Source organism: Arachis ipaensis, chromosome B3 (assembly GCF_059453495.1).
Source record: "Arachis ipaensis isolate K30076 ecotype BB chromosome B3, ASM5945349v1, whole genome shotgun sequence".
NCBI lineage: Eukaryota > Viridiplantae > Streptophyta > Magnoliopsida > Fabales > Fabaceae > Arachis > Arachis ipaensis.
The window spans coordinates 130,026,984-130,099,072 of record NC_142438.1 but is presented as its reverse complement, the minus strand read 5'-3'; the positions used below and the strand labels follow the sequence as shown (position 1 = coordinate 130,099,072).

Sequence of the window (72,089 nt, the reverse complement as noted above, 5' to 3'; positions counted from 1 at the left end):
GTCCACGTCCGAGGCACTCTTCCCTTTCCCTATCTGGTTACACAGCTGGGCCGTCGAGCTGACGTGCCATGGGAGGATGCTGATGAGAGGCCACCTGCTGCGGAATGCAAGAAGATTATCCCGCACAGCAGGAACTTCCTGGCCTTGGGCTACAGACCTCCATTCCTGACTGCCACTGCTGATGATATAGCTACACCATCTGCCGGTCCCTCTTCCTCCACTGCTGCACCACCTATCCCTGCCACCACCACTGCACCTCCACCTGCCACAGAGCCTGTCTATCATCTGGTGCACCGCTTGTTTCGACGACTTGACCAGATGGAGCGTCGCAACAAGCGACGCTATGAGCACCTGAAGCTGATGATACGATTCGGCGACATCACCTCCGAGCCTGACACACCATCCGAGGCATCTGAGGAGGAGGCGGATGCGCTCGAGGCAGAGACCCATCCCCAGGGAGAAGCAAAGTAGGCAGACACCCAGCATGCAGCACCCCAACAGATCCAGGCTGCAGATCCTGAGATCCCCATTCAAACAGCCCCTTCTCTCCAGCAGCTGGACATTCAGCCAGCCACCACAGAGACCCCAGCTACCATCCCTTCCAGTGATGACACCCCTTCACACCCGGCTTGAGTGAGCATCGGGGACGATGCTTCATTTTAAGTGTGGAGAGGTCACCATCTCTGGCGTATTATTTTGGTGAACCACTACAGACTCTTTTTCTTTTATTTTGGATATTTTTCTGTATTTTTCTCTTTATTTTTATTTTTTCTGAGTACTTATACATTGCTACTTTTATGTATTTTTACTCTATTTCTGCATTTTTCATTTTTAGTTCATATTTTAGCCACTTAGTTTAGTTGCAATTCTAACTTATTAGTTATAGAAATTGTGGATTAATTAGTATAGTTTACCCTTTTTAGCATAAGATAGCCTAGTTTTAATTGAAAAATATAAAAAGGGAAGTAAACTAGAGACTTTAACAGAATCAAAACAATCCACACCTTGTATATATAGCATTACATGTTAGTTAACAAAACTTCATCAAGGAGAAACACTAGAACTTTAAAGCCATTCAATATAAGTTTTACATTGAGAATAATGAGAATTTTTAACTAAACCTGCATGACATACATAAGTGATAAATGATTTTTGAGCTAGAGAATGCATAGCCTGTGAGTTTTGAGCTTAATTGTATGGTTACATTCAAACCATAATTTTTTATTCCTGTGTGTTCCGCCCTTCTTTTATATTCTGGTATTCTTTACTTTGTTTTAATCTATATGTCCGATTATAGAATGTAGATATATACCAAGAGAGTGATTGAGGCCATTATTTAATTTTAGCTCACTTATCCCAAAATAGCCTACCTTTTACATCACCCTTGTTAGCCCCCTTGAGCCTTTAAATCCCCTTTTATTCTATTAGCCACACTACTAGCCTTAAGCAGAAAAACAAAATAAAATTCCAAGTTGAATCCTTGGTTAGCTTAAGATAGAAAATTATGAATAGTTTAAAATGTGGGAAACCTATTGGGAACATGGATGATAAAAACAAAAGGTAGAAAAGTTGAAAGGAATAAAATAACTCAAATTAAGAAATTTTGGGAAGCATGCTCATGAGAAATCAAAGTGATTAAATTACCATGTGCATTAAAAAAAAAGTTATTTTTCAGTATTTAATAAAGGAGATACAAAAGAATTCCCCAAATGCAAAATAAAAGCAATGCACATGGGAAAAAAATAAAAATTGAAACATGAGCATGTAACATCAAGTGGGAAAATATGAGAAAATAGATAAAGAAGTTTTGTTTTACTAAGTATGTATGTTAGGTGAGATCTTAGTCTAATTAAGGAAGATCTTGGAAACATGATATCTTGATCAGGAAGATCTACGACCACCGGATAGTTAGACGACTTCAGTAGATGATGTAGGATGTTTATTAGGGGCGCAACCACCTCAAGATTTGGCTCCGTCTAGATCTTAAAAAGGAACTTGACGTCCATTTTAGTACTGATGAGGGGTTCAAGCGTCGCTGTCTGACGAACAGAACTAATAGGTCTTCGCCAAGGTCGTTGAAGTATACTGGTGGGTCGGCGACTTTCATGAAGATGAAGAGCAGGCTAGTATGTGGTTTATTTGCTAATCTTTGTTAATTATTACTTGAATTAACTGTTACTTGATTTATTTTATTAGTTGATTTTAATATGTGTAGTCTAAGTCATTGGATCATGAGCCGACACTAGTGGAGACATTCAAGTATACCCATGCGTTGAAGGCCAACAAGGATATATTTGCTGATGAGTGGTCTGCAGCTCATTATGTGAGTTTTAATTTATTCTAACTTTGAAATTTATTTGATTTAAAGTCAATTAACTGTCATCCTAATCACAACATATGTTACACAGGAGGATTACACACAGAGATTGGAGGTCGCGACCCATCAATCTCAGCCACCAAGTGGGAACGACTTAGCTACGATGCCTCAGTGGTAGATCCTAATAGGGTTTGGTGCAAGACCGCCTCTGAGCCCTACAAGAATCGCGTCTTCGGGTTGGGGTCGTTCTTCACCAGCAGCCTCCACACCTCTGCATTGACGGCTTCACATAGGAGCTTCACCAACAAGCTCAATAGTCTGATCAGAGGTACAACGAGCTTCTTGCACGCGTGGAAGACATCGTTGCCTATAGCTCAGAGCTGACAGAGAAGCTGTGTGGCTAGAGCGTTGCGAGAGCAGATGGAGGTGTATAACGAGCAGATGCGCGCTAGAGGCAGCGGTGCTACTGGAACCAGCGGCAACGCGGCTGGTAGGGCATTGACATCAACAGGTTGTGACCTGCAAAAAAGAGCAGAAAAGACGATGGTGGGGTTAATTTAAAATTTTGGGCTCCACGGTGGGCGCCAAATGTTCATGAGTAAAAAGTCTCGGGAGAGGTATAGCTCGTCCAATCCAAGGTTGAATTTGCTTTTGTCTGGGCTGGATGAGGTATACGTCGACTTCCCAAAAACTACAACAGTTGACACCTGCAAAGGCACTCCAATGCTTAAGTCAAAAGAGAGTATGAAGAGTATATTGTAATTAAGAGTGAATCGCTTACCATGTTATGTTTAGGGTTGTTTTCTTTATAGGCTTTGAGTTTGAACGTGCTATAGTACCGTAATACCATTGCTAGTCAATCCTATTTTTTAGGTGAATATTCGAAGATTTCTTCTGAATACGCGTAAGCTTTAGTAATTGAATTATGCACGTGATTGTAGTTTAAGCTTTATTGTTTACTAGTTGGCCAATTTATAGGGAGTTTGTGGCCTAGTAGCATGGAAGGGATCAAATTTAGAGCTCAATTCTTATCCCTTGCATATATCTCGAAATGTTGCACTTATCTATATTTAATTTGTATTATGTTCATAACCACTACACACCGTTTGAGTGATCACAAATTAGGGACGTTCTGGCTCGGTCAGAACCTCGAATATATTTTGTCGGATTCAGATTTATTATTTTTATTCAGTGTTATTTTAATTTTGGACCAAATTCAAGTTATATTTTAGGTCATCTGTCCCAATCTAAAGTTACTTTTTTATAATAAAAAATTATATTTTAGAGTAAAATTAGTAATATTATATTATATTTTTATATTTTAATTAATATTTTTATATTATATAATATTATTTTTGTTTTAAAATAATTTATTTTAATATAAATATGATATAATATTTGTTAAATTTAATTTTTAAAAATAAAATTGTTAATTTAGTATATAAAATTTATAAATTTGTATATACTACTTTATATCGAATCGACTCGATTTAATCTTGTTGAGTTTGGAAAGCTAACATTAAAATGATGATCAAACATGATTAAAATATTATCAATTGGTTGTTTAATGCTTTTGATCAAGTGTGCAGGAAATAAAACGAAACAAGTTAGCCCAAGAAACAAATATTTAAAGCCCATAAACAAATTCAGCCTTGCACAAAATTGATTCAAATTAGTGGTTGAACCTTGGTATTAAAAAAGAAAAGACAAGTTCAATCATAAGCCCAAGAATCAAGCTTGATGAATTAAGAGAAGGAACCCAAGAGACCAAGCTTCATATGGTCAACTCATCCATGTAACTGAAAGTCTAAATTCAATTCAATTTAATTTTCTTGGGGCTTCCATCGAAAGCTTCTCTCTTCTCTCTCTTGCTTCGGTCACATCACTCAATCAAAGAAAAGAAAGAAGAAAAATAGAAAACACAAAAGAAAGGTTTTGAAGAAAGGCAAAAATATTTTTGCCAAATCAAAGCAAAAAAGAGGGCTTCGGTCAATAAGCAAATCTCTATCGGTCAAAGCACAACAAAAGTTTCTTTCCTCATTTGTGCTACAACGAGGAATGAAGGAGAAAGTCACAAAGTCTCAAGCACAGAAGAAGCAACCATGGAGAATGTGAAGTCAACATAGTTCAGAAGCTAATCAACACTCAGAATCAAAACTTGGGGCCAAAGACAAGCTCAACGGTCAAGATTGAAGAAACTTGAAGAAAAAGGATGAGAGAGAAAATGTGAGCATGCATACAATAGACTCGGTTCTTTCTCTTCTCTCTGGTGTAGCTGCTGCTACTCTGATGTTGGAGAAGAAGACACTGTGAGGGTTGAACTCATTTCAACCTTGAAAGCTTCACTCTTCTATATTAAGGGTGAATGACCAAGGGTTGAAGGCAATGAGAGTAAGTGAAAAGCACAGAGTTCACTCTCATAGCTACCCAAGCTGTTAGAGTTCTTCTCCTTCATGTAGTTCATTTAGTATTTTCTTTTTCTCAGTTTTGATCTGTCTGAGTCTCATTGTAAAAAGCAAACATAGTGATGTTTGTAAGAAAAAGCTAATGAGAGGTAAAAGGCAGTAAGTAAACTAGGAGAAAAAGTCATAAGATGTTTCAGGTTTGCTTTGTACATCTTTTTGTTTTGTGTCATGATCTTGTGGGAATTTTCTTGCAAGTTGGGTTAGTACTTTGCTGTTGAAAGCTAGATTGAGGTCTAGTCAAATTCGAATTGGGTTTAGAATCTGGATTTGTCCCAGATAGGATTGGGTAAATCATAGGGGAGAATTGATGTTTGTAATCTTGAAAAAGAGAGATAATAAAATTCCATCATAGTTATGATGGAGACTGGATGTAGGCTACATTGCACCAAATAGCTGAACCAGAATACATTTGATGTTATTTCTTTTTCTATACTTTAATTCTGTTTCTGTTACTTAAGAGACAAAATGAAAATGTCTCTCAATTTAGTACGAGACAAAAATAAAAATATCTAGTTAAAATACTATACAACAAAAAAAGAAATTAAAATTTAATCCCTTTTTCTCTCACTGATAACTATCAAATCTGATCTATTTTAAATTGGATCAAAATAAACTTTATATCTTTTAAAATCGAATCTAGATTTAATTAAACCGATTTGACCCGATTCATGAATACTTTGCAAACCACCACGTTAGGAACAAATATATATGTCGGTAAATGATTTCAATTTTGTGGCATACTTTAATTTTTGAGAACACCTGTCAGTGCTATTGAGGTTAATCGGACTTAGTTTTTTTTTTATATTGATATATTTTTGAGCAAATTTTTAGCCGGACGAGTTAAAATTTTCTCTGATTTCTTTGTACCTTTTTATCTTGATTTGGTTTTGGAGTCGATAGGCTTTTTTGTGATGTCTATTCCAATTAGTGCATAACGGATTTATCAGATAGATATAGATAGATAAGGGATAAAAGCCTTTCTTTGATTTTTTTTTTTCGCTTAGCCTTTATATATATATTTATATTGCTTTGGTTTATCATTAAGACTATCTCTATCCGAATTCTCAAGCCTCAACTATTTTTTAACGGAAACAGTTTGAGATGTGACAAAATGGGAGCTTTCCAGGTCGGAATGATGCACTTCCACATGGTTTAACGTCACTTTCACCAATAAAATATTCACATTTCACATATCTTTCAAACTTTGTCTTTAAGTGCTCACTATGCCTCGATGTAAATGGAATGTGTTTCATAATCTGTGTTACAAGGAAGTAGCTCAACTTATATATCATTTTATCTTTTGTTAAATTAAAGGAAAACAAAGGTTTATTAAAATGATAATTGCGACTTTTGTCTTTTATGACTATCAGCCGTTAGAAATTCTTAAATTTCTTAATTCTAATATTATTTATGTTAAATTATTAAAAAAATTAAAAATATAAAAATATATTTAAATTTGTGAATATAATTATTAAAATAATTTGATTTTTATAATTTTTTTATATTTTTTAACTAAAATTTATTCATTTTTTATTTTAAGTTGAATAGCAATTTTTTTATACCATAAAAATTGTAAGATGATTTTGGTATATTAGAAATCAAAATTCTAAAATTCTATATATATATTTGACTAGTAGTTTTCATTAAATTCTGAACATTTAAATAAAATAAAATATTTAATTTTATTCTTATTTAAATTCAGATAAAAAATAATAATAATTTAATTCATTTAGTATTTATAATAATAAATAAAATTATTTATATAAATGATATAATATGAAATAGTTAATGTGAATATAATTAATTATATATATATTGTTTATAAATAAATTAAAAAAATTATAAGTTCCTAACATGACCTCCCAGCTTGTATTGCATGATGAAGTGTTGCCCTGGAGAATAAAACATCATCAATATATAGCAGAAAATGATTCGGAACATGCGGTGATGGTGATAATTCTGTTGATTGTGTTTTGAATTAATTCCATAATGGCCGATTATATATATATATATATATATGCATGCGGTTCCACATACTTTTCAGTCTTCATTGACTGAATGTACAAAAGCGGCATTGGTGCTTCAAATTCTATTTCAACAAGTAAGGCTGCCTCACCAAATAATACAAATGGAATGCATGCATCTTCACCAGTGTAACCAAATTATATTATATATACCTTGCATCTTGCTAATTATTGAACATATATTTATATGGTATATGCTATGGTGAACAAAAAAATAATAAAGAGCTAAAGATTCACGTTTTCAAATAATTAAATATATATTTATACATGTTACTTTTTATTCTCTTCACACAAAACACCTTTTTATTGTATAATTATCCTCTATATATATATTGCGACACAATGGGCAAAACATTTCCACATGGTAAGCAACGCAAGTTTTGTTCAATAATCTTAAATGAAATAACTGCAAATCCAGCATGCATGTTAAGAATATAAAAAATATTATTTAGAAAAACTCTAAGAAACCAATATAACATAAGTTAACTGATTTTAGCAGTTAATTTAAATGTATACGTAACATCATCGAAAAAACATTGTAACAAGAGTTCATTATTGTTTTCAACGAAGAATAAATCACACGTTTGTAAACGAACGTTAATGTATGTATGTGCATTCTGAAGCAATTTAATAATAGACTATGGAAAAATCACATTCGACGAACTTGTTCCCAGTAAGGTTTTCTCTCTGTAAATTAATAAGCAACAAGGGACGACAATAAAATGACAAAATCATTAAATACTCTCTTAATGTTACTTCATTGTTTTTAGCTTGTCTCATTAAGCAGTCAACAGTTAACACTAAAGGGGCCATATTCTTTTTCGATTATCTTAAATGTATATTAAAATTAGCTTTCAAAATTAATTAATAGTATAAAATATATATTAAAAATAAACTAAATAATATCCGTATTTATACATAAATACATGGTAATTAATTTTAATAACTAATTTTAATATACAAATAAATTTTTTATTTTTTTTAATAGTTCATAAGAGGTTCGTTTGACCTAAAATGAAAAAAACACAAATTTTTAAGATTTCGGTAGGTCTAAATTTCGATCTATTTTGATATCATATTGCCATTAGAACTAATTATAAATCAGAAGACAAAAAAGACCAAAACAAACAACAACATGAAAACAACAATAATAACATAATATAAGAAAACGTAGCTTTATCTCCTACAAGAGTTTCATCAAGATCTTCCAATTCTCCCAAGACTCCCTCAAACACGAGTTGCACCACTAGATAGATCCCTTTATCGCATCTGACATTGATTTGTTTTCTTTCTACTTCTGTATCTTGTTCTGATACTAATTCCGTCTGGGTTATTTCTTTCATTTTGCGATTTTTTTTCGAAGATGATCCACCACGACTTTCTGATTAGTACATCGCAAACTAAGTGAGAACTAATTTTTCAAGTTTTGATTACTTTCTTCTCTTAATTGTCTTTCCTATTCTCACTGCTTAACTCCTCACCATTCTGCTCATAACTCTTTTAGACTTTTGAGTATTCAATGGTTCTTTGTTTGTTGGTTTTTCTCTCTTTTGTAACTATATTCTTTTTTCTTCTCAGAAATGTAGCCAAGTCCCTTTTCTTTGGATACTTTCTTGTTTTTCTTATTACCCTTCTTGCTTCTTCCCTTTTTACTTATGAATTTTCCTTTTTTGCCACTTCTTTATGATTTGTTCTTTTGATTTTGATTCTTCATTCTTTCATTCTACCTAACTTGTGCCAACTTGTTTTTTTATAATTTTTTCAAACCCAATGGGTATGTTAATGTTGAAGTTGACTCATTATCTTTATCTTTATGGGCTTCAACAAGAAATTCATTTTTTATCCCACTTTGCATCTCCATTTAGGTCTTTTAGATCACTTCTTCAGAACTTCTATCATCTTGAATACATTTGGTTGAACTTAAATCTTCAGTGAAAGTTTAATTTCTCCATTCTTTAAATATCTAGGAGCTTTGGTCTCATGTTAGATAATTAAATCAAGAACATTCAAGAATAGTACAAATACAATATATTAGAACATTGAAAAAATTTAAAATTAAATTGAATTAAAATTAAAAAATAAGTTACATCATAAATTAGAAGGTGGTAGAAACTACAAGAATGCAAGTTATTTTTTATTGAAAGACAACATTTATGAAAAATGAAGAATCATGAATTGAAAGCTCCAAGTGAATGACTAAAAAATTTAAAGTAAAATTAAACAAGGAATTTGACTAGTCAAAATTTTCACTTGTTTTTTGAATTATTACAACTAGTGTTTAGTTGTTATAAGAATTATTATTTTATTATGAAAGTTTGCTTATGTAAAAGTTTCATATGTATGTTATTAATTATCTCTCCATGAATCAAAATGCTTAGTGTTTGTTTCAAAAATTCTCTCTTATATTCTTATGATTGTTGGTGAGTTTGAGAGATGAAAAATATGATAGTATTTTTTATGTGGGAGAGTTCTCACATAGTTGTTCATTCATAGAGTCGATATGGCAAATACTTTCAATATTGTGTGGTCTGGTACCAAGTTAGATGAAAAAGTTGATTATAGTTATTGGGAGACTTTGATGTCTACCCATTTGAAGGCCAACAATCTGTAGAATTTCATTGAACCGGATTTGCAAGAACGAGCAGATGCCGCCCAACAGAGGAGAGATCAATTGGCGCTATCTCAAATTCATCAAGAGTAGATTATACGGTGTTTGGCAAAATACCAAGTTCCAAAAGTGCAAAAGAAGCATGGAATACGTTGAAACTGTTATACAAAGGCGTACATAAAGCTCAAAAAGCAAAGCTACAGTCTTTGAGAAGAGAATATGAAAGGTACGAGATGTCTAGTTTAAAAACTATTGAGCAATATTTTACTCGTGTTACAGATCTTGTTAATAAGATGAGAGTCTAGGGAAAAGATATACCCGATAGCAAAGTAGTGGAAAAAATTCTTCGTACCATGCCGATGAAGTATGACCATGTGGTGACTACGATATTAGAGTCCCACGATATGGATACCATGACTTTTGCAGAGTTACAAGGAATCATGGAAAGCCACATTAGTAGAATACTGGAGAAGTCAGATGCAACATCTTGAGTTTTTAGAAATTAAATAATGAGTTATTTGTGAATTATTATACTTAATCATGATTTTATTTTTAGAAAAATTATTTTACCAAAAGAAATTAAAGTTATGAGACTTTGAGTTTAAAATTAATTAGAACTCATAAGTTTCATAATAATTGAATTTTTTTATTTAAAAATTTAAAGTTTTAGTAATTGAAAAAATATGAGAATTTTACATGGTTTAATTTGAATATTGAGACTTTGAATTTTATTTTATGAATAAAAAATAAATTAATTTGATTATCTCTAATTTTTAAATTAGAGTATTCTTCTGAAAATAATTAATAAGTTGATAATTAATAATTATATTTAGTTTTTAAATACTATTATACCCTTTTATTTTATTAAAATTTTTATACTACATAAAACCCTAATCTAACCCTAAGACACACTCACACTCACAGAACACTTACTCTCATCAAATCCTAGCCGTCATTTTCACAACGGAAATAAAAAAAGAAAGAAAGGGAAAGAATGAAAATGGAGAACAGATAGGGAAAACCGAGGGAGAAGAAGAAGAAAGGAGAAGAGGAGGGAGAGAGAGACGGCACCGGTGGGTGTCACTGCTACCATTGCCGCCGTTGCGTCGTTGTCGCAAGTAGGAGGAAGAGAGAGAAAGAGCCAGACGCGAGAGAGAGATCGACGGAGGAGAGGAAGAAGGGTATCACTGGCTAAGGCTCTGCCGTACGTCACCACACGTTGTTGTTGCCGATCTAAATCCTCGCCGTCATCGTCGCGACTGCAGACCTGGGCTTTTGAAGGGAGAGAATGCGACAGAGAGAGAGAGAGAGATGCCAGAAGGAGAAAATAGTGTCACTACCGCCGCTGGAGGGGAGTCTGATGGCCATCCTCGTCGCTGGAGACTTCATCATCCAGCCTCTGGCCGCCGGGAAGAAGCGCCAATGTCATCGGAAGCCACCACCAGAACCACTGCCAGTTTGCCCTAGCTCCGCTTTGCTTCTACCGGTTTTGTCCTTGCGGGTGAGGGTCACTGAAGCTGCTGTGGTTCCATTCTCTTGTTTCTCTGGTAAGGCTGATTTTGTTGATCCTTGTCTCGCCATAATAATTCATTATTAACTTTGTCTGACCTTACATAAGTATTCCTTTGCGCCTTTGCTCAGCCTTAAACCACAGTAGATTATTAGATTCGCCGCCATTGTCGTTTTGTAGTTGCCTCTTAGCGTCACTATTGCTGGAGGAGGCAGTCGAAGCTGCTGGTGTGTCACCCTACTTTGCTTCTCGTGGTGAGATTATTTGATTCTGTTTTAATTTACCGTAATACTCTACTGCTAATTTTGTTCTAAATCTGCTTAATATCAATTTCACATTAATTCCAATTTATACCAGATAAGTTGTTGTTGCTGTGATCCTTGATGTCGCTGTTGATATTGCCTGAAAATCAACAAGGTTACTGCCACTGCTGTAAATTAAAAATAAACAAAAGAGGATTTGATGCATTTAAATATTGAGCTTCGACTAAACCGAGGTAGGATATTTATTTTAAAATCAACTGTTTTAAATGATGAATGCCAAGAAAGCCTAATGAATAACTGTAAAAAATTTATAGTTGTTTTTTGTAGTTAATTGATGAATTGAGTTGAGTTTGTGCTTGGTCTGGAATTATTATGATGATAGTTTAATTGTGTCTGTTTTTCTAATTATTGAGAATGAGTTCTTGCTGTAAATTTGGTTATATTAATAATATTCTTTTGGTTATTAAATTGAATGGATTGTGAGTCTTGTTATTTTTATTTGAGATAGAGAGAACCCGCAAGGGTGGATAGGTCCTATTTTTAGGGGAGGTTATGTCCGAATTTTTATAAAAATATAAGAACTTAATTAAATTAAATTGTGTTCGAAGTTTGTCAAAGTATGGAAAATCAAATTGGTTTAGCATAGACTTACTGATAAAGAAATAAGAAATAAATAAGAAGATAAAGATTCAAACTGAATAAAAAAATACATTGAAATTGAAATAGAAATAAAAAGGATAGATTGAAATTGAGTACAAAGAGAATCACTCTACTTTCTATCCAATTTCTTGACGAAACAAGAAAGGGACTCCTTAACCTTACTTGTCAACGCCATAGTTTGGGAATTGAATCGAAGGGACTCCTCAACCTTCTACCCAATTCCCCAATGCAACAAGAGAGGGACTCCTCAACATCAATTGTCCACACCATGGTTTCATCACGAAACCAAAAAAGGGATTTTAAACCTCTAAATCATTCTATGCTACGACTACCACACTTGTATGAGGTATTTATAACCTCTTATTATGTTAAAATATAGAAAAACCTAAGCTCATAAACATAAGGCCCAATCTAGTAATTAAATAAACAAAATGAAAATACATCAAATTAAATTAAAATATTCAAAAAATATAAACTAATATCTTCTAAACAATACTTGAACTCTTCATATCTCGAACATTTGAAGCACGTATCATTTTCCTCCTCTTAAAAAAAGATTCATCTTCAAATCTTGTAGGTGGAAAAATAGAATATGAAAAGCACAAAAATTACAAGGAAGATAATTTCTTTTTTTTCTTTTTTTGTATATATTTCTTTTTTTTCTCATTTTTTTGCACTGCATGCTTTTTTTATTTTTTTAAACAATAAAATCAACAATGATGACAAAACAATAATGAAACACAAACGAAAAACAAGAACACGAGAACTTAAAGAAAGACGCGACAGACACTAGACTCTTTTTTTTATGATAAAAGAAGAATATATATAGATTAATAAGAATTAATCTAATACCTGAGCTCTGATATCAAATGATAAAGAAATAAGAAATAAACAAGAAGATAAAGATTCAAATTGAATAAAAAAATACATTGAAATTGAAATAGAAATAAAAAGGATAGATTGAAATTGAGTACAAAGAGAATCACTCTACTTTCTACCCAATTTTTTGACGCAACAAGAAATGGACTCCTCAACCTAACTTGTCAACGCCATAGTTTGGGACTTGAATCGAAGGGACTCCTCAACCTTCTACTTAATTCCCCGATTCAACAAGAGAGGGACTCCTTAACCTCAATTGTCCACACCATGGTTTCATCATGAAACCAAAAAGAGGGTTTTGAAACCTCTAAATCATTCTATGCTATGACTACCCTAGTGTATGAGGTATTTATAAGCTCTTATTATGTTAAAATATAGAAAACCCTAAGCCCATAAACATAAGGCTCAATCTAGTAATTAAATAAACAAAATCAAAATACATCAAATTAAATTAAAATATTCTAAAAATGTAGACTAATATCTTCTAAATAATACCTGAACTCTTCATATTTCGAACATTTGAAGCACGTATCATTCTCCTCCTCTTCAAAAAAGATTTGTCCTCGAATCTTGTAGGTGAAAAAATAGAATATGAAAAGCACAAAAATTACAAGGAAGATAAATTTTTTTTCTTTTTTTGTATATATTTCTTTTTTTTCTCCTTTTTTTTTTTTGCATTGAATGCTTTTTTTATTTTTTTAAACAATAAAATCAACAAGGATGACAAAACAATAATGAAACACAAACGGAAAATAAAACGCGAGAACTTAAAGAAAGACGCGACCGACACTGGACTCTTTTTTTTATGATAAAAGAAGAACAGATATAGATTAATAAGAATTAATCTAATACCTGGGCTCTGATACCAAATGATAAAGAAATAAGAAATAAATAAGAAGATAGAGATTCAAACTGAATAAAAAAAATACATTGAAATTGAAATAGAAATAAAAAAGATAGATTAAAATTGAGTACAAAGAGAATCACTCTACTTTCTACCCAATTTCTTGATGCAACAAGAAATGGAATCCTCAACCTAACTTGTCAACGCCATAGTTTGAGAATTGAATCAAAGGGACTCTTCAATCTTCTACTCAATTTCCCGATGCAACAAGAGAGGGACTCCTCAACCTCAATTGTCCACACCATGGTTTCATCACGAAACCAAAAAAGAGGTTTTAAACTTTTAAATCATTCTGTACTACGACTACGCTAGTGTATGATGTATTTATAACCTCTTATTATGTTAAAATATAGAAAACCCTAAGTCCACAAGCATAAGGCCCAATCTAGTAATTAAATAAATAAAATCAAAATACATCAAATTAAATTAAAATATTCTAAAAATATAAATTAATATCTTCTAAATAATACTTGAACTCTTCATATCTCGAACATTTGAAGCACGTATCACTTACGGAACCTATGCTTGGAACATGTTGTTTATTCATACTATTTAAGTGACTTTTAAATTGTAAAGAAAATTGAAAGGATTTTTAAATACTGGATTGGTGCTGGTTATTAATAGTCATAAGTTTGAAAAATGGATATTCTTTTAGGATGGTAAGGTTAAATTTTTAAAGTACTTGAGAATGGATTAAAAGAATGCTTAAGAAAGATAAGGAAAAGTTTAAGAAAATATATGAGAGTAAAGATTCCCTAATCTCTGCTCCACTCTGCACCTCTGCGTGGTTGTGGAGTTGTGCGGCTGCCATCCATCCTTCTCTCCCCGGCGTCAACCTTTTGCCTCTCCTCCATATGCACAATGCGTGAAATCCCTGCTTTCTCCTCCACAGTGTGCAAAATCCGTAGTCTCCGCTCCACCGTGCGATTCTGTGTCGTCGTGGAGTGGACCATGTGGCTGCCCATACATCCACCTTTCATCGTTGTCGAAGAAGAAGATTTCTACTTTGATTCCATGGAAGAAGAAGAAGATTTCTTTGATGAAATGGATGAAACAGCCATGCTGATGGTGGTGTTGCCGACGATGATGCTCTTGATGAGTATGAGATGGTAACCCCTTTTCTTTTTCTGTTTCTATTTCTTTGAACCTTTCAGTTATTCATCGAGTTCATATAAAAACCTTTTTTTAAAAATTTGTTTATTTAAGAGAAAAAGGGGGTATTTGTTTTCATGCTCATAAGGTGTTTGATGATTGTTGCAGCTCACTAAGGTAACTGATACATCAGCTGCACAAGCAAGGAAGGAAAAAGTCATTCAGGGTATTCAGTGGGATAGATTGAACATATCAAGAGATAGTTACAGAGTTACAAGGCTTGAACAATATAAGAATTATGAGAATATTCCTGCTTCTGGGGATGCTGTAAATGAGGTTTCTTTTTTTTTTTTAATATTTTTTGTGTTATCAAACCCTTTTCCTTTGGGATTATAGGGTGCAGGAAAAGATGCAGAAGTAAATTTTGTTTCTTTGTCTCTCAGGATTGCAAAAGTTCTGTGAAGGGTGGAAAATACTGACTTTTTCTATAATACAAGAATGGTTAAACCTACCATCCTTCATTTTCAGGTTTGTTTGATTTTTCACATGGTGCTCGGACCTTGTTGCTACTTGATTTTATTCCTATTATGTTTGTTGTATTGTTGATAAGTATTGTAGTGTTTCTTGATGAGAGTACATGGCTGAAAAGTTAAAAAATGAATGTAATTCTTGATGAAAGCCCCTGATTAACTAGTTGTGGAAGATATAAGCTGCTATAGATTCAATATGTACATAATATTCGGTGGTTCTGCAGTACTTGTTTGGCAGTCTTGTCTTGTACAGCTGCATTTCTTCATATGTCTTGTCTACTGCCTTCTTTGTCTCGCCACCGGCTCCCATCCAGCGCCGCTGCGACCATCTTCTTCTCCTCCTTACAACTCTGCACTATGGCTCTCTAGCTCGCCCCTGCCTCCCTCATTTTCAGTCGCAGAATCAGAACAGAGTCACTCCAGTTCCAGCGAGTTCAGACGCAGCAGCGGCTAGTCACTGCTATTGCATCCCTCTCTCCTATGCTCTTGCTCTGTTCTTCGACTCAGGTTCTCAAATTACCTTTTCTTCCATGTTTTAGTTAATTTAGGATTAGTTATATGTTGATTCTAGTGTTAATTTACTTTGGTTAAGATTATTTGCTATTGTTAGTTGAGTTTAGGTTAGAATTAGGATTTTCTTATTATAATTAATGTTAGTTTATACATAGTTAAACATGCTGTTAAAAGCTTCTTGAGTTTGAATTTCAAATTATTTGGATTGATTAACTGATACTTTACTGAGTCACTACAAAATGCTGCTGATTTTTCATGTCATTGGTGCTAAATTTTGAATTGGTATTGCAAAGAATACTTGTTACTGCTATTTTTGTGTTGTTTATGTTTTTGCATGCCAAGTGTTCGACAATATGCTAAGTAGTATTTGGTGTGATGTGGATGTTGTGGAGTTTTCCTATTATGGAGCACCTGCACCAACTCCTAAAGAGCAATTATATACAGAGCTCGCTGATGGCTTAAGGGGAAGCGATTCTTGTATTGGCTTTGGTTCTCAGGTGCTTTTGCCTTGAAGAGTCAATTTCTTTTGTGTACTAAGTGAAATTCAAATGAAAACAATGATTCTTTTGTCTTCTTGCCATAAACATTTTTTTTTACTTTCATTATTCAGTAACTTCTTCTTTTTATATGTAGAATTATTCACTGTTTCATTTAGTCCTATTAAAATCTTATGGGTTTATTATGGAAGATATGAGCAAGTGCTGTTGATGGATGATAAAAGATATTTAATAATTGTTCTTTGCGATGAAAGATAGAGCTTGTAGTATAGCAAGTGGAAGAGTTTGGTACACTGTAAATTTGGCTTTTAAGTAAAGGGATTATTAAACTAGCAATTTTAAGTTGGATTAAAATAGTAATTTGCCTTCTTTTTCTTTCATTTTTTCTGAGCTTACCAATTGAGGGTTTTAGTGTTGTCTTAATTCATGACTCTCTGATTTGGATGATTAGATACTTCTTTCTTTTACTAGTTAAAGGAGTTGATAGTATATAAACCCGGTTGTATTGTTGTTTTACATTAAGAATTCTTACATACTGGTTTTACTCTTCCATATATTGATTTGATCCTTTTTATCTTGAACCTTGGTCCAATGCTGGCATCTATATGAAGTTTTGGTATGTTTTCCCCTTCTCTGATTTTCAATTTTTTAATTGTTGTACTCAAGGTTGCAATCCAAGAGACCTACGGAACCTTGGAGGCTATTGAAGGGTAAGAGCAACAACAACAAGGTGGATGTTGACTTTGGTTGTGGTTTGGTTGGGAGAATTCTCCAACTCAAAAGCAACAATAGGTTGAGAAAATCATCAGTTCATTCACTACCCTTGAAAGCAAGCAACAACAAAGGACAACAGAGAGATCATAAGGTGGAAAACGAATCCAACAAGCCTCAAATTCATGAATCAAAGACTCCAAGTCCAAGAAACAAATTCACTGAGACCTTTCACACATTGAATGATGATAATAAACAAGCTAGAAAGAGCACCTCTGCCTACCGAAACAGCCAGAATTGAAGACCTTCAGATGCTGCAAGAAGCTCAACATTATCATCATCTGGTAACTCGGAGAAGCAACACAGAGAAGCCATTGGTAATTCTCTGTAACTTGCTAGGATCAACACTAATAGTCACCACCAAAAAGAAAACTTGAGTAGGTCCCCAGTCAAAGATTTTAGTCCCTTAAAACTCACTGGAAACTTGATAGTTAACAATAGCCCAAGAACCAGTGTATCCAAGAGCATGGAAAGTACTCCCAAGAGTAAAGAGTTAAACCCCATGTCAAGTTCTTATTATAACAATGCAAGCAGAGGAGGACTAATGGAGAATATAATGAGAAGGAACAATGATGAGTTTGCAGCTCAGTTTCGGAGTCTAAGGAATAATAATGGAGTAGACCCTGAGTTGTTGAAGGGAATGGGAAATGAAGCATACAAGCAGGGAAGGTTTGAAGAGGCTTTGACCTTGTATGACAGAGCAATTGCTATTGACTCCAACAAGGCTACATATCATTGTAATAAGAGTGCAGCTTTGATCGCATTGGGACGGCTTCTTGAAGCGATCATGGAGTGTGAGGAAGCTATCAAGTTAGACCCTTCTTATGGCAGAGCTCACAACCATTTGGCAACAATATATTTCAGGTACTTGGATCATAAAAATGAAAATGGCGGTGATTTTGTTTCTATTAATCTTTTCCCCCTTATAATAAAATTGTGAATTGGTGCAGGCTTGGAGAAGCAGAAAAGGCACTAACTTGTAATCAAGCAGCTTCAGATGATGATTCGGTTGTTGCTTTTCAAGCTCAGGCTCTTAAAGGCCACCTTAACAAATGCACTGAAGCTAGAAAAGTCAAAGATTGGAAAACTATAATAAAGGAAACACAGTCCGTAATATCATTAGGAGCCAATTTAGCTCCAAAGGTTAGTTTCCATGGTCTGGTTAACTTTTCTAATCCAATTCACCCAATTATCACTCACTGGTATCGTAAAATTTCTTTACTATATATAAGTTCCATACAATCACTAGTCCCTTAATAAGCCTTATGTTGAATAAAAAAATGGGTATGTATGTAACAGATATATGCTTTACAAACTGAAGCCTTATTGAAGCTCCTAAGACATCAAGAGGCACATGCCACTTATGCAGATTATTGACTCAATAATATCGCATGGTTGAATTCCATAGAAGAACAGAGTGAAAAATAGAATCCTAGGATTGGACTTATTTTTATTTGAAGCAAACATTTTTTTAAATTTGATTATGCAATTTTTAGCAAGAGATTTACTATGTTGATATTTTTATAAAGATATTATTTTATTTTTCAGTTAATTTTGTTGTTTTTGCCACAAGTTTATATTCAATAGATGAAAAATATGAAGATTTATAGCATTAAAAATCCAAAAAAGGCCATCAAAATTATCTTTAAAATTAAACAAAAAATTTAGCGTTTTTTAAAAGCAATTTTTTTTAAATTTGTATTCAAAATAGCGGCGGTTTTATAACCGCCGCAAATAGTCATAAATAAAAAACGTTAAAACATTGCAGCGGTTCATAACCGCCGGTAAAAAATAGACTAAATTCTATACTTGTATATCGCGGCGGTTTAAAACCGCCGCTAAATTAGTTGCCACAAAATATTGGTTCATCGGCGGTTATACTAGCGGTTGCTGGAAACTGCTGCAAAACCTATTCCCGACGCCCGTAACCAGGGTGGTCCACTAAACCGCCGGGCTTTGATTTTGCGGCGGTTTAAAACCGCCGCTAATTGGAGAAAAACCGCCGCTAAGCAGCGCTTATGCTGTAGTCATCGCTCATAGAAAGGACGTTGGCTGCGGTAGGGACGACGATACATAACGCCTATCTCAGGACCACTGTCGGGTATCGGACAACGAACCGACACATGAGCTCATGGCCTGAATAGGAATAGAGATTCATCATGTGCATTTGTATGAATTGCTTGGGTGTGCCTTCTATTGCTATGTTATGTTATCTGTGAAATTTTTTGCTGTTTAACTTGCGTGAATTGCTTGTATGTTTATATTGTGTACCTTGCTTGTGCTTGTTAGTTTATAAATATGACTGTGAACTGAGGTGATTGATGATTGATTAATGTAACTGGAAATTTTTTTAAAGAAATATATTTCGAAAAAAAGCTGCTAAATCATTTAAAGTAAGAACTCAGAATTTTAAAGGTTTAATAAAGGAGATTATTCTTGAAAGATAAGAAAGCTGTGTGTAATTATTCTTTAATTTTATGGCATTCTCGACCTCTACTGAGAACGAGTGATTTAGTTCTCACTCTAAAATTTTCACCCCTTTCAGTGTCACCGGCTTGAAGAATCAGTGTGAAGCTGCGGACGGATAGTGAATTCTGTTTTCTGAACCTAATTGCCTTTATAAAGTCTCCTTGCTCTTGTTGCTTAAGATTTTATTTTATACAGAGGGGTAGGTATTGTATCTTAGTTTCATTTGATTTTACTTGTATAATATTTATTATTATTAGTATTTATATGATTATTATTACTTAGAGAGCTTTGATATGTGACTTTAAAGAATAAACAAAAAAATTATGGAGTTTTCTTAAAACTAAAATGTGACATCGATATAAAGGCTCAATATTAAATAGATAATAAAGAAAAATAGGTCAGTATCACCTTACTTTTAGTACGATCATGACGTACTAAAAATTGGATCATTACATCAGAAAAATCAACCGAAGAAGCCTTGAAAAGCCGGGTGAATTTAAAAATGTTGCAGAATCAAGCCGTACACAAGAAGGACGAGGTCGTGGTTTTAATTTTCAAAGTAGAAGCAGAAGAAGTTTTAGAGGAAGAGGTCACAGAAATTACAACCAAGGAAGTTATAATAATTTTACACCGCCTAATCAAGGAAGAGGTGGAACAAATTTCAAGCTTGTCAACCGAGGAAGAGATCAAGACAATTTTTATCAAGAACGAACTAATTTCAACTGATTTCATTGTGGAAAGTATGGACACAAAGCAGCAGATTGCAGATTCAAAATGGTGAATAACAATCAAGCATACGTTGCAAATACTAATGATAATCTGCGTACTCAAATTTTATTTTTTTACAAGTAATTCATGTGATGAAGATGAAAATATATGGTACTTGGATAATACCTACAGTAATCATATGTCTGGTAGAAAAGAATTAATTTCTTCACTAAATGATTCAGTTAAACTATTATTGAAGTTTGGTAATAGTACAAAGATCCCTATTGAAGGAAAAGGGCAAATACCAATTAGATTAAAGGATGGTTCTCTAAATTATATTTCTGATATTTTCTATGCTCCTAAACTTGATTTCAATTTACTAAGTATGGGGGCAGTTATCTGAGAAGGGATATAAGATGATACCATATCGTGGATATTGTACTGTGTTTGAAAACAACGAAAGGTTCATAGATAAAGTAAAGATGACTTCAAACAGAAAATTTTCATTAAAGATTCAACATATTAATCTCTCTTGCATGAGTTCTATAATACTTGATGATAGCTAGTTGTGGCATATGCGGTTTGGGCATTTTCATTTTCCTGACCTAAACTACCTATCAAGAAAAAAACTTGTTTCTGGTCTACCACGAGTTCATATTTCTAATTGTGTTTGTGAGATTTGACAATTGGAAAAGAAGTACAGAGATCCATTCCGTACAAAAAAGTCATGGAGATCCAGAAGATTACTTGAAATTGTGCATTCAGACATTTGTTCTGTTGAAGTTCCAAGCAATAGTGGTAGCAGGTACTTTATCACTTTTATTGATGATTTTAGTAGATATACATGGGTATAATTTTTGAAGCAAAAATTAGAAGCATGTGATATCTTCAAGACATTTAAGGCATTTGTCAAAAAATAAGATGGTTGTAAAATCAAAATTCTCAAAACAGACAGAGGGACAAAATATCTTGCGTGTTCAGATTACTTTAAGTAACATAATTTAACACCAACTAACAACCAAATATAATCCCTAACAAAATGAAGTTGCTGAAAGAAAGAATAGAATCATCATGGATATGGTAAGATGCATGCTCAATTCATAACAAATGCTTAAAGAAATTTGGGCAGAAGTAGTCACAACGGTAGAGTGTCCAGCGAAGAGTGTTCCAGATAAAACTCCAGAGGAAGCTTGGAATGAAAATCAGCCTTCCATTCATCATTTTAGAGTCTTTGGGTGTATTGCTTATGCCCATGTACCAGACTAGTTAAGGAAGAAGTTAGATGACAAAGGCGAGAAGTGTATTTTTATCGGCTGTAGCACAGATTCAAAAGCATACAAGTTGTACAATCTAGAAACAAAGAAAGTGATCATCAACAGAGACATGACATTTGATGAGAAAGACGTGTGGGATTGGGACACAAACAGAAAAATAGCCGATTGTAATTTCAAATACTTGTGATGATGAAGAAGAAAGACAAACGGGCACAACCGAACAACCAAATTCATCTAGAAGATCGCATAGAGAGAGAAGACTACCTGCTAGATTAGTAGATTATGAAGTTGGCAATGACAACGATTTGTCCGATGAAGAAATCATAAATTTTGCTCTATTTTTAGATTTTGAGCTATTGAACTTTGAAGAAGTCTATAGAGACAACAATTGGAAGAAAATAATGGATCATGAGATTCATGCCATTAAGAAGAATGACACATGGGAGCTGACAGATTTACCAGCCGATAAGAAGCCGATTGGAGTAAAGTGGGTTTACAAAACAAAGTACAAATCCAATGATGAAGTTGTTCATTTCATAGCAAGATTAGTTGCTAAGGGATACAAACAAAAGCCAGGTATCGAATCCTTTGAAGTATTTTCTCCTGTTGCTAGATTAGACACTATTCGTATGATTATTTCACTCTCGGCTCAAAATAAGTTGAAGATATATCAAATGGATGTTAAGTCGGCATTTCTAAATGGCACTTTAGAAGAAGAAATGTATGTTGAGCAACCTGCAGGATATGAAGTTCCTGGAGAAGAAAATAAAGTTTACAGGTTGAAAAAAGCCTTGTATGGGTTAAAGCAAACACCAAGAGTATGGTATAAGAAAATTGATTCTTATTTTAATGAGAATAGTTTCAAAAGATGTCCGTTTGAGAATACTCTTTACATCAAGTTTATTGAACTTTGAGATATCTTGATTGTGTGTCTTTATGTTGACGATTTAATCTTTACTGGCAACAATTTGAAGATAATTGTAGAATTCAGGGAGGCTATGATAAAGCACTTTGAAATGGCAGATATGGGCTTGATGTCTTATTTTCTTGGCATTTAAGTTCTTCAAAATGATGATGAAATTTTTATTTCTTAGAAGAAATATGCAAACGATATTTTGAAGAAATTTTAGATGGAGCACTCAAAATCAGTTCCTACTCCGATCAAAGAGAAGTTCAAGTTGCCAAGAGAAGATAAAGGAAGATTAGTAAATCCCACATCTTACAAAAGCTTGATTGGAAGTTTGAGGTACTTAATTGCAACCAGACCAGATATTGTATTTGGAGTTAGTTTGCTTAGTAGATTTATGGAGGAGCCTTGTACCAACCATTTGCAAGCTGCAACGGATTCTTCGATATATCAAAGGTACTTTAAATGATGGTATTTATTATGAAAATACTAATGAAGTGAATCTTGTGGTTACACTGATAGTGATTTGGCTGAAGATATAGAAACAAGAAAATGTACTTTAGGATTTGCATTTCATCTTGGTTTTGGTGCAATTTCATGGTCATCGAAGAAACAACCAGTAGTAGCACTCTCTACAGTAAAAGCATAATATATAGCAGCAGCAAGTTGTGCAATGCAAGCAATTTGGCTAAGAAGAATTCTTGAGGAATTGAATGAGAAATAAAGTACTTCAACAACGATATTTTGTGATAACAACTCAACTATTGCACTTTGCAAAAATCCAGTATTCCATGAGAGATCAAAGTATATTGATATACGATTTCACAAAATTAGAGAATTGGTGAAGAACAAGTTGCAGATATATTAACAAAGCCATTGAAGACCGAGTTATTTTACAAGTTAAAGAAGATGCTTGGAATGATAAATTCTACAAGCTTGATTTAAGGGAGACAATGTTAGATAATTAAATCATGAACATTCAAGAATAGTACAAACACAACATGCTAGAATATTGAAGAAATTCAAAATCAAATTGAATTGGAATTGAAAACCAAGTTGCACCATAAATTATACGGTGGTAGAAACTACAAGAATGCAAGTTGTTTTTCTTTTGAAAGACAACACAACACTCATGAAGAATGAAGAATCATGAATTGGAAGCTTCAAGTTGATGACTAAAGAATTTGAAGTAAAATTGAATAAGGAATTTGACTAGTCAAAGTTTCTACTTGTTTCTTGAGTTATTATAACTAGTGCTTAGTTGTTATAAGAATTATTATTTCATTACGAAAGTTTGCTTATATAAAGACTTCATATGTATGTTGTTAATTATCTCTTCATGAATCAAAATGCTTAGAGTTCATTTCAAAAATTCTCTCTTATATTCTTATGATTGTTGGTGAGTTTGAGAGATGAAAAATATGATAACGTTATTTATGTGAGTGAGTGATCCTAAGGCCAATTAAGTGTGGGTATTATACTTACATCTCACACATGTGTCTCCACATATCTTTGCACACATAAGTAGATATAATTTATATCACCCTTCATTCTCTTAGTTTTTTCAGAATTTTTCTCCTCATTTATCAATTTATAATGTTTTTTTCTCTGTATTCTAGATGCTGGATGCTGTGTTTTGCACTTTCAAACCTTGCATTTCTATTTTCTTTTCTCTCCACCATTATCTTATTCATACACGCCTCCTTTATCATAAAAGTCTCTACATTCTTTTTCATTAAGAAAGTTTCTTTTTCCAAAATTTAAAATTTGTTGTCATTTAAGTCCATCAATATCATGTCATTGATTTGTGACACCCACAAGATATCTATCATCACTTTGACTTAATCAAAGTTTTTGGTTTTCATCACACTCTAATCACCTGCAATTTTCAGAAAATTCTCCTCACTCCATGCATGGGAAGGCATGCCAACTACTTCAACCAAAGTTTTCCTTGTTCATTTCTATTCCTCTTCTGTCCATTTTGTTTTATCACTCCAAAGTAATTTAGTAAGAAAGAAGAATGTAGTGCTTCGTACATATTCTTAATAGAATCAAACATAAGATTATAAGAACCATCTTAAAAGAGTCTTAACATTTGAACTCTACAAAAATGTGCCAATCCTTAAACATATTTGGAATTGTTTCTCCCGCGTTCAATGAAATGACCGATTCACCAATTATACTCCTTTTTAATTCCTCCAATTTGTTTTTTATCGGCCTTGCTAATTACCTCTTCCATTACTACTTTTACACTATTTTCATTTCTAACTTTTTGATGTATGCCTTGATTGCCTTTCCCCTTCGTCTGACCTATCAATGCATTTTGAAAGTTCTTTCATCTCTATTTTTTTTGTTGCACCACCTTTCTTAGAGCATGTCGTCCAGGATTTCAATTTCTTCTTTTTCTCAGCCACGACCTTGCCTTGACGATGAAGAACCTTTATCTGCAAGTTTTTACAACCACGTCTCCCTTGGTCTCTAAGTACTAGCTTGTTCCTCAATTTTCACTCTCATGTTCCCATTTTCAGCTTGAAGGTCGGTTTAAGCTTTTGATACTTCGAAGGAGGTCATCAATTACCTTTCAATTTTGATATTTTTGTACCTTCTCCCATCGACTCCAACTTTCCTAATACCGTTCCTGCAGTCGAAACACTGCTTCGATGGTCGAAATTATTGATAGTCGAAAAAGTTCATTTTTTTGTACCAATAAATTGCCTCTTTAAAACTTGTGACTTTATTCTAAAAGATTCAGGGTTTAATATTCCTCATTCTAGACACATGTACCCTTTCAGATTCTTTAAAATTTTGAAAAATTGTTATGCTTCTCTTAAAATCGCGCTCTTTTCTAATAATGTGTAACACCTTGGGCCTTAATTACCTTTTTCTTAAATGAAACAAAACATTACTTCTTTGAATCACATCATTCTTAATTCTAGAATTTTCTCCTTGAAGAAACCCTAATTTTTTTCTCCCTAGGCAATCATGCTTTTCATAGTTTCCCAATTCTTTCACTAATCTTCTCTGTCAACCGTCATCGCCACCTTTTTCTTTAACCTCCATTACTACCACCTCTCATTCTTGCGGAAAAGAAGACAAAGCTTTGACTTTTCCTTCACTAATGGCCAAATCGATGCAGTTTCACGATGACGATGGAGTTTTAAGGGGCCCCAAATCCAGATGCAAAAACTTCTAGTCTTTGGCATCGCCAGGTATTTTTTTCATTCTTGGTTAATGGGGAGTTGTATTCCTTTTTGGGTCTCTTGGCAACCCAGGAGCAGATTGATTCTGTTTCTTCCTTTTTTTCCATCACCACCAGAATATTTGCCATTGATTTCTGTAAGAACGTCAAGGCTTCATATTTTGCTTGTTCGAGTGTTCAGAACTACTCCCCCTAAGAATTTGAGTCCTCTTTTCTCAACCTGGATGCCTCGATTGTCACATGTATATAAAACCAATTTGGGAATCTTTAAATATTGTTGATTCATTAGAATTAGCTACTTTTGATCTTTCTTATATTGCTCCTTTGCTAGGGGTCAGTCTGTACTTCTAGTGCCCATCTACCAATAACTTCTATTTTCCTTATGGGATGATGGGCCCGCCTTAATGGACATTTTCACTTTGACCGGTTTACCAATCACTGGTGAATTTGTGTCATGGTCGATGGACTACCCTATAAAGATGATTTCAACATCAATTTTGATGTGATTTCCATCTCAAGCTTTATTGAAAACAAGATGGATTCTGACGAAGACCGTGTTTTTGATAGTGAACATGTGGCCTTTCTTTTACTTTGGCTCAACTATTTCTTTTTCTATTCCAAGCCAATTTAAATTCAAAAGAACAATTACTTACCCCTGGACATTATGCTCCATCATAAAAAACTTCTTGACCTTCTTGCCTTGATCTTGAGCTAACTTTTTGAAACTCTTTCTTTAATTGTTGGTGAAATCCGTTAAGGAGATCCTTTAATCAACCTTTTTTGGCCCCATTTGGGTTGTAAATTTGTCGCTCAAAGCTATTCTAGAGCCTCGCCTCTCATTTTCTGGATCAAAATTTCCAACACTCCTATTCATGGCATTCGTCTTCCCCATCTTTCCTAGACAAAACCTAAAACCATATCCCCCATTGGTGCCTTTTGACACTTTGTCAGAACCTTATTCGACATTAAGGAGGACAATAATATCTCATATTTTCCAAATCCATTCTCATTTTGAACTAGCTCCGTTTCATGTCTAAATTCTTTTACCAAATCTCAACCAGAAAATAAAAAATCTGTCAATGACATGTGGGCTAGGATCTTAACTCCTCAAATCCTTCCTGTTGGCTCACCGCAAGAATCGACTTGGGCTCTCAAAAGGAAACTAGTGTTTATTCACCATAGTATATGGCTCGACAGTTTGGTTTAGCCCAAGCCTTGCCTTTTCCTTTGTCTCTCGACCCTAAAGCTCAAAAGGTTCATTACGAGGTGTCAGAGACACAAGAATTTGATAAAATATTGGAAATAAATCACCAGAGGATGTCAACTCAATACCACTATCTTAATATCACACATTGCTTCTTATCAACTCCTGATTTTCAAAAATGGTGGTCAAACTACTTTTTTGCTCGTTGCACTTTTGCCAATCAAGCACTCTCAAACCTGGTCTTTTCCCTCACAGAGGTAGCATAAAAAAGAACTAGAGGTAAGCAAAATAAATCTTCTATTAAATTTTCAGTATTTCTTTCAACATCTCACTTACCTTATTTTTTCAATGTCCTTAGTTACTCCACACACACCTATCACTCGGATTGCTATTCGTCCTCAACAAATTGGAAAAATCTTAGCTATTGATAAAACTGTAATATCACCAGAATATCCCGTAGGGCAAGAGACAAAGCAAAGGAGGGTCGATCCCTACTTCAAAGAAGCATGGACCCGTTGATGTCATAACGAGAACTAAAATACAAAAGCTTAAAAAGACCTGACCTGCAACATCAAAGGTATATATTTGATGGCGTCTATCATAACTTTATAACTTTTCCTCACTTGCAATTTTTTTATATGATGCGGTAGAAACAAACACAAAAATGGGCTTCTTCTTAAGTTGTGGATATCGATGATCCTTTTGATCAAGAAATAGACCCATCAGTTTGTGCTAAAACAGAATTCCTTCAGCTTACTCAACCTACTTCCATTATTATTTCACCTACCTCTGTTCCGACTCAGCATCCAATAGCTTATGCTTCAATTTCTCCTTCATTGGTACCCCTTTTATTTAGTCTTTCTGTTAAGTTCCTTCTGACTACCTCTTAATCTTATATTTTTATTCCCTGGATTCTTAACATAGAAATTTGTCACCAAAGACATTACCTCCATACCATCGATATAGAAATTCGTCGACCATATTCCCTCTCTAGGAACTGGAGATTTGCATTTTGAGAATCTCGACTTTGACAAGAAAAATATCTTGTCCGAAGCTCGACGGGTCTATTCCTCCGAAGGAATTGTGGCAATGTCTCTTGACACTAGGGACAAAAGCAACTAACAAATCGGCCCAGGCAGCGTCGGCCAAAGAAGAAGAAATCATAGAAAAACCTACTTCGCGTGTGGCCATCAATGATCCTCAAGTCATTGATAACATTAATGTTATTCTTGACTGTTTGAATTATTCTATTGAGGATATTAATAATAACATATTAATGGATAGAATGGTTGATGCTCTTGCCTTTCTCAAGAAATATCTTTCCTCCGACATGTATTCTGCTCTTAATTCATTTGTTGAAGACGTCTCTTCCCATTTTACCAGAATACATGATGCTAATCAAGAGCTGAACAAGACACTTGAGGCCTTGGTCGATTGTGATACATAACTAGCCAAGTATAACACAACTAAATCCCAAATCATTGAAGTCTTATTAGTGGGTCGAACAAAAGAACAACAAATAATGTCCAAGATTGCAACTTTAGAAAAAAAATTGGCTGACCTAAGATCAGGGAGAGACAAAGTTGCATTTACTAATGCTGCCCTTTCTCTTTGACTGGAAATAATTGAGAACACTTAGGCTTCCAAGCCCTCAAGTCGAGATGCTTTAGCCGAAACCGTTACTCGAGCTACTAATGCTCAGGAAGCAACACAAGAATCTTCAACCCTGGATCAACGTCAACAGAATTTGAAACTCATGTTAAAAAGCTTACTCTAGTTATCTTCACTTTGTTTAATATTTTCGACTTTTCTTTGTTTTGTTAATAATGACATATGTTGAGACACTCTTTTTCACATGCATAATTCGACTGTTATTCGTATCTCATTCACATGTATCCCCATTATCTGTTGAGACACTCTTGTTTTTACCCTTTTTAATATGTGTTACCTTAATTTTTATTAACTTACATGCTCTTCACATGCTTCTTTTTAAATTTTGAAAATTGAAAAAATGGTTATAAAAAAATAAAACAGTTCACACATTTCTGGGGATGTTAACATTTTTAATAGGCTCTAATTGGCTTTTCATTGATTTAAACCTCTTTTATAATTTCAAGTCCTCATTATTACTCAACACTTTTCAGAAGTTCATCTTTCTCAACACTCTTACTTTCCTTGCAAACCCTTTCATCTTCTGAAAATCATATTTTCATGGCTACTCAATCTGATCTTCATTTTAGTAGCACTCCAGCCGTGACGGTTGCCTCATTTTTTGCTACCACTATAGCTGCCACCATTACCACCAGTTACTACTTCCGCTACAGGAACAACTATGGCGTCTGTTTCTTTTTCTACTACCGAAACTACTAGTGCTGCCCCAGCAGGGGCTTCTACCACTCCTACCTCTTCATCCCAAGAAGGTGATGAAGATGTTCCTATTGTAGGTCTTCCACCTCTAGTGACCAGCATGTCACAATTCTATATCGATGATGAGACTCTAAGAACACCCAACCGTGATGTCAAAACTACCGCCTTATGGCGTAGCCAAGTACTTCTTCCATTCCAAGTTTTTAACATCACATATTTATTTTTAGGTCCCATTTCTACCTTAGAACAAGTCAAGTCAATCTCTTCTTTCTTTCCATCTCCCCTTGAACACCTTCCTTTGATTTTTTGTAAAAATGTCAAAGCCACCTACTTTGCAAGTCGAGTCTTTAGGACCACACCACTAAAAGAGTCGAGTTCATTATTCTTGACCTGGATATCGAGACTTTCTCCCACCTATAAGTGCCTTTGGAAGTCTTTAGGTATAGTATCTATTCTTTGACTATCCACTTACAACCTCTCTTATACTGCTCCTATGTTCGGAGCTAGTTTATACTTTTGGTGTCTAGCCATAAATAACTTCCACTTTTCTTATGGGATGATAGGTCCAACTCTTCTTGAGATCACCACTTTGACTGGTGTATCTCTTGTTGGAGAAGATGTCTACTGGACAACACCATGTCTCGATGATGTTTTTGACATCAATTTCAACTCCATTCTATGACAGGCTTTATTCAGAATAACATGGGTGTCAGGGACGACCCTGTTACTGACAGTGAACATGCCATTTTCTTGATCTTATGGCTCAATACGTTCATTTTTTGCCCGAAATCAATCCAGATTCAAAAAAAGAAACTATCTTCCACTAGCTATCATGCTTCACCACAAGAAGTATATCAATCTCCCATCTCTTATTTTAAGTCAACTATATTAAACACTATCTTTGGTGGTTAGCAAAATTCGATGAGGAGAATCGTCGATCAATCCTTTTGGACCTCTTTGGGTTGTTAATTTATGGCTTAAGTCAGTATTTGAACCTCAACTCACTGCCCCTTCTAAATTTTCAAAATCTCCACTTAATGGTATTCGAATGTCTACTTTTTATGGTCGAAACCAAAAGGCATGTCATTCGTCAATACTTTTTATTATTTCATAAAACTTTTCCTCAATATCAAAAGCGACGATGATCCAACTTATCTTTTCAATCCTTTAGCCTATCGACAAAGCGATTCAGGATACCTTCACTCTCCCAAAAGTCTCAAACCTGAAAACCAAGAGGCTCTTGACAAAATGTGGGCAAAAGGCCTTTCTCCACAAATACTTCCCGTAGGACTTCTTCATGAATTGACTATATCTCTAAAAAAGAAACTTGTCACCTACTCTCCTCAGTATGTGTCGAGACAATTTGGCCTTGCACAAGCACTTTCTTCCATACTATCTCTCGATCCTGGGGCTCAGATGATGCATTATGAAATATCAAATTTGAAAAAATTTGACAATATTTTAGATGTGAATCATGAACGAGTAACTACGCATTACAACAAATTTGATCTCAAATCCTGCTTTCTTTCGACTCCTGATTTTCACAAATGGTGGTCCAAATATTATGCTACTCATTGCCCTTCAGTGGAACAAGCTCTTTTTAACTTGGTTCTTCCTCCTGCACAGACTGCTACTGTGTCGAAGAAAACCAAAGGTGAGAACATCAAAGAAATTATTACCTTTGAAAAATATTATAAGATAAAGTGGCATTTTCAGAACGTGAGGTATGTTTTCTTCGAGGCCAAAGAGATATGTAAAAGGAAAAGGAAGCACACTTTCAAAGATGTCTCGATCGCTATTTTAAAGCTTTAAGTCGAGACCCTTTTGTGTAGAAAAAAACTTTATGAAAACATTTCAATTTCCTCCTTTTCCTACGGCACCTTTTGGCCTCACTAATCGACTACCCGATCTCCTAAGGGAGCTTTAGGAGTAGATTATCGATTCCAAAAAAAAGACCATCGTACTTTGGGTATAACTACTACTGGTGCCATCTATTAGCCAGGCGCCAAGGATAAAATACATGGTCGAACGAGGATTGCTAGATATCCCCCAGGTACAATGCTTTCCTTGCTTCTTAAAAGGAAATTTTAAAATCCTTACTTTTCTTATGCCTTTCACTTTTCCAGCTACTCAACCGACAACCTTGATTGGCGTTGCTCCTGATCCCAAACCAATCAACGAAAACTGGGATCCATACGAAGAAAAAGTTCCTAAGAGAACGAAATAAAAAAGAGGTCGAGGTCGAGGATGGTCAAGTGCAATTGAGGCCACCCTTCCTTCAAAGAAACGTGGGACTGTTGACATCCTTATGGCAGATAAACCCAAAAAAGTGCAAAAGTCTGATCCGACTCCCCCCATTAAGGTACTTTCTACACCTTTCATCTTTGATAATCTATTAGAACACATGCCAACTATATTAAACTATTCTTTCTTTTAGTCACAGCCCATCACACGTAGCTCAAGGTCTCATGCTGAAACACAAAGCTACTCAGAGTCGGGTGTCAACCCATCTGGGGTTGAGGCTGAAGTTACTCAACCTCCAAAGGTTGCAGTTTCTTTGCCTTTTCTATGTCCAATTCAACCTATACCTTCAACTGTAGCTTCCCAGGCTTCTACTAGTTCTCCAATAGTAATCTGCTCTTCTTATTACCCTATACTTTATTTGTATTAAATTTTCTTATGTAATGCATCATCCTTTTTTAGGCAAGGTATATGCCTCTTCCGACCGATATCAAAACTCATCAAGAATCTGGTCTCGTCTCGACATCACCCGCAATATCTTTGACTTTTCTTCCTTTTAAAAACTTGGCTGATGGCGAACAAGATGAGTCTCTTATTAATGTGCCTGCACTAGAAGCAAAAGACTTAAATTTTGATGATTTTGATTTCGACCTTGCTAACATTCTTTCGGAAACTCAACAGGTGTACTCTTCCGAAGGGACGAGAGTAGTATCCTCTATTGGCCAAGAACCTGAAATTTCTCTAATGCAAGCTTCAACAACAATGATTCCGATTCATGAGGAAGAAGTCACTTCTCCTGAACCACAACTTCCACTAAGTCCCGACTCTTTAGTTGTCGACAAGGTAAACATTGTTCTTGAATGTCTTAATCATCCCTTGGAAGACATTAACAATGATGCTGACCTAAAGGCTCGACTATTAGCCGCCCTCGACTTTCTGAACCCCAAAATTTCTGCTGATGCATTGACAGCCTTGGAGACTTTCATAAAAGATGTTTACAATTATGTTTCCAAGGCTGACGCAATTGAGAAAAAAAATACAACAAGGTAGTCAAAACTTTAGCTTCGCATGATAAACAACTAAAGAAATGTGAGACAGCCGAATCTTAAGTAGAAGAAGTCCTACCAGAAAGTCAAGTAAAAGAAAAGGTCCTAGCAACCAAAATCAACAATCTTGAAAAAGAATTGGCTGAGCTGAAAGCAAGCCAAACAAAAGTGAAAGATACCAATACAGACCTTCGTCAACAACTTCAAATGATAAGCCAAGTTTATACCTCAAAGGTGTTGAGTCGGCCCGCCTTTGTAGAAAATTTCAATCAATCAATCAAGGCCAAAGAAAAAACTGTAGAAGCATATGTCGCTTTGGGTAAAAAACAAGAAGATCTTAAGCTCAAATTTAGAACATTATTTTTGAATTCTCATGTCTACTGAAGCTTGAACCTCATTTTTATGAATTTTTCACCTTTTGTTTAATGACCATGATATAACTCTAAATATTTATCGTTTATGTGCCCCACTTATTGAGTAGTAGTTATATCTTTTAATTCATAAGAATTACCCTCAAATATTTTTTCGACCCTAAAAGGACCTTCCCATAAGGGAGGTCATTTTCCTTTTACTTGTTTGGTCGGGAGAACTAACTTTAACACCAAATCACTAATCATAGGATATAACATCCCGAATTTTTGAAAATTAAATAATTAGTTATTAAAAAAATATATTCAACAAAAATAATTAAATAAAATTTTTTGATTATTAAAGTTTAATTTAATTATGACTTATTTTATTATTTTAAATTATCTATTAGAAACTATTTTAATAGTTAAAGTTTAAATTTATTATTATTATTATTATTGTTATTATTATTATTATTAAAAGAAAGCAAAGAAACGTGTCTTGTAAACATTTATACATATACATGACTACATGTATCATTGACACCTACTAATACTTACCACCACAAATCAATATTCCTTGCCATTTAGCCTTTAGTTAATTTCATTTCATTCTAACCGAAGCAAGAAAAGAAAGAAAGGAAGGGACCGTGAGAGAGAATGAGAAACCATGAACACCATAACCTTTTAATTTTGATTTCTTGCGATCCGTAACTCCAATAAAAAATCTAATCCGATAAAAGTGTTTGTATCTTCTTTTTCTACATGTTGGCATCACTTTTATCCGATAGAAATTGACGGTGACGTAACTCCTCTTTTCTTTGAGTTTGACCAATTAGAGTTCTAGGAGGCACAGACAATTCTTGACATTTTCTTCTTCAGCAGTTCGGTCAGAAAACTTTTTCGAAAGTTCTGTTGGTTTAATTTCGTACGGAGGTAGGGTTTGGTAACTTTTTAATAATTAAATGTGAATTTGATAAGTGAATGTTGATTTGGTTGATTATTGTTTAAGTTTGAATGAGTTAATTTGGTTGAATTATTATTGTTGATTGTGATTTGTTGGCTCGGCTATATATGAACGGCTAGCTGGGGTATTTTGGTGAATTTTGGGCTGGAATATCGTTAAAAATAAAGTATAAATTTGGTGAGATTTGATGGTCGAGGGATTAAAATAAAAGTAATATTTTTAAAGGAAAGGGTTAAGGGCTTCGGTTTTGATATAAGAGAAAGATTAGTAATTAAATTGTATTTTTCAGGGGGTAAAAATGGGTATTTTGTAAAACACCAGGGTTGTTTTTATAAATATGAAAATAAGTGGGGGTTCAAATATAATTTTATAAAATATCGAAGTTAAAAATAGAATATTAAAAATTTCGTAATTTAGAAAGTAATTAATAAAAATTTAAAAATAAGGTTTTATAAACTAAGTTTTAAAAGAAGATTATAAATATTATTTTAAATACTTCTTTAAAATTATTTATTTATATTAAAATAAATTATTATTATAATTAGTATTTATCAAAGATATTATTTTGTAAGAATATTATAATGTGTAATATTAATGAGTAAGCAAGCAAGCAAAGTAATTCTAAAAGTTTTAGAGAATACAGACTTAATTAAAGAACTTTATAATTCTTTTCCATAAGACACTTAGGGAAAGGCGAGGGAACAATGTGAGGATGATTTATATTATGAACAATAAGAAAGAAAGAAGAAGAAAGAAAAGAAAAGGAAAGAGAAATATTAAAGAAAATCTCTACCACAGAAGAGCAGAGAGAAAAGATTAAAAGATTTTAAAGAACCTCTGCCACATGAGAGAAGAGAGTAGGAATAAAAGAAATGAAAGAAAGGATGAGTTAAGATGGTTATATACCTGCTGAAAATGAGCAGAGATATGGTGGTGAGTCCACCGAGATTCGCTTCCAGAGATACATCGGCCAATCCAGGGGATGGTCGCACCTGTAAGACAGAGGTTGCTTACAGAGGTTATCGCTACATACATTGGCTAGAGAGAGCCTCACCTGTAAGACAGAGGTTGCTTACAGAGGTTATGTTTGCTTACATCGGCTCAAGAGAGTCGCACCTGTAAGACAGAAGTTGCTTACAGAGGTTATGACACTGGAAACCAAACTCAGACAAAGGTTGCTGAGTTGCGTCGGGAGCGGGTCGAAACCGACATATGAGCTCATTACCTGCACTAGGGATAGACATGCATCATACTTGTTTGCGCATATTTGTTTGAGAGCGTGTTTTCTATGATTGTGTGTGCTTGTGATTGGGTTTTGTGTTCTATAATTGTTGAATTGGCTCGTACTTTGTTGACTGTTGTTGCTGACCAAGTATATATAAAATGAACTTAACTTCTAACGCCGACCCTACTAAGAACTCCCCAGTTCTTACCCCGTATTTCCACCCCCTTTCAGCTACAGGTGTGAAGGCTTAATGCGGAACTACAAGAGCATAGAAGATTCTGTTTATAAGTTGAGTTCCTAGATTTTATTTTCCCCTCGTCATTTATTGTTTTTATTTTTTAGAGGGGTAGGAATTGTATTTGAGACTCTTTGAAATAAGTCTATGTATATAAAGATATGTGAATATAGATACTTTTGTGATTATGTGGTTTAAAACAAAGTCTCCTTTCGTTTTCTTAATAAGAGTTTCTGTTCGTATTCACGAAGGCTCAATATTAAATAAACATAGTATATAATTAAAGTAATAAAGGTAAGTAGCGCTCAAACTTTTAGTACGAACCATAATGTAACACCCTAACTTTCAACACGTCATGATCATACCAAAAGTGAGGCGTTATTGACCTGTTTTCCGTATTTACTATTTAATACTGAGCCTTTAGTTTGATTTCGCATTTCAATTTTTAAGAAAAAGCCGAAAAGTTTTGTTTCTATTAATTAAAACCATATATCAAATATCTCCAAGCAATACTAGTCATATAGTTAGTAAGAATAATAAATATCATACAAAAGAATTCAAATAAAACTCAGATACAACTCCCATCCCTCTGTATAAAATAAAATCTTAACTAACAAAGGCGAGGGAATTCTAGAAAAGCGACTCAACAGATAAACTTAACTCAAATAAGACTAATAATTGCCCGCAGCTTCAAACTGAGTCTTCGAACTTGTGTCACTGAAAGGGTGGAAGATTTTGGTGTGAGAACAAATCACGCGTTCTCAGTAGGGAATGGGAATGCCATAAGAGTAATGAAATAAAATGTAAATAATTAACTTTATTCAATAAAATTATATTTTTATCAAACCTTTTGAAAATACTTTTTACAATTATTTTATATAATTAATTACCTTCTTTAAATTTCTGAACTTAAGACAAATCTCAATCACAATCTCAATTCTCAGTCATCTCAATACACAAACTAATAGCACAGGAAACAGATCAACACACAAACAAATAGCAATAAGACGAACAGCACAATCACAGAGAGACAAGATAAACAAACACAATCAAATGCAAATGTGCAAAAAATAATGATGCATGTCTAGTCCTATCGCAGGTAATGAGCTCATTTGTCCAGAGTCATCAAACAAGACTGGTCTAATTGATCTAATTCATCAATCATGCTCCACCAATATTGTTTGACTAGTAAATCATTTTGTTTTGCCATTATAATTGTTTGCAAATTAATTTCAAGTGATTATACTACTTTATGGCCATATACCAATTCATACGGGGTCGAACCCGTAGCCTATCGAGGAGAACACCTATATGTCCACAATACTTGACTCAAAGTACTATGCCAATTTCAAGGCTGCCTTCCTATATATTTCTTAATTAGACTGATTAGATTTTTATTAACAGTTTTGACTTGGCTATTTGCTTGGGCATAATATAGGGTCGAATGTACAAGCTTAATTCCCCTTGACTCAGTGTACCCTTTAACTTGTCGACCTGTAAACATAGTCCCTTGGTCTGTGGTTATAGTTTAAGGAATACCAAATCTATGAATGATTGATTCTTCAATAAAATCAATCACTTTGGCTTGAGTAACCTCCTTCATGGGCACAACTTTCACCCATTTCGTAAAATAATCAACTTCTACCAAGATAAACTTATGTCCCTTAGTCGAGGAAAGATGAATCATTGCGATTAAGTCGAGAGCCCATCTTCTAAATGGCCAAGGCTTGATCATAGCATGTAACTCAGAGGCGAAAACTCTTTGTATTGGTGCATGCCTTTGGCACTGGTCACAATGTCGAGAAAAATTAATCCTTTATTATCGAAGGCCAATATAGTTCTCGTCGATGTAAGATCCAATACATCTTTTGACCCATTTAATGAGCTCCGCAAATACCTTCATGTACCTCGACCATAGCTAAATATGCATCTTGAAGGCTTAAGCATTGGAGTAAAGATCCATTAAGACTTTTCTTGAATAAGTCTTCCCCAACCAACACGAAATTTAATGCTAAGTATGTGACTTTTTGGTCGATTCTTTGATTGGGGTTCTTAAGGAAATCAATGATCTTGTATCTCCAATCACTTGAATCAAAGATGTTTACACAACAAACTCCTCTTAGATCTAACAGAGTCAAATTAGTTTCAATTTTACTAAATTCATTTGTTAACTTGGGAGATATCTTATAGCCAGAAGCCATTTGAGCTAATTTATTAGTCTCTTGATTCGATTCTCTAAATATGTGTTTAATAGAAATAAAATCAAACTCAGCCAATAGTTGCGCAGCTATCGTAAAATACTTAGCCAAATTTTGACTAATAACTCTATAATTTCTAGCCAAATACTGAATGACTAATTACGAATCTCCCAATATCTCGACTGTCTTTATTCCTTTTTCAATTAAAATTTCTAGACCAATTATTAAAGCCTCATATTTTGCTTTATTATTCAACAAACTTGACTCTAGTTGAAATATAAATTTGGTTACAACCTCATCAGGGGCAACCAAGCCGACTCCTACCTGATTTTAATGTTTCGACCCATGAAAAACAACTTCCAAGGTATGAGCTCTAGATACTCAACCACGGGTTGTTCATGAATTTCGATGCAAGGATGATTTGCTAAGAAATCAACGATCACTTGTCCTTTGACATCCTTGGCTGGGATGTAAAATATCGAATATTCGATTAATCCTAACATCTATTTGCCAATTCTTTTCCCTAGTATTGGATGAGAAAGCATGTATTTAATGACATCAAATTTAAACACAACATAAACATTCTTTCCAACTAAATAACTTTTCAATTTCGTACAAAAGAAGTAAAGGGCTAAACAAAGTTTTTCGACTACACTATATGTAGTTTCTACATCAGTCAATATTTGACTCGGATAGTAAACCACTTTTCATTTCCATCCTCGTCTTCCTGGGCCAGCATGCTCCTTAAAGTTATATTTGACGCAGCAATATACAATTTGAATGGTGAAGTTAAATATTGCTTTATTTGGTCAAAAGCTTTCTGGTGTTCCTCCTCCCGTTTAAATTCTTCTCCCTACTTTAATTTCAACAATGGAATAAACACTTTTGTTTTTCTAGATAAATTTGAAATAAAGCATCGGAGAAAATTAACTTTACCTAATAGAGATTATAGCTCTTTCTTATTCTTAGGAAGGGATGAATCGAAAATTGCTTGGCATTTGTTAGTGTTGACAGCCACTCCCTTTTTCTAAATAATAAATCCAAGAAAATTTCCTGTAGATACACCAAAAGCGTATTTTAAAGGATTTATTTTAAGTCGATAATGTCTCATTTTAGATGAGCTTGTTTTGACTCTGACTTAACAACCACATCATGAATATAAATTTCCATAAACTTACCAATAAAATCATGAAAAATTGAATTCATAGCTCTTTGATAAGTTGCTCTAGAGTTCTTCAACCCAAATGGCATAACCAGCCACCCATAAGTGCCAATGGCTCCAGGGCATCAAAAAGCCGTTTTTGACACGTCCTCCTGGGATATGAATATTTGATTATATCCTGAATATCCATCCATGAAGCTCAAAAGTTTGCTTCCTACGGCAGAATTGATCAATATCTCTGTAACTGGCATGCAATACTCATCTTTTGAGGTAGTGTTATTCAGAGGATCATGCATCAACAAGTGGTTGGATCTTTACTCTTGGTGGGGGTGCTGTTTCTTGGGGATCCAAGAAACAAACTTGCATAACGGACTCTACCATGGCTACAGAATTTGTTGCTTTGGCAGCAGCAAGCAAGGAAGCTGAATGGCTTAGAGATTTATTACATGAAATTTTAGTTTGGCCAAAACCAATGGCACTAATCTCTATACATTATGATAGCCAAGCAACATTATCAAAGGCTTATAGCCAAGTTTATAATGGAAAATCTAGGCACATTAGAGTAAGACATAGCTATGTTAAAAACCTTATTGGTAATGGAGTTATATCTATAAATTTTATAAGGTCAGAACAAAATCTTGCAGATCCTTTGACGAAAGGATTGACAAGGAATTTGGTGTTTAAAACATCAAAAAGGATGGGACTAAAATCCGTATTTTAAATAATTACCAATGGTGGAAACCCAACTCACACTTGAGTACCATCAAGTCTTGAGTTCAATGCGGTAAAGTACACTATTAGAGTAATTGCAAGTACTCATAATAATTTCTTTCATCCCAAAGTAAAAAGTACTTGGAATCATAATGGTATAAAAGAACAGGATGAGCTTTGCTCTTAATAGACCTATAGCAAGTATATTATTGCTGAAGTATTTAATTATGGGATACTTTGATAGGGTCTACCTATATGAGTGTGAACTGAGGCCGGTTTTTAGAGTTAAGATTTTACTCTTAAAACACTCACGAAAGGATACAAGACACAAGGCCTACTAAATGTGTCATATTAAATATAACATTTAAATGATACCGAAATTTTATGTGTCATCAGTGCACGCTTGTTCATATGAGTTAAATGGTTCAAAGCTTGTCTACCATTTTAAATTCGGATGAGTGAATACCACTGGTTACTAGGTAAAGGTTCAAATCGCAAGATACCTCTACTGAAAGCATAAAACTTCCAGAATAATAGGATTGAAAAGAAATTTTGAAAATGGTGGGGGATTGTGAGATATATTTTCAAAATATGTGAAAAGTTGTTGAAAGGTTGCAACTATTTGAATAGTTATGTCTGTTGAAAGGTTGCAACTATTTGAATAGTTGTGTCTATTGAGTATGTAGCTGCATGTACTCCATCTCTATAAATTTCCCTTATTTCATTTTTGCCAGAATCCATCTCAACACTTTCTTTATGTACAAAAGAAAGAATAGAGAATATTATTCTGTAAATTATCATTTAGCGTAAGGCTTGACTGTGTGAGTGCATAAACAAGTCAAGTGTTCTTCATTGTATCCTACAGAAAATTCGTCAGTAACCCATTTTGCACACCATTGTATATTGGTGGGGGCGAATTAAGCCTAAAAAAAAGTGTGTATAACACACGCCTTGAAGAATTGCGCTATTTGATTTACTATCATCTTCTCTCTTTAACTCACAAATATCTGGTATAAGAATAATATTTTTTACGTTGTAATGTTTGGTGAATCTCATCAACTTCCCTAACTGTCAAAAAAAATCCCACTTTAATACCGGCAAAGGAGTGGATGGTTGATATATAAAATAATAATTAATTGAAATATCACATGAAGGCCACAGCACACATAAATTCCAGTCATTTAGCGAACACAAGTTTACAAATCTTCCATCATATTATTCTCTATCTTAAAGAGTGGTAGAAGTGTCTATATTTTACTGATTTGGCTGCTTCGATCACATTGATTGAAAAAAGAAGATTCTTAACTTAAATTATTATCACCATTGCGAGGACCGCATGCAGAGCCACATCATTAAAGCCTGTAAAGAGATTAAATTAACATGCATGGTAGCTAGCTGCTTTATATTATCCCTTCATCACGCCACGGAATCTCTTACCAACTTGCACTGAAGGAAGATCTTATTAAGATACAATACATATACAAATAGTTTACCATCTCCTTCAGGCGTTCACATTCCTTTTTGACATTATTATTCATAAAGGAAGAATAGAATCTGAGCTAAAGTAAGGAATTTCAAAAGGAAGCAAGTGGGAGCCATATAAAGATTGTAAGGTGCTGATTATCAGGAATGTGACTAATTATGGCGCCAAGTGTTTATGTGAGTCAATACTAATAAACTTTCTATTTTCAGTGTTGGCCTTCTAACCTTGGCAAAAAATAATTTCCATTTTAGTACTTATCATTTTATATGTATAAAAAATTCAGTTATTAAATTAATTATTAGTATAAAATATATATTAAAATATAAAATACACTTAAATAATATATATTTATATATAAATATATAATAATTAAATTAATAACTGATTCTTTTACTCATATTTTTTTAAAAAAATCTATAACTATATTAGTAATTGGCTGATTAAAGATTTAAGCTCTGGAAGGATTCCTGAATATGGCGGTGGCCTCATGGGCCCAAGCCCAATAAGGGATATTTAATTATTTATTGTTTACTTTGTGGTCCTTGAATGTGTTTTGGCAACGGTGATTAACTTTGTCTTGGCGTGATGAGGATGAAGAATAAGAATGGAGCTTTGATTGATTTTTTCGTCGATTCTTTTATTCTTGATGCTATTATTTATTTAATTTTAGTACAATTTTATTTTGTATGGAAATTGGAAAAGGGACGGCCTTCCCAAATTCCTTATCTTTCCCTCACACGGCGGTAAGAATATTAAGATTTTATTTTGTTTTGGTTCCTTTGGCTCCCACTTGTCATTATATTACGCTGAACTTCACCTTCACCATGCTGCTATCAATTATATTTCTAGGATTTGATGCGTATGCTTTGTCCTGTCTAATAACATTATTAATTTTTGACCCCTTTTTTTTAATAAAGTGGAAGATTGAAAGCCATATTATTCGCTCTATAATTCTATATGTTAGCTACCTCTCTCTTTATAATATTTATATTTAGGAATATCATTATAGACATATGAAAGTTTAGTACAGTACAATAGAAGTAATTATTAAGAGTTTAGCTGCATTGTAAATTAGCTGAAAATTTTTAGTTATTTTACAAGTAAATTCCACATGAAAGACTATCGTATTTATTATTTACTACATTGATCATATTTTTTCAGGAAAAGAAAAGTGTAGAACTGTGTCTCAATATATTTGGGTCTAACATCTAGGTTTTAACTTTTGAATGATACTTAAATATGCTTAAAAAGAAAGGAAAAAAGAAAGAGCCATGTCCTTTTTTTTCTTCCTGATCCTAATCGGAAGTTTCGACTTAAACTATTTCGGAACAGAACAAGTAAATTAAAGGAAAAAAAAGGGGCCGGATTACTTAAAATATAAGAAGAATGGATAAAAGTTTGAGAACTAAACTTAGATAATTAAAATCAGCCAAAACTTTTTATTTTTAATTTTATTTAGTGAGATGAACAAAGTTTAATTATTATTTTTTCACGCGTCTCATTTTTTTTATTGTAATATTTATTGTATATAAAAATATTGATCGCATATATTAGTATATTATAAGCATATACGTTTATCAATTTATATTCTTATTAAATGAATATACATAATATATTTATGGTATTTAATTTATATTATAATAACAAAAACACATTTTTTTTATTTATTATGTAACATCTATATATTTATACACATAATTTTTATAGTTAATATATTTTTACAATTAATATTATTTAATTTTAAATTATATTTTATTACATATTTCAAATTATTTCACATATGCATTAATAAATCATAATTTAAATTGTTTTAATATTTTTCTTTTAAAGATATCATACATTTAAATCAACGTATAATTTCTAAATCACTGTTTTTGATAATTTAAAAATTTGTTTCATGTTTTTCAAAGTGAAATAATTTATTCTGATTCACATATATTTTCAACTTTTACTATAATTAAATTTGAAAGGAAAATATCAAATACTTAAATTAATTTATTCAATTGACAAATTTATATATAACATCTATAAATTTATATACATAACATTCATAATTAAATAAGGTACATATAATTAAAAAGAAGATATTCAGGTAGCAGAATTTGATTTAGGTAATTCTAGTAAGTTTGAATCTCTAATATTTTATATAAGTAAAAAAGGTCAGAATTTCATATTAATATCCAAAATTTCATACTCATAATTTTTTTAATTTCATACATATAATATTCATAATTAACAAATTTTTATAATTAATATTATCAAATTTTAAACTATGTATCTTGTTATATATTTTAAATTATTTCACATGTATACCAAAAAGTCATAATTTTAATATTTTTTATTTATTATTCATATGAATACTTATTTTTTTATTTTAATATAATGAATTAATAATTACTTTTAAAATTTTATTTCTTAAATTTTGTTTATATTTTATATTTTATTTTTTATTTTTATTTTATAATAGTCTATATGTAAAATATGAGTTGTATAATAGAAGTTGTTAAATTCTCTAATTTAACATCCAAATTTTTATAGTATAATATTTATAATTTTATACATATAATATCCATAATCAATAAATTAGTGCTAATTTATTATTATTATATTTTGCAGGTCATAAACCAATAATTTTATATGTTTTCAATTTTTAATAAATAGAGATCGATCAAATTTAAGATGTTTTTATTTTTATAAAATGTGTTGAGGTGATTTAAATTTTTTTTAGAATTAAAAATATAAGAATTAAAAATTTTTATTTCAGAAAAAAAATTATAGAATTATAAATGCATGTAGTAATAATGAGGAAGAAATTTTTGGAATTTGATTCACGTTAAATTTGGAATTAACTTTTAGTATAATTAAATGAGAAAAGATAATTATAGAAAAAATTAATTGTGTCAATTAAATTAGGAGAGTAATGTACACTCTCATATAAGCGCAAATATTATTAATCATATATTTTTATTTATTGTCTATAATATTTTAGTTATGTAGCATTACTCATTTTTTTAATGAGTCATGTATACACAACAATATCAAATTCGTTAGTTATTTCTACTCTTCTGTTGCTTGAATAACTTTTTCGACAATAATTCCTGTCAGGTGGCACTTTATTTCTCATGGTGACACTGTAAATTGTGTGGTGTGGCTGTTTTGATGACACAATAAAAAATAATTGTCAAATTATTAAATTTGTTAAATTAGAATAAAAAAATTACAAGTTACAACATCTCTTCATTCTCTTTTCTTCCCTCTCAATTTTGAACAGAGCTCTAGCAGAGAGTGAACAAAAATTTATTTTTTATTCTAGTTAAGAGGGAAGAGAAGAGAATGAAGAGATGTGGTACCATGTAACTTTTTTTTATTCTAATTTAAAAATTTCAATAATTTAACAATTATTTTTTACTGTGTCATCAAAATGGCTACACCTGGCAGCAACTATTATCAAAAAAATTATTTAAGCAATGAAAGGATAAAAATCACCAACGAACTTGATATTGGTGTGTATACATGACTCATTAAAAAATAAAATATACATCTATTCACTATATAAAAATTTATGTGTATTTTTATCTATTTTTTCTAAAATATAATATATGATTGATGCTTATCATATATTAGACAATAAACTAGGGAATGTTATTATTTGGAGGGAAACTGCTAACAAAACTCTTGCAGACTCGTTAGTTATTCCGTAAACAAAAAATAATGGTATTGAAGGTTTGTTTTTTTGTGATTGAGAAAAGAGAACACAGAGAGCAATTAAGTTGGAGAGGACATCTCCTTTCTAATGGTCTCTTGAACAACAATACAATGGAAAGGGTATTCTATATAAGGAAGACTATGGCGTTCCGCTGTCCTTGCTAAACGATTAGTAGCTGAGTTCGCTGTTCTCTGGATCAAATGGACATGAATTACCCAATTCTGTTGCATCATCTCAGCAATCTTTAAAAGAAGATCATTAAAATCCCTTTGCATCACCACATAATCCTTAGTAATCAAAAGATAAGTCTCCAAGCAATCTGTTTCATAAATAATATCCTTATTCCCACAATTTCAGGCCAAGAAAAGACCCCTCTAAATGGCATAAAGCTCACACTAAGTGATCGGACCTGTTAGAATGCTTGCAAAGCAACCCGTCAACTACTTACCAGTGTCATTCCTAAGGACACACCCAAATCTAGTAAGATGATATTGCTCAAAGAGACTTGCGTTGGAATTAAGTTTCATAACATTTAAAGGAGGAGGACACCAGGAATCAATCAAAGAAGGATGGGAAGTAACCTGATTAATGCACTTAACAATACCATATTTAGCCGCCGAATGTCTAACAAGCATGATAACTTTTTCCATGCTCCAACTATCATTTGGATTGAAAATATCATTGTTCCTGTCTCTCCATATCAACTAGAGTTCTGTAGCAAAGATAGCTTTCGTTGCTCTAAGATTAACACGAAGCCAGGCCCAGAAATCCAAAGAGGCATCCCTTCTGCTCATTCCCACCTCTAGACATTTTCAAATAGACTTTACTTTATTACAAAATCTGAGACAATGTTCTGCAGTTTCTGGCGCTTCATTGCACCTAGGATACAGATCTGTGGTTGTCAAGTTTCTGTGGAGACAAAAACTGGCAGTGGGAATGGCATTATGTAAACAAAGCCAAATCAGTCCTTTAATCTTCTCAGGGATATTCATACGCCAAAGTCATAACCAAGTCTCATTGGTATCCCACTGTACCCTCCGTTCTAGCAGCCATTCATAGCCACTCCTTGTGGAGTAAACCATATTATCATTCGGTCCCTAATACCAGTTGGGAACATCCGCTTCCAGTAGAGATGGATTATGAGATGTAATATCCAGCTTTAAAGCCTCTATTAGAATAGTGTGTAGCCTCTCTAAGTTCCAGCCACCTCCAAACCATACATCGCCAAGCGAGAGACCCTTGTCAGAGATATGCACAAAAGAAAACTCTTGAGCAAGAGCTCCTGAAGACCTCCAAGAATGATACCAAAAAGACTAAGTTAGAGGGCTTGTACACCACACATAAACATATTTTATCTCCTAGCAACTTTTGTGATGGTGCACCAAATTCCCAAGGCATGCATAGGGCAAACTAGATCCAAATTCATATTCCTTGCACATATTTTGCAAGCATAATGCGCATCCATAACTTGTTTCTATCCTGAAAGATCTGTCAAACCAATTTACTAAGAAAAGCCATATTAACACTCCGAGCATCCCGAATACCAGGACTCCCAAATATGTTAGGAGTTATCATGGTACTCCACTTCACAAAATTCAAGCCCCGCTTATCTGTCTTACCTTTCCATAAGAAATTACGCATAACAGAATCAATCTTAGAATAAACCTTATTGGGAAATAGTTCAACTTGCATCTGGTAGATAGGGAGGGAAGATGCCACGGATTTTATAAGACAAAGTCTGTCGGCCCTACTTAGGAGATGACCTTTCCAATTAGACAATCTACTAATTTTCTCCATCGACTCTAAGCAGGCTGTTCTAGAAGCTCTTGGATGGTTGAGATTAACTCCCAAATATCTTCCTAAGTCATGAGCAAATATGATTGACAACACACCAGCCAGCACCTCCCTACAGCTATTAGGCACATTCTTGGAACAAATAGCTTTGGACTTATCTATGTTCACTTTCAAGCATGAGGCCTTGCAGAACAAGTTCAAGGAATGCTTGACTTGTTGAACTTGAGTCTTGCTAGATTTACAGGACAGAAGGAGATCATCAGCAAACATTAGATGCAAAATTTTTTGCCCTTTCCATGAGACAGCAACTGGGTCCCACACCCCAAACTCAACTTGGTTCGAAATAAAACATGCTAGCATCTCCATACAAAGGACGAAAAATCCAGCGACATGGGATCACCCTGTCGGAGCCCTCTTTTAGGTTGAAAACCATCTAACTTACTCCCATTCCACAGAATCGAAAGAGAGGATGCTTGAATACACTTCATAATGAGATTCTTGATAGGGATAGGAAAGTCAAATCAATCCAAAGTGTACTCCAAAAACTTCCAGTCGACCCTGTCATAAGCCTTCTCTAAATCTATCTTGAAAGATATAGCACCCTTCTTTAACTTAGTTTTCTTCAAGAAATGGAGCACCTCTTGTGCCACAATGATATTGTCAAAAGTTTCTCTGCCAGGAATAAACCCTCCCTAATTCGGACTGATAAAGTCAGCTATGTAAGGTCTAAAGCGGCTTACCAGCACCTTAGTTACAATCTTATACATGACGTTGCAAAGACTGATAGGTCGAAAATCCTTCATTCTGCTTGGGATGTCAACCTTAGGGACAAACACAATAAGAGTTTCCAACATAGATGGATTAATCACATCCCCCTAAAAAACCCTCCGAACTGAATTCCACACATCGTGCCCTACAACATCCCAATATTCTTTGAAGAAGAACGCGTGGAACCCATCCGGCCCCGGGGCTTTGAGAAGGCTTATACTTTCCACTACTGCTTTAACTTCTAGCAACGAGACCAGCTTTAGCAGATTCTCACAAGCCTCACGGCTAAGAGAAGGCTTCAGAAAATTCCCCAAACAGTGCACCTCCACCGGTTCAGTGGAACAAAAGAGATTTTTATAAAAGGCCAATGCCTCCTGCAGAAGAAGTTCCGGATCAGAGGACCAAGACCCATCACTCACAAAGAGACCATGAATCTTGTTTGCTTTCCACTTAATAATAGCCTGCATATAGAAAAACGTTGTATTTTTGTCACCATATCTTACCCATTGCTCCCGGGACTTTTGAAACCAGAGCATTTTTTCCTGGGCCAGGACCAAATTATATTCCTCCCTGCACCTCTGTTCCTCCTCTTTAAGAGCAACCTCGTCACTAGTTTCCAATCTTCTTTGCAAATCATCAAGCTTGCTTTCAAGGTTTCTTTTCTTGACAAAAATATCCCAAATACACGAGAATTGAATTCTTGAGAAGCCTGTTGCACTTTTCGAAGCTTGCCATAAAAGTGGGTGCTAGTACCATTCCAAGCTTGATGGATTACACCCTTATAAGGGTGAGTGGCCCATGCAGCACATCTGCGAACTCCAAAGAATCTAATAAGCAAAAGACAATGATCAAAATGTAACTGACTCAGCACCTCTGTGAAAACTTCAGGAAACATAATCCTCCAACTGCTGTTACTACATGCTCTGTCCAATTTCTTAGCCACCTCCCTATTTCTCTGAACCCTCCTGAATCAGGTAAACTTTCTTTCCTCTGTTGCCAGATCAAACAAATTACAAGCATCCAACACATTAGAAAAATAGTTGCAACGATTAGCATTGAAGAGACCTCCTTTCACCTCCTGGGAACTTAGAATTTCATTAAAATCCCTAGTTACAAGCTAAGGAACCTGAATAGAAATGCCATGAGCTAAAAGATGGTCCTATATATCTCCTCGGGTCGCCGGCTGAGGACTACCATAAACCGCGCTACAAACCCAACTCCTTCCTCCACTATCAATTTCTACAGAAAGACATTGTTCCATGGTAGCAATCACTCTACATTTAGCTTTATCATCAGAAGACAAAAACCATATACCTCTTTTATGCCCACTAGCTTCCACTATCCCAATCAGAAGAAAACCCAAACTTTCCTAAAAAAATTTCATAATACTAAAAAAAGCAACATGTGTCTCTACAAGAATAACAAAAGTAGGATTAAAACATCTTACTAAATCTTTGCAATGCACTCAAGCTATCTTGTTTGAGGCTCCTCTTACGTTCCAACTAATCAAGTTCATAAAATCACTAACCATAAGAACCAAGCTTGATGATGGAACGACAACACCCACCTCTCACATCGAAGGTCCTCTGTCTCCCATCTTAGTAATTCCTTCCAAAACATCATTTCCTTCTTGCTTGGTCTCATCTTGCTTGACTCCTTCGACAAGATCAGTTGGTAAGCTCTAAAGAGAGGGAGGTCTCCTCCTCTTGTGGTTCGAATTGATGGCCAGTGTCAAAAAAACAGGTGCAACGCTCCCTTTACTCACTCTCGAAGAACTCCCAAGAAAAAAAACTTTTTCTATGTGTGTTACCTTGTCCTTTGGAGCGGGCTTCGTGACCTCACTATCAACTAGTAATGGGCCCTTATCACTCTATGTTGGTTTCTTATCAACATTGGGCCTTCTAAGATTAAAACCCCTTTTTGAGCCTATCTTAGCTTTTCCTTTTTTGGTAATTGTAATCTACTCCCCATCATTAGGTGCATTAGTGCCTCCCGAACTCTCATGCAACGTTTCACCCACAAAATCCGCATGTTCCACTTTCAACGCAGCATTGACTCCTGCGTTTTCAAATTGAAAACTCTGGTGCACCATTTTCTCTGATGGTTTGACCTTGGTGATTGTTGGTGGCTCACCTATTCCCCCATCCTGTTCCTGCCGAAACGCCACGACAGACCTTTCCACTGGCAGTGTCACGTCATTCCCCTTTGCCTTTCCATAATCCCAGATCACATGCCCAAAGCAATTGCATTTCCCACAGATGAGATGCAGGTTTTCATACTCAATGGCATATTCAAAGCCAGCAACCAGAATCTTGCGTATCACAGGTTGGCCGAGATTGATTTGGATGCACGCTCTTGCATATTTTTCACGCTCAGCTGACTTGGTGGTTAAATCAACCTTAATCGGCCTTCCTACCGCTCTTGCTATGTTTAGGATAGCCTTCTCACTATAATACCACATGCTGAGTCCGGTGATTCTTATCCAAACTAAAGTGGATCCAAAGAAATCCTCACACGGACGGAAAGAAGGGCACCACGACTTTACCGCCACATAATTTTTCGCAATCATTCACGGACCGCCAAGAAGAACTCTCTCTTTATCCTCCCATAAGTCAAACTTGATAAGGAAATAACTAAAACTAACGTCCAATACCTCATAGCGGCCTTTAGTTCTCCAAACTCCTCTTAACTTGTGCGTGATAGTAGTATAGCGGAAAGATTTGCCAAGAACTTTAATGATGATTGCATCCTTATAAGGGACAGAGAGAATCTCCCTAGCTTCCTCCGTGAATTCCACGCTAGGGATCTCCCTATCTTTGATGGTAGCCATCATATCCGCATCCAAAGCATTTGCCACATGAGAAACCCTAGCCAAAGATTCTTCCACTACTTTGTCTCTAAAGGACACCTTAATAGGTTCTTTGCCCTTCAAACTCTTCTCTGCATCTCCCATACTTTATGGTGTAGCTTTCCCTCTAACCCCCAAAACGCACACAGAAGCCTTATCATGAGACATGCGAGACCCTCCCCCAGCCTCCATGACGTTCTTCCCTTTCCAAGATCATCCACCAACCTCGAGACATGATCCTCCTCCCTCCCTCCACTACCTTCGTGAACACTGCCCCCATGCCATCAGCTACCCCTGCGTCTCCTAAAACCCTATCGTCATCTCCTTTGTTCTGCTCTCCCTATCCATATTTTTCACAATTATTGAAATTTAATAATTGGTATTGAAGGTTTGGTTGTTTCTGTTTTAAATATCTATATATTGAGATTATTATGGTTAAAAAAATTAGATATGGAAGTGAGATGAGTGATATATTTTAATATTGTAATTTTTGATAGAGGTATACAAATCAGACCCTCCGATTTATATTTAAAAAATTGAAAAAATTTAAGGTACACAATCGATTTGATGTACCTCAATTTTTTAATTTTTTAAAGGGTAAAGTATACTTTTTGTTTCTGAAATTTGGCAAAAGTTTCAAAAATACTCCTAAATTATATTTTATTTCAATTTTATCTCAAAAGTTTTCGATTTGGATCAAATATACCCTCGATGGCAAAATCTTTAAAAAAAATTAAGACCAATCTAACAATAATGCATGAAAATTATGCTTGATTTGCTTGTGTTGAGGGTTGTTTTTATGAAATTGTTGTTGAATTGGTCTTAATTTTTTTGAAAAATTAACGGGTATATTTGATGCAAATCGAAAACTTTTAGAACAAAATTAAAACAAAATAAAATTTAGGGTTATTTTTAAAACTTTTGTCAAACTTTAGCGAAAAAAAATATATTTAACCCTTTTTTAAACATAAATCGAAGAGTTGATTTATGTACTTCAAAAATTTTTTTAATTTTTTAAAAACAAATAAGAGGGACCGAAAACAAAAATAAGAGGATCTGATTGGTTCGATTTTTGTACTTTTAAAAAATTAGACGGTTCGATTTCTACTTTCTAAATTAAATCATTCCACATTTCAAAAAAATATCATAACATTCCACAATTTAAAAAAATACTACTATTAATCTAATATCAAAATAAAAAGTCATTGAATTGTCGTTATATTATGCAAGGCTTCTTTTGCTGCAACCTTGTTTGCTCGGAATCCCATAGAATCAACTGATTGTTTAAATTTCTTCACTGTACAAGTCATAAGTTAAATTAAAGTTTATTACGTATCAAACTGTACCAAAAATAAAATGCCCACGGATTTAGGATAACTTGATGTATTGGAAGACGGTTTAATTACATTTTGAACAAGCAGAGTAGATAAGATTACAAAGGTCCCATGGTTATGCAAGGAAAAAAAAGCACCCGCAAACCAAGAGCCCTAAAATACGGCAACAACCATGTCTGCAAATGCCAAAAACTTGATTGCAGAAGCTGCCCAAAAGGATAATAACTTAACACACACAGACACACAAGATGGTGAGTCATATGGCTGCCCAATCAATCTCCACGGAGGGGAACTTCTCCAAGCCAAAACTCACCGGTTCCTCCCACTTGCAACAATCCGAGAAATCAAAAAGAGTGGTCGCAGCCGATTCAGGGGAGGACGATCCTGCACATGATTCATCCGACTCCACCTTAAACTCCTCCAGCTCAGGATAAAGCACTTGATCTTGCTCCACCTTCATAAGAGAGGGGCATGGCTCCTGTTTCTGAGAAAGAGCCAACTTGTCGCAAATGGCTTGGAGCTTAGCATCCACGGAAGAAGGGAGAGGCTTGTAATCACCAAACTCACCGAAGACGCGGGTGCCATGGTGCTTAAGGTGAGGGAAATTGAGGCGTGCGAATTCACCGCGAAGCTTGTAAGCCGCGTTATCGTATGCCAGAGCTGCTTCCTCTGCGGTGTCGAAGGTTCCCAGCCAGAGGCGGGTTCGGTTCTTGGGGAGTCTGATCTCCGCCACCCACTTCCCCCAGTGTCTTTGCCTAACACCGCGGTAAAGCTTTGTGGCTTTGGTTGGGGTGGTGGCCACGTGCTTCATGGGGACCCCCTTTGGGGAAAGGTGCTTTTGGTTGCTGTGTTGGACACATGTGGAAGACATAAGTTGTTGCTGTTGAAGTTGGCGAAGTTGAAACTGCGCTTGGATTTGGATGATTTGTGTTGGGGTGAGTTTCTTGAGGCCTATGGAGGAAGAGGGTGAGAAGAGGTTTGGAAGAGGAGAGGAAGCTGGTGGCGATGAAGAAACACTTTGGAGAAAAGGGTAAAGTGCTTTCATCAGCTCTTCATTATGAGGATCTAACAAATAATCCCCTGAGATGCTGCTGTACCGATCCATACTCACTCGGTTTTTGGACTGCTCTTTCGCCTCTCTTGCACGTTGCTCATCAACCCCTCTTCCCTTTTATATCCATCACTTGCCTCGTCAACTTCAATTATGCCTCTCCATCCAATCACAACACCACACGTATACAAGTAATTTACCCAACATGTCCATGGTCCACCCCCAACTTTTCTCTCACACTTGCCCCAATTACTAAAGAGACATCCTCATCCTCTACTGTTTTGGGGAAAAAAAAATATTAAATGATTTCATATTATTTTGTAATTATTTATTTATTTTTCGTGCTAATAAATTAATGTGTAGAAAGACTCATTATTTTTCTATAGTATATAGAAATTTCCAACCCATTTATGACATGGTATTCCCTTCGTAATTTTATTTTTTCCTTTCCTTTCTTTCCCATCAGAAACAATACTGTTAGCTATATATCAAAAAGGAATATTTGAAAAGAATATTTAAAGTAGGAGATAAAAATAAAAGAAAAAACTATATTCCATACCAATGTATATTATTTTTGTTTTAAAAAATTAATGAAATTGATGGTATGCGTTCACATACTCATTTACTTTTGATAATGTCACACGATTGTCATTAACTCATTATATTAATTAATTAAGTATTATTATATTTATGTAAACATATCTTCTATACGAGTATATAAATTATTCGTATAAAATATATATTAAAAATAAGTTACATAATTAATATATATATATATATATATATATATATATATATATATATATATTAATTAAGTTTTAGTGTATACACAATATTTTTTTAATCAATTGTTAATACTTTTATTTTTATTAAGAGACTTTTAATATTTAGACAATTAGACACTAAAAAATAATTTTTAGGTTGTTTGTTTATAAATATAGAATATTGAGATAAAAATACAAAAATATAAAATTATATTTGATAGTTAAAACACAAATAGAGATATTATATTTAAAAATATTAAATTAATATATTTTATGTTCATTTAAAAATGATATAAAAATATTAATAAAAAAATAATTTATTTCATTTTTTATTATTTTTATTATTTTTTATAATTATATTTTTATTATTATATATTTTTTTAAAATTTTACATAAAAATATAAAATAAATTGAATTTATATAATTTATTTTAATTTATTATTAAATAAAATATAAAAATATTAATTTTATCATCTTCTCATAATCAAATGTAGCCTTAATATTTGCAAGTTGAGCTTATATGTTTAAACTTTAAAAGATACTTAATAGTTAATAATTGTATTGGTTGTGAAAACATTGCTTTTCATTTAAATTCAAATTCAAATTGTTGTATTTGATTTTTGTTCCTTTCTCCTCGACGGTGAAAAAGAGAAACTATTGACAATTAGCTGATTAGGAGTATTTGGTTGTCTATTCATTATATGATATGGGTAATTCTTGTTAATTAAATTATAAAAAATGGTTAGTTAAAAAGGTGAATCATTAGTATATGTTGATGATTATGTTATATGTATATTAAAATTAATTATAAATATAAAATATATATTAAAATATAAATATTTTTTAAAAATAAATTAAACTAAAATTAATTATTAATATATTTATAGCATGGTTAAGATGGAAAGATGAATGATGTCATGGTGGAAGAAAGATCAGCAGAGAGGGACATCGCGGCGGAATGGAACGGAAAACGAACGGGTGGGTCCCACAATTCCCAACCATACAGGCTCCGAATGGCAAATATTTCCGGAGAGGCCAACTGCCCCTGTTGGATCCTATTCCTTTGCCTTCGCCAAGGGTCACTCCTTTTTCTTTATTATTATAATACCACCTACATTTTTTAAATTAGTACCAATAATATTTGGGTCCATCTAGTGTACAGATGTATTTTGGTATAGATTTACAGATTTTTATTTTTATTTGGTTTAAAAGCGTATCACTAAAAGTGTTGCTTAAAGAGAAAGTGTTACCCTTAATCGTTAACTTGGTTCTGATACCAATTTTTACTCTTTATATTTTACTTCGAATAAGTTTATAATTTGTATAATTTGCAAAATTTTACTCTTCATATTTTACTTCGAATAAGTTTATAATTTGTATAATTTGCAAATTCATAAAAATGTTGACCATTTCTACTAGTATTTATACTTCTGATTTCATTTGTATAGTTTTTCAATCTTGTTTTAGTTTATAATATTCTTTTTTGCAAGGATTATTGTATATAAAATCTTTTATCTGTTTGTCTTTTTCTTTAATATAATTTCTCAAATCTTCAAAAGCTTCTTTTATTTCTACACTTTTTGTTGTTTCTAAATATCTTTTTAATTTTTCAGCCTCATTCTCCATTTTTTCTTTCAACAGCTTTAATTCTTTTAAGTCATAATATGGTTTTCCAGGCATTTATAAATTTTTTAAGTTTAACTCCAACTTGTTTATATTTATTCTTATTTCTATCCTTTTTATTATAAGGTCATCAATTTCGATCTGAAGATTATTTAATTCCCTTTTATACTCCTTTATTTTACTTTTTAATTTTTTCGCTCTTTTTCTTTTTATTTTATTTTCTGGTCTTTCAATCTTTGTATGCTTCATTATTTATTTTAGAATTTCTGCAAATTCTATCATCGCTTCATCACTATTTTCTAGAGATTCTATTAATTTTTCTAGCTCTTCAACTTCTCTTTTTAACTTGTCATAGATTATTTTTAGAGCTTCAAATGCTCTTTGATTTATTTCAAAAAATGGTAAATAATTCAAACGATTTTCTCTTTCAAAGAGTTTTTGTTTCTTATCTTGATAAGTTACATATATTTCTTCTTTATTTATTGTCATAATTTAGTATTTAGGGTTTCATTTAATTTTTCGACCTTTTTTGTTAATTCTTTTATTTCAGAATTTTCTTCTTTAATCTTTAACTTAGATAAACTTAAAGGGCTATTAATTTTAGATTCTCTTATTTGAAAATTTGATGAAACCAATTTTTCTGATGGTTCTTTTAATAATAGAACTGAGTTTTCAATAGCTTTATATTTTGGTATTTCTGTTTTTACAATTTTCTGAAATAGTTCATCGACATAAATTCTTTCTCTGTTTTTAAATATTATACTATGATGGCTATTTGTTAAAGCATAATTTATTGCATATGTTATTGAAAATGGTTCATCATCTTGTTCCATTAGATTCTTTCTATGAAATTTATAAGCCAAACTTATAGATCTTCCAAGATTTTCAGTTGATAAAGGTATAGCATATCCAAGATGGGCATTAAATTTAACATTTACGTTTGCCACATTTCCATGAACAATTCCAATTATTTGATCTATCGGGTCGTCAGTAATTCTTTTGTTACAGATTGCTAAACTTATTGGTGAATTGATTCCTTTCATATATGTAGATTTGATTAAGACTTGTATAGTACTAATATGAATCCATCCAATTTTAGATCTTTTTTGTTGATCCTTAATTTTCTCAATCTGTTTACTTAATTCTTCATTATTTATCAAAGCTATTTCAAGTTCTCCATTGGCAGATTTTATCTTTATAGGAGCTTCAAGTTGAATTTTTCCATAGTATATTATATTTTTTCTATTAAAAACTTCTTTTAAAAGATTTTGTTTATTAAAGTTTTCATTTGATTTGAGATTTAATTCTGTTTTTAGAACAGCCTGTTTTTCATTATCTAATAAAGCAGTTAATCTATAATAGTCAGATTCTTCTGTTAATTCTAAACTTTCTAAATAATTCATAATTTAAAGATTAAGATGAAGATGTACCTTTCTGGAGAAAAACTTCCTTTATTTAATATATTTTACATAAGGTGTTTTTATCTCCAGAGGGGAGATTGTAGATGCTAACTCCAGAGGGGAGTTTAGAATTATTTTTCCATAAGGGAATTCTTCCTCAAACTATAGAATCGCCTTGGCAGCTTCCTCCTTTCTCTCCTAGCATATGAGTACTCTTAGCCTCCTGCTTTCTATTGTCTGATGATTCTACAATTGCCTAAGCAACCTATTTATAATAGTTGGGTTTGATGGACAATTCTCATCCTTACCCTTCTTATGACGTCATTGCTTACGTCATTGTTTGTTCTTTTGCACCAGCTACATTGTTGGTGCTCTATGACCTAAGTGCTTACGTCACTATGCAATAATGTTGAGAGATGCTTCAGATGCACTGTCCTCTTCTTTTATCATGTGACCCTCAGATGCATTGTCTACTTCCTTCATCATGTGAGTTGATTCCGTTTCATTATTGCTTTCTTCAGATATCTCTGAGGCACATAGCTGGCACTTGTGGTCTTCTCTGTCTTTTATTAAATAGCAGAGATTCCTCTTTATCTCTTCAGGGAGCTTTTCTAAAAGTCAAGATAAGTTGTAGAATGCTGATTCAAATTCCACCAAGAGTCTCATCTCTCTTTCTTCAATTTCATTTCTTTTACTGGACACAAGCAGAGTATTTCTACTTTTATAATTAATCCTTGTGTGAGATTCCTTCGTTATTTTTTGAGTTCTTTCAAAGACCCTTGCTAATGTGCTGGCTAACCTTCCTTCATGACTGTAAATCGTTAAATCTTGAATTTGATCAATTGGTTGAAAATTTCCTGGGAAGACGGACATGAATATTACTTGGTGTGCTGGAACCAAGCATTCTTCTTCTTCATTAAAAATAGGTTGACTGTTTGTAAATTTTAGGGATATATCCCTTGGATTTACATTGTCAATCATATTTTTAAATCTCTTTACTGCATCAACGAATCCTGCAGGAAACTCACTAATAATTTTTAGATCATTAAAAATTAAAATTGTATCAATTAATCCATATTGGAAAAACTGATAGGTGTCCGATGGGGAAGCATCTGAGAATATAACCAGCTTTGTTAGCTGTTCTTTGGCAATAGGATAATATCCCAAAATTGCCCTTTTTTCTTCAGTCCAATTCAGGACTATGTTAAGGGTTTCTCTGAGATTTGATCTACAGACCCTTTTCTTTTCCTTGATTTCAGCCCTTGTAGGAATGTTTCTTATTATCCCTGTTCTCTGGGTTTGAACTGGAGCTTTATCTGCTCTTTTTAAGGTTTTCTCTGGATGGAGAGCTTCATATTCTCTGAAGGATTCCTTTGCCTCTTCCAGTGTTAGAAAACCTCCTTTATGAATTATCCTTGATTGATGTGTGAATGGTGCTGCTTTTTCCCAGGCAATATACTCCTTTCATGGGGCCATTATAAATTACATAATATTTTTTTATCTTGGGTGGATTTTTTAATGATTTCAGCAATTGTTTTATTTTCTGAAATTTTTTCTTCACCTGATTTGTCCACCACGCTTAGCTGGCTGAACTCTGATGGTTTTGCTTGTTGTGTTGATTTCATTGCTTCGATGGCCTTCTTGAGAGATTGGATCTGTGTCCTTATTTGCTGACAATGCTTGCATTTTTCGAGTTCTTGTTCATACTTTTGAATTTCTTGATCTAATGTGTTGTAGACGAACTCCATTCTCTTGTTAATGTATCTGCAATAACATTTTTGTCACCCTTAATATATTCAATTTTTATTGGATATTGTAACAAAAATAATTGCCATCTTACCAATCGTCCATGGTTATAATCAACTTTTAAATTATATCGTATGAAACCTGTTAGGTAACTTGAATCTGTCCTTAATGTAAATTCTCTGGGTAGTAAATCAATTTTCTATTTCTTAAGAGATTTAATTGCTGCTAGAGTTTCCTTTTCATGAGTGGTATATCTCTGTTCTGTTGGAGTAAAAGTCCCTGAAATATACCTGCAAAGTAATTTCTTTGGGGAATCTTTAGAATCTAGTGATTCTTTTTCTTGTTCCAAACTTTTTATAGCTTTCTTAGCTTTTAGACATCCTGAACAGGTTATGTCTGAAGCATCTGTTTCTATTATTAAGTAGTCATTTTCTTCTGGAATATAAAGTTCTGGAAGTTTTTCACATAATTCTTTAATCTTTTGAATTTGCATACTATCTTTTTCATCCCATTTCCATTCTTTTTTAGTACTTATTTTTGGAAATAAGCTTTTAGTGTATTCTGTTATATTTTTTAAAAATCCTTGATCAGAAATATAATTTATACACCCTAAAAATCTTTGTAATTATTTTCTATCTTCTATTTTATTAGGAAATAAATTTACCTTTTCTAGGACATTTGGCTGAAGTTTTAGCTTTCCCTGAGTGGATAGAATTAATCCAAGAAACTCTATTTCTTGTTTTGCTATTCTTGCTTTCTTTTTGCTAAGAACTAATCATTTTTCTTTACATCTTTCTAAAACTATTAATAATTTTTGAAGATGATCTTCTCTATCCTGTTTTGTAAAAATTAGTATATCATCAATGTACACTAAAACAAATTCATTTAACTCTTTTAAATTTTCTTCCATAAATCTTTGATAAATACCTGGGGCTTGTTTTAATCCGAATGGTAATACATTCCATTCATAGAGCAACACACTTGTTGATTCTTTTGTTGGGCAAGTAAAAGCAGTTAATTTCTTTGTTTCTTCGTCTAAACGAAGTTGCCAATATCCTGATTTTGCATCAAGAGATGAAAACCAAGTTGCTCCTTTGATTTTTTCTAAAATAGAATCTTTTCTTGAAAGTTTATGAGCATCACCAACAGTTGCTTCATTCATCTTCTTATAGTTAATAACCATTCTTCGTTTCCCCTTTTAATTTCATTATTGTTTTCGACATAAAAGGCTGGAGCCGCATGAGGACTTTTACTTAATCTTATAATTTCTTTTTCCAAAAGATCTCTACATTCTAGTGAAAACTCTTCTCTATCTCTTGCGGAATAAGGAATTTTATTTGGAACATTTATCTCTTTTGTAGGATCTTTTAATTTAATACTTACTAATTCGTTATTTGTATTTTTAATATCTAAAGGATTTTCAGCACAAATTTCATCCAAAAGTTCTTCTATCTTTATTTCAAGATTATTTTTTGGGATATTTATCTGAAAGTATAAATTTAAATAACATATCTCTAATATAGAAAATATTTTAAATTTTAAGATCTTATCTATAGTAGTAGTCGGTATTTTTATACGTTTTGATTTTTGATTTATTGAAGAATCGTGTGGAGCTTTTAAAACTATATATGTTAATTCTTGAATGAATGGATGATATAGTTTTAAAAAATTATTTCCTATGATAAAATCCATTCCAGAATCTAACATATATATAGATGGAACAATGAACCTATAATTTTGAATAAAAATTTCAACCATCTCTGCTTTTTGGTTAATTTTATGTATTGATTTGTCAGCTATTCTAACTCTTAATGGTTTCTTTAATTTTTTCCAATCAAGTTTTATATTTGAACTAGCAAAGCATTGTGTTGCTCCAGAATCTATGAAAGCATTTATAAATTTTTCTGTTATTTTTATGGTAATAAATGTAGCATTATTACTCAGTCTCTGAGTCTGTTTCCGAGACATATTCAAAAATATAGTCTAAGTTATCATCAGATTCCTCTAAAGGTTCCATGAAACAAGACTTAGCAATTTCTATTTGTTTAGTAAGATCCTTTTTATCCTTCTTTTTCGGACATTCATTTGCATAGTGTCCTTCTTCTTGGCAATACCAACATTTACAATTTTCTTTTTTATTCGGGCAATAGTTATTTCTTTGTCTTTTGTTTTTATTATTATTTTCCTTTCTAAAATATCTCTTTTTTCTCCAGTTTGGATAGTATTTTCTTTTTCTAAATTGATATTTTCTTTTTCTTTGAAAATTTTTATTAAGACCATATTTTTGAGGTATCTCTTCATTATCTTGACAGCAAATTCTAATTATGTTTGCAAATCTTTTTTGAGTTGCTTCTTGCATACAACGTTCTTTTATTTCCTCTCTTATTGCAGAGGTTGCTCCACCAAAGTTATTTTCAATTGTTCCTCTATTTATTTCTCTTATAAATCTTCCCATTATAAATTCATTAGCAGGATATGGAAGTTTTGTTATATACATACTAAGATAATGATTTTTATCTTCTTCTTTTAATTTATAATAATGTATTCTATATTCACATATATAAGACTCTACATTACATAGATCATATATCTGAATATATATACATACTAAGATAATGATTTTTATCTTCTTCTTTTAATTTGTAATAATGTATTCTATATTCACATATATAAGACTCTACATTACATAGATCATATATCTGAATATTAGCTATGGTTTTTTGCTTCTTGATATTCTTTATTATAAACTTCTTGTCTATGATCTATAATATTTTTTCCAAAAAATTCCTTATATAGAATCATCATTATATATAATATCTTATCATAAGCTGTAGTTTTTGTTGCTAATTTTTCTATTATTTGGTTTTCTATTGATGTCATATAATCTCTTATAGTTCCTTTAGTATGAAACCCTATGTAATTCCAAATATCTCTTCCAGACAATTCACTAAGTTTTGGATTAGTAAAGGCTTCTAATAAAAAGGAATTCAACCAATTTTCGAAAATTTCTTTTTCGTTCTTTTTGCAGTCTAAATCGAGCATTCTTTCTCCTTCCATTTCCTGGATTTTAGGAACATATTTTGATGGTATTTTTGTATATTTTGAATCTTTATTTGTAAACCCTTTTTTAAAAGCATAATTATCAAAACCTGTTTCCCATTTAAATTGAGATTGATTATCCTTAGATGTTCCAGCTTCATTTTTTACTTGTATTGGAATTGCTGGTTCTTCATCACTTGAATAATCTAGAATGTGTTCTTCATTTTCTATATTTTCAGAATTTACTAATTCTTCTTCTATTTGAAAACCGTGTTCCATAATATTATTTTCTTGAGCCATTTTTAATTGTTTAAAAAGTATTGTAACTTCTTCTAATTTTTCTTCAATATTCATAATTTCAATGGTGGTTTTACTTTTAAGTCTGTTATGTTGATTATATTTTGGAATTTTTCTTCTTTGGGATTCTCTTTTTCCTTATTTCTTTGAAATTTTATGGATATTAATATTTCTTCAAGCATGTCTACTATAGAATTTAATTGTGGGTTAAAAGTATGATAAAGATGTGGGGAATCATTTCTATGGTAGCATTTTTTAGAAATTCCGTGTGAAAAATAAGTTTTTTCAGGTTTTTGAAGTCCTTCAATAAAACTTATAGTAAAATAAAGATTTTGAGAAAAATCATTTTGTATTGATTTTAAGAATTCGGTGTCATTATAGTTAACATTAGTTAAAATCATTAATTTTTGATCTATTAATTTTGATAACTTAATTATTTCTTCTCTTAAATCTTCTAATTTACTTTTTTCCATTAGGTGACGCTTTTCTTTGTGAAGAGCTACGGTTTTAAGTGAAAAGTGTGGCTTTAGAAAGTGTGGTTTAAGTAAGCAAATCTTTAAATCTGTACAGATTTAGATCTGTACCATATAATTTTTTATAATATTTAGGATACTGCTACATATATAAATTTTTTTTGGCATACAAATGATACAAGTTATTTATATAATACGTGCGTAAAATCACGTTATTCCTTTTTGTATCTCGCGTTGTTCTTTTTCTTTTTTTTTATATTTTTTTTTGTGTTTTTCCTTTTTTTTCACGTGTTTTATCTTTATCATCATTTTCTTTATTACTGTTGTTGTTGTTGCATTTTTTCCTCCTCCTCTTTCTATTAATTTTACAACATTATGTATTTTTTTAATTTTTTATTTAATTTTTTCCTCCCAAGAAAAATTATGAGAATATGAAATAAGAAGATGAAGAAGAAGAAGCAACAACAGAAGATGAGGAGGAGGAAGAGAAAAAGTTGTGAATTATACAGAACTTATAAGCACACATACACCGAAAATTCTTAAACAATACACTCGAATATCTTCGTTTTACACCCAAATATTTTCGTGTTACACTCAAATTTGCTGCAAATACAAAAAAATATTTTCTCTAATGCTGCATTTCTTTTTTTCTTCTTTTTTTTCCTTATTTCTTTCTTTCTTTTAGTTGAATGAATGTAATTTCATCATCTTCCAAGTAATTTTGCAGCATTACGCGTTTCTTCTTCTTTTTTGTTTTTATTCTTGTTAAAAAAGTAAAACAAGAAGAAACTTGAGAATATAAAACAAGAAAAAAAGATGAATAAGAAAAAAAAAGATGATGATGATGAAAAAGAAAAAGAAGAAGAAACAGCAGAAGATAAGGAGGAGTGAGAAAAATAGTTTTGAATTATGCATAACTTATCAGCTCACATATACTAAAAATTCTTAAACAATACACTCAAATATCTATTAAACCCAAATATCTTCGTGTTATACCCAAGTATGCTACAAATACAGAAAAATATTTTCTTTAATGCAGAACTTTTACATTACATTCAATTCAAACCATCAACAATGAAACATTATTTACCTACAGAATTATAAACTACTAACGAAAAGATTAACTAAAATCGAACCACACCTCAGCCACTTGATTGGATTCAAAACAATAATCAATTTTGTTCTGGTTCAATTGACAATCTGAATTTGAATTATTCATTATCTTTAACGACGAGATAACTGATGATGGAGGAGAAGAAGAAAAAGGAAGGAGGAGAAGAAATTCCAATGAAAAAAGGAGGAGGAGGAGGAGGAAGAGGAGGAGAAAGAGGAAGAGGTGTTGGTGACGACGATAACGAAAGAGAAGAAGAACGTGCGTGCGTGAATATAAATGACTTTTATAGACTTGTATCAAAAAGTGACTTGTATGTAGAGAATAGTTGTAATATTTACATATATCTTCAATCCTTAAATTATATATTCCAAGAATAAAATATTTTTAATTAGAGAATTAATTATTTTTAAATATATTTTCTTTTTTAAACAAATAAAAAAAATAAAAGAAAAATGACAAGAACAATGTTAGTTAATTAAATAGTAGTTGAAAAAATTGGTTCTCAACAACAAAAGAAAATATAATTCAATATGAATATTATAGTCATGCAGTAATTAAAAAATTTATTTTAATATACTGACAATATAAAATATTATATACAATTATTCAATTATATTTATATGTATTTAAATAATTATAAATTTAAAAATTAATTATTTTTGTATATACAGTTATTTGTGTAAAGTTATTTTACATTTAGAGTAAAAGACAAATAGGTCCCTGACCTTTTTAAACGCGGACATTTTCGTCCATCGGGATTGAAAAATATATTTAAATCCCTCACCTTATAAAACGTATGACAATTATACTCCTCCGTCGAGTTGGAGCTCAAAACGGCAACGGAGAATGCTGCCCTGGAGGGGTGGAGAGTGAGCTGTCCATTTTGGTTGATGATGTGGATGGGGAACAGATTGTTAATGGACAAATTGGTCCTTATGCTTCGAAACGACGCCGTTACCATCACTGAGCCCTATTTAATCGAAATGTATGGACGAACTCATGGCCGTTGATGGTGCGATCGTCCATGACGAGTGAAGGGGGTTCTTCATACACAAAACCTGGAGGGGGATCTTCATGCGCCGTGCCAGGAGGATGTGATCGAGATGGGATTGCGCCAAAGTGCTTCTGCGGCGTATATGCCATTCTTTACAAGTCAAGAACAGAAACTAACCCTAATAGAATGTTTCTCGGGTGTCCATTCTTCAAGGTAAGTTACTATTTTGCCAATAGTTGGATGAGACTGTAATGTATCTAATTGGGTGATTCTCTGAAAATTTGCTCCAAGTTAAAGAATGGTACTGCCGGTACTTTGTCTGACTTGATGAACACCTAAAAAAAATTAGGGCATGGAGTCTCAAGCATTGGGTGCTGTGGATGATGCTAAGGAAATAGACATTGAAGAACAACTGCTTCGAAGTTAGGAATTGGAAAAAAAATGGAAGAGTTGGAAAGAAAACTGTTATCTATTGAAAACAAAAAAATACATGAGTTTGTGGCATATTACTGTGATTAGTGTAGTTGTTGTTATTATTGTTGTATGTTTCTTAAAGGGCTGAAGATGATTTGATGTACATGGTGATGCTGTAATAAAAATTACTACTATTGGCTGTTTAATGGGAAGTCTATTTTGGATTGAATCCAATTTTCTATGAAGTTTTAACAACTAAAAATATTTCAAGTTAAGTATTATATAAGGTAGTAATTCTGTATAGATTATAACCAAAATAGAAACAATAATGTATCTGGCTTAATTCTAAACGTTACATAACAGCATAAGTTTGTCACAAAATAGCAAAACGTCTGGTTGGCATGTAAACAAGTTTGCCAAACTATGATAACTAAAAAGCATTGTTCAATTCATGCTAATAACTAGGACAAAAAATAGAATTCATGCAGTTGTGTTCAGTTCTTCTGATTCTTGGATCCAAGAGTTGGGATGAACTTGAAAATTCTTGTGGTCCAACTACTAGCTGCTTTCAAGGTCTCCTTTGATGGCGCCTCACTGGTGCTGGTGCTTTGAGTTTGTGGTGTATTTGGGGGTAGATTTGGTGGTAGATTTGATAGTAGATTTGCACTTGTTGGGGGCTTAACAATTGTTTGCTTGGGTATGAATTTAGAGGCAGCAGCTCGGAATTTGGGTTGCCCCATTCTTGGCAGTTGGGATGGAGGCTTGAATAGAGTTTGGACTGGAGCAGATGGTATTATTGCTGCAACTACTTGAGTATTGAGTAGTGCAGCAACTAGTGCAGACGTGCAGTCCTTGATGCTGCTGCATGCATTGTTGTGTTGGTTGGTAGTCCAGCAATATTCTGGCTAATGACATTATTTTGCAAAAGTAACCGACATATTCAGAGATTCAAATTTAGGGACAAGAAGAAAGTGATTGGCATTATAAGTGTATTGTTTAGGGTGGTCTTACAGCAGACTGTTCTTGTACAGTACTAGTCTCAGCAAATTTTTCACCCTGTGTTTGGTTTTGATCCTATGCAACAAAGATCCAACAAAATTTTCAAATGGACAAATTAGTCCCTAAGAAAGATGTGTAATGACATTATAACCACTGACTAATTTTAAAATATACAAAATTATCCTAATGCATAAACGGTGCTTACTTACCTCTAGTTGAGGGGCTGATTGTGAAAGAGAAAGCAACACCAAGGCTTCTGTGTTTTCAACAGTCTTCTTAGCTTTTTCCTTTTTGGTTTTCAGTTTGGGTTGCTTGGTGCTCCTTTACAGATCTTATAGTTATGGCCTTTCTCGTTGTACTTGCTATACGTAACTTGAAAGCTTCTCTTCAGCTTGTCCCCCTGAATATGAGCCTCAGCAGGGTCCTTGTTATGGTTGTGCACCTTTGGCCTACCAATAGGTCGCTTGATGGGTGAAGGAGCAAGCCTAAAATGGTTAGTAGCAGTCCAGAATTTCTCACTAGAAACCAATTTTATGCAATGTGCATATGTCTTATGAATTGATTCCATACACAGCCAGGGATGCACATAATCCTGTGGCTGGTCATGCCTCTTTCTGATTGCAGCAACATCATGAATACATGGCATGCCTGAACCCAAAATGATTCACATGTTACCTAGCATTATATTAGAACAGATGAAAAGAAAATATTTCAAATTAAACCATGCACCAGTCAATTGCCATATGTTGCATGAACATGTGTGTTTGATCAGATCCACATCCACTTTGGTATTCTTTCTGCTAACTTCAAATTTTTTTCTTTTGTTGTCTTCCATCCACTCAGCAATCCACCTGTTGCTAGGTTTTATCCGCCTCTGTAACCTTTTCTCCTGGATTGGTGCAAGCTTTCAACTATGGTGCTCTAATAGCCTAATGTTCTTGGTCATTCTCCTCATTAGATAGTACCTAATTTCTTCACACAGAGTCAACACTTGCTTAACTCTGTACTTAACTACTTTTGCGTTAAATACTTCGTACATGTTATTAGTTAGGTTATCCACTTTGGGTCTGTGACTAAAAAAAGCTTTAACCCAAGTAGCAGGTTCAATTTTCATCAAATACTCCCATGCCGCTTTATTAACCTCCTTCAACTTCTCCATGGTCTCCTTGAACTCTGGTTTTGTTGTGTACTTAGCACACTCCCATACTATGTCTCTAATGTGCATGTCTTTGAATCGACTTATGAAATTTTTTCACATGTACATGACACATTTGCGATGATGTGCTCTCGACATTACCTCCTTTAAAGCTGGTAGTAGGCCCTGCAAACATAGAATATTGCAAACAGATAAGGTAGTAAAGACAGTCCAGAGTAATTTAATATGCTAACCTAAAACATACTAGCCTAATCTACCTAAAAATAAATAGTGTGGAAGTCTGACCTTTTGCTGGTCGAACATAAAGTTCCAACCAAATTGACTGGCATCACCCAGATCTTTCTGAAGCAATGTAAAGAACCTTTTTCATGATTCCTTGGTCTCAGATCTTGCAACACCGTATGCCACTACATAGAATTGGTTGTTCGCATCCTGTGTCACTGCTGAAAGGAGTTGGCCTCCATGGTATGTCTTAAAAAAAACTCAGTTTCTTTGGGCTTGGCAGCGAGCCTGGTCCTTTTGGGCTTTACAGTAGGCCCAGTTCCTTTGGGCTTCGCAGTTGGCTTGGTTCCTTTGGCATCACTCCCACTTTCATTCCTTGGTCCAGCTCTTTTTTTATTTCCACTTGACTCTGCCCTTGTCTCTTTTTTGACATTGACCTTACTGTTCGGTAGAACCTTCCCCTTTCCTTTCAGAGTTCTTTTTCTCTTCATACCATCATTTTCTCATCACAGCTAGAATAATCATCATCAGAAACAGTTTCAGAGATAGCCGGAGGAGGTTTATACAGTTTGTCCTCCCCATTATTATACCCATCATCTTCTGTGGATGGTGATGACTGGACCTCCCTCATGATGCTATCAACATCAATGTGACCATCAAATTCTTCCACCCCCATTTCTGCAGCAGCATTTTCTTTCACTATCTGTGGCTCATCAACTGGGTGGTTGAAGAATTCCTTTCTTACAAAAGTTTGGTTGTCAGAAGTAACAAAATCCAATAAAATTTATAACCGAAGTATTCAAACCTTGGATCGTCTTCTCAAGGAATTGCAGGGAGGTATGATTTATTATTGGTTATGTAAAAAGATATGTTTTTGGGTTTTTTTTTTGAAATAGGGAACAAGTAATTTAAATAACAAGAAAAATAAATTAATAATAATAAAATCTCTTGGCAAGGTATAAGAAATTGAAGTCCTATCCTAGTTATCATTTATCAGGTGTGAAGAGAATTGGATTCAGCTCCCACTTTTAATTAACCCTTGCTGAACAAAGGAAAGTCAAGTAGATAAATTAATTTGATCCTCATGTCCTAGTCAACTCCTATGGAGAGACTAGAGTTATTAGAGTACAAATTAACCAGCAAAGAATTCTAATTTCATTCAACAGCTGAGTTGATAACTCAAGTGTTATAAATTACTTAACCAAGGCCAAAAGGGGAAAATATCTTAAATTAAATTAAAATCATTCATAAATAGAATAAAACAATCATAAACTGAAATACCTCAAATTGCATTAAACAGAATATTCAAATCTTAACATGAAAAATTCATAAGCCAAATTAGGAACATTAACAAGTAAAAGCATTTGAATAAATAAAATTAGAAAATAAATTAAAGAAACATTGAACCTGTGATTGAAAAGAAGTAGCCAAAACATAATAGAAATCCTAAATCCTAATCCTAAGAGAGATGAGAGAACCTCTCTCTCTAAAACTACATCTAATCCTAAAATTGTGTATTATTCAAGTTTGATTGAGTTTTTCTCTGATGAATGGATGCATTCCTCCACTTTATAACCTCTAATCTATGTTTTCTGGGTCGAAAACTGGGCCAGAAACAGCCCAGAAATCGCTGGGGGCGAAATCTGCCACGCTGATTTTTGTCACTGCGACGTGTCCGTGTGGAGCACGCGTTCGCGTCGCCTAGATGTATGGTTACTATAGCAAATTATATATCAAATCGAAGCCCCAGATGTTAGCTTTCCAACGCAACTGAAACCACATCATTTGGACCTCTGTTGCTCAAGTTATGATCGTTTTAGTGCGAGAGGGTCAGGTTGACAGCTTTGCAGTTCCTTCAATTTCTTGTATTCCTTCCACTTTTGCATGCTTCCTTTCCATCCTCCAAGCCATTCCTGCCCTGTAATCCCTGAAATCACTTAACACACATATCACGGCATCGAATGGTAATAAAAGAGGATTAATATTAGCAAATATAAGGCCAAAGAAGCATGTTTTCAATCATAGCACAAAATTAGGAAGGAGAATGTAAAATATGCATTTTGTATGAACAAGTGTATGAAAGATTGATAAAATCCACTCAATTGAGTACAAGATAAATCATAAAATAGTAGTTTATCAACTTCCCCACACTTAAACAATAGCATGTCCTCATGCTAAGCTCAAGAGAAGCTATAAGGGAGTGAAGAGGAATGGTAGAATGTATGCAATGCAACCTATCTATATGAATGCAACTACATGCTAAGATGTTTCTATCTACTTGGTTAAAAGTAAACAAGTTCTCCAAGACAAATATAAATCAAATTTCACTAATCCAAATCATACAATAAAAGACAAGTAAACTTGTAAGAAGATAGCTCATGAAAGCAGGGAACATAGAATTAAGCATTGAACCCTCACTGGTAGTGTATATGCACTATAATCACTCAAGTGTATAGGGTAATTCACTCTACTCTTCTCTAATCATGCTTTCTAAACTTTGTTCTTCATCTAACCAATCAACAAAAATTTAGTGTACCAATGCAAACATCATGAGGTCTTTTCAAGGTTGTAATGGGGCTAAGGTAAGGGTGATGATATATGTATGGCCAAGTGAGCTATAATATGAATCTTTGACTAACCTAAGCTCTCACCTATACACACACTCTATATACTTTTAAATTCATGTCTAGCTACCCAAAATTCCCACTTTTGCATTACATACTCATGCATCAACCTTTATTTTAATTTTATCACATATGCATTGATCTTTTTATTAACTTAACCTTGCATTGGGATAATTTTTCCCCCTTATTTATTTACTTATTTATTGAATATTTTTGGATTTTTCTCTTTTTTTTTTTATATATTAAAACTAAGGAAATAAACATAGCTTATCAATGCACATGGATTTTTAATTTTTCTAGTCTCACATGAGTAGGTACCCAAATTCCCAATATTTTATCAAAGTAAAAACATAACACATTCCCTTATTAACCCATGTTCCCACAGTTTTCCCACACTTAATTGTTACACAATCCCTATCTTAAGCTAACCAAAGATTCAATTGGGATATTTAATTGTTTTTCTGCTTAGGCTAGTGATGTGGTTATAGAACAGAATAAATGGGAATAAAAAGGCTCAAGGTGGCTAACAAGGGTGATGTAAAAGGTAGGCTTATTTGGGATAAGTGAGCTAATAACAAATAATGGCCTTAATCATATGCAAGCATGTAAATACACTAAATAGTAGACATAGAATGGAACAAAGCAAAGATTGCAATCATAGAGAAGAAAACACACAAGAATAAAAATTTATGGTTAAATAATGTAACCATGTAATTAGGCTCAAAATCTCACAGGTTGTGTGTTCTTAGCTTTTTAAACTATGTTTCAAATACAACTTCAAACAAGTTTTAACAGAAAAATTTTTTCAATTTAAATTAGTGAAATACTATAAAAATTTCTTGAAAAGAAAATATTACTTCAACCAAGTGATAACTAAATGCATAAAATCAAACAAACATGCAATCAAATATGCAAATACAACAATGAACAAACAAAGAAAATAAAATATTGGTGTTGAAAAGAATGTAACTAACCCACGGAAGTCAGTATCGACCTCCCCACACTTAAAGATTGCACCGTCCTCGGTACATGCTAAGATGTGCAAGTGGAAGGGTTGCTTCAACTAATGCTTTTCTCTAAAGATTGTGCTGATGAACTTGTTTGTCTCCCCATTTAGAAGCTTTACCTTTCTCTTTCTCGGTGGCCAGCCTGAAAGTAGAGGAAAAGAAGAAAAGTAACACAGAAAGAAAGATAAAAAAACAAATAAAATATGGCTGGGTTAATGCCAAATAATGAGGATCACAATTATATAGTAGCTACAACATGCAATTGAAAAAACAGTGGAAGCAAATGACATATTAATGTTGCAAAAAAAAATTGCAACAAAGGGAAAGAGTAGGTAATGAAAGACAGTATAAAATATTACCCAACAGTGTAAAGCAAGTCACTAAGTACCAAAATAATTCAAGAAAAGATGTAACAGTTGAATAAGAAAATTTAACACCAATGGTAAAATAATAAATTTAGAAAAGAAAATAAAAATATGCACAAAATTAAAATGCAATGAATGAAAGTATACAAATAATTTAAGTAAAAATAGAATGAAAGTGAAGAAATATGAGAAGTTAAAGAGATGAAGAAAAAGAAAGTAAGAAAGAATAAAGAAGAAAGAAATAAGAAGGGAGAAGAAAAAAATTAGGATTGGGGAAGAAAAGATAAGATAATTAGCGCTGATCTGGATAAGCTATGCGGCCCAGGCGACGCGGACGTGTGGGTCACGCGTTCGCGTGCTTAGCGCTATATTCCAGTGACGCGGACGCGTGGGTCACGCGATCACGTGGTGTGTGATAAGTTCAGGTGATGCGGACGCGTGGGTCACGCGATCGCGTGACCTGATTTGTGCTATTGGTGCGAGTGCAGCCTCGCGTTCGCGCAACTCTCTATTTTAAATGCATTTTGCCAAAAATCTGGGTGACGCGTGCGTGTGGGTGACGCGCACGCGTGAATAGCCTTTCTTTTAAAAATGATGCGGACGCATGGGGCACGCGTTCGCGTGGTAGGGCTTGTGCTTCTAGCATGGTTCCAGCCCCACTCCATCATAACTTACTGCCATACACCTCTTTACGTCGATTTCACAGGGCCACGTGTTCGCGTGGGTGACGCGGACGCGTGAGGAGGCTATTTCGCAAACGACGCGGACGCGTCAACGACGCGGTCGCGTGGGCATGTTTGTGCCTAAGGCACGCCTCCAGCCATGCTTTCGCGTGACTTTCTGTTCAACTTTCTTTTCTTCATAACGCACATGTGACGCGGATGCGTCACGTGCATTTTTTTTATATGCAATATGCAGATGCAAATGTAGAATGCAGGTGAATATGCAAAAAATTTGAATGAACACTAAGAAAAATAAAATAAAATAGAACTAAGAATAAAACGAAACAAAATAAAACTAAGATTGAAAAAGAACGATCATACCATGGTGGGTTGTCTCCCACCTAGCACTTTTAGTTAAAGTCTTTAAGTTGGACATTCGGGGAGCTCCTTGTCATGGAGGCTTGTGCTTGAACTCATCCAGGAATCTCCACCAATGTTTGTGATTCCAATGGCCTCCGGGATCCCAAACTAGGCGCAAAAAGCCTTTAAGCAGGTTAAAGCAATTGACAAGGCCCCAAGAGTGTTAATTTCTAGTCTGAATTCTAGGGTTCCAGACTTTGCCTTTGCACCCGTCTTCTTGTTGATCATCATGATTCCATCCGGGTAGCAAGCAATCTGAATTCTCACTAAAGCGGCCAACCAACTTCCTAGACCCATTCAGTTGAGTTTTACACCAACCTTTGCATTTAAACTTTGAGCTTTCCACCATATTGAATCTTGCATGACGACTCCTACCACTAACCATCTCCCTCTTACTCTTAAAGCCACAAAGAGCTCTGAGTTGCCCATCTGTCTCAAGCAAAGCATATTCAAGTGAGCTAATTAAGCTTAGAGATGAAAGATTTACCCACTT

At 33.5% G+C, this 72,089-nt stretch overlaps 4 protein-coding genes across 4 annotated transcripts; 2 read left to right on the top strand and 2 right to left on the bottom strand.

Moving 5' to 3' along the window:
- The first annotated feature begins 17,451 nt into the window (after positions 1-17,451).
- LOC107631102 (inactive TPR repeat-containing thioredoxin TTL3) lies at positions 17,452-18,410 on the top strand. Its single transcript, XM_021117411.2, has 3 exons — positions 17,452-17,897; positions 17,984-18,176; positions 18,333-18,410. The coding sequence occupies exons 1-3, from the start codon at positions 17,500-17,502 to the stop codon at positions 18,408-18,410; spliced, it is 669 nt and encodes a 222-aa protein (XP_020973070.2). The 5' UTR covers positions 17,452-17,499.
- A 4,204-nt stretch (positions 18,411-22,614) lies between these two features.
- Positions 22,615-23,040, top strand: LOC148572451 (secreted RxLR effector protein 161-like). Its single transcript, XM_088507502.1, has 2 exons — positions 22,615-22,847; positions 22,890-23,040. The coding sequence occupies exons 1-2, from the start codon at positions 22,615-22,617 to the stop codon at positions 23,038-23,040; spliced, it is 384 nt and encodes a 127-aa protein (XP_088363628.1).
- A 23,757-nt stretch (positions 23,041-46,797) lies between these two features.
- Positions 46,798-49,997, bottom strand: LOC148572450 (uncharacterized). Its single transcript, XM_088507498.1, has 8 exons — positions 49,698-49,997; positions 49,065-49,583; positions 48,258-48,413; positions 47,916-48,034; positions 47,730-47,871; positions 47,161-47,505; positions 47,017-47,097; positions 46,798-46,968 (listed from the first exon to the last, which is right to left on the bottom strand). The coding sequence occupies exons 1-8, from the start codon at positions 49,995-49,997 to the stop codon at positions 46,798-46,800; spliced, it is 1,833 nt and encodes a 610-aa protein (XP_088363624.1).
- A 1,262-nt stretch (positions 49,998-51,259) lies between these two features.
- On the bottom strand, positions 51,260-52,371 carry LOC107631103 (ethylene-responsive transcription factor ERF060). Its single transcript, XM_016334433.3, has one exon. It carries the CDS (start codon positions 52,329-52,331, stop codon positions 51,483-51,485), a length of 849 nt encoding a protein of 282 aa, XP_016189919.1. The 5' UTR covers positions 52,332-52,371; the 3' UTR covers positions 51,260-51,482.
- Between the last annotated feature and the right edge of the window lie 19,718 nt (positions 52,372-72,089).

Bases quoted from the DNA above. Each gene is read 5' to 3' on its own strand.
- LOC107631102 (XM_021117411.2), top strand. From the start codon at position 17,500: ATGGAAAGTACTCCCAAGAGTAAAGAGTTAAACCCCATGTCAAGTTCT. The intron at 17,898-17,983 runs GTACTTGGATCA...GAATTGGTGCAG, and splicing joins TTGGCAACAATATATTTCAG to GCTTGGAGAAGCAGAAAAGG. The intron at 18,177-18,332 runs GTTAGTTTCCAT...TGTATGTAACAG, and splicing joins GAGCCAATTTAGCTCCAAAG to ATATATGCTTTACAAACTGA.
- LOC148572451 (XM_088507502.1), top strand. From the start codon at position 22,615: ATGGAGCACTCAAAATCAGTTCCTACTCCGATCAAAGAGAAGTTCAAG. The intron at 22,848-22,889 runs GTACTTTAAATG...ATACTAATGAAG, and splicing joins GATTCTTCGATATATCAAAG to TGAATCTTGTGGTTACACTG.
- LOC148572450 (XM_088507498.1), bottom strand. From the start codon at position 49,997: ATGGGAGATGCAGAGAAGAGTTTGAAGGGCAAAGAACCTATTAAGGTG. The intron at 48,035-48,257 runs GTTTGTAGCGCG...ATCTGGCAACAG, and splicing joins ATAGTGGAGGAAGGAGTTGG to AGGAAAGAAAGTTTACCTGA. The intron at 47,506-47,729 runs GTATTTGGGATA...TTCTATATGCAG, and splicing joins CTCAAGAATTCAATTCTCGT to GCTATTATTAAGTGGAAAGC.
- LOC107631103 (XM_016334433.3), bottom strand. From the start codon at position 52,331: ATGGATCGGTACAGCAGCATCTCAGGGGATTATTTGTTAGATCCTCAT.